Below are 72,089 nucleotides of genomic sequence, written 5' to 3' on the forward strand. Positions count from 1 at the left end.
TGTAAGGTGATCCTATTGATAGGGGATGACAAGCTCATATAGGAATATCCCTTTAAGGTAAACTGACAGTTCTTATGCCAGATAGAAAAAAAGGGGGTGGGGGTGGGGGTTGACTTGTTCTCTAGCCAAATGCCTTATAGGAAAAGAGATTTGTGAGAAAGAGCGGGGACTGTGGTTGGTTTCCTGAAATACATGGACAAACATAATCTACTATACTACTTACTAAGCTCCGAGCTGCTGCTGCTGCCCGAAGCTGCAGCACTGTGGACATACAGTAGTAGAATTAGTGGTGTTTAGAAATACCTTGATTTACCTTTAGAAAAGCCTTGATTTACCTTTAAGGAACAATGTGGATGATCTGGAGCAAGTAGCTTGCAGATACTCAGTCCTCACTTTCTCAGATTCTCTCCCTCTCCTGCACATAACACATGCTAAGCTCTGTCCCCACTTTCCTTGTTCTGTCCTAATCTGCCTTCATCTAGCTCAGACAGATTTCCCCTAACAACAGACAGTTGGCACCAGATTGCAGAAAAATGAAACACTTAGTGAGCAGATTCCTAGATCAGGGGGTGAGATGTAATTTCTAGGTAAATACAATGATTTATAAATAAAAATCCTTATGCCCAGTGATTTTTTTTTTATGTTCTGTCTTGTTGACTGGAATAATTTCCCAAACAGCACACCATGAGGCCAGGCCCGGTATTGCAGGTAAAAAATAAATTAAATTAAAGCATATGACTGCACTGGACTCATAACTGTGAGACTGATATATTCATTCAGCACTCAATAGATTACCATTTGGGTAACTAGGGGTATGGACCTGTAGTATATAGTATATTCACTTACAAGGGCAGCTGCCCTTAATATATCAGTCTTGCATATATGAGTCCAGTGTATTCCTACTGCTACATACTCCCACCACCCTACTTCTTATCAAGCTGAATGACAGGTTGCTGTGTTTGCACATATACACAATAGTGTGACAGCAGTTGCTCGGGAATAGCATGTTTTTTCAAATAACTAACATGGACTTAAAAAAAAAAAAAAAAACTAAAATATCCTCAATTTCTGTATTGGACATTATCACACGGGTTAGCTATAAGGTAATCTTACATAGTAACATATGCACACAGCCATATTCACTGCAAGACATTGTGTTTCCATCTGGTAAATGAGAACAGTTCAGTGGCGAATACAATTAATCAATGTTCCTTTAATTCTTGGTGGTATAATTACTCTGGATACACAGTCACAGAACATTCCCTGTGTCAGTCTGTGGCGAAATAAGCGGGACAAGAGCTACAGAGACTGACACTAATGAGCAAAACCCATAAGTTTAATATAAATAATAGACCGATCCAGCATTGTATCATCCTATAGGTGAGCGGAGGACTTCCAGGAGCGCACGTAATGAGACCACTGGGGAGGATGCTGCCTTATACATGAAGTCTCATCCCGACTGTAATAACTTAATATAGAGTTTCTGATCTTAAATTCAGAATTATTCATTTTGATCTGAAATATTACATCCAAGATCTATTAATATAGGCATTTGGTAAATTAAAAAAAATGAGATAGATAGATAGATAGATAGGAGATAGATAGATAGATAGATAGATAGATAGATAGATAGATAGATAGATAGATAGATAGATAGGAGATAGATAGATAGATAGATAGATAGATAGGAGATAGATAGATAGATATATAGATAGGAGATAGATAGATAGATAGATAGATAGATAGATAGATAGATAGATAGAGATAAATAGATAGATAGATAGGAGACAGACAGATAGATAGATAGATAGATAGATAGATAGATAGATAGATAGATAGATAGATAGATAGATGCAGTCCTAGGGAGTCGGGGAAAACATGGATACGGATTATGGCCTATGGCTGTATGCATGTTTTTCCGGACTCCATAGGGCTGCATTCAACTTCTTCAGCCACCGGTATTAAAATGCTAAATGATCGGACTCGAGAATGCTCCAGTTGTGCTCACCTCAATACATAGATCAATAGATAGATAGATAGATAGATATCACAGTATATAGGTAGCACTATACCAGTAGTGGATTCCTAGATAGATAGATAGATAGATAGATAGATAGATAGATAGATAGGAGATAGATAGATAGATAGATAGATAGGAGATAGATAGATAGGAGATAGACAGATAGATAGGAGATAGATAGATAGATAGATAGATAGATAGATAGATAGATAGATAGATAGATAGATAGGAGATAGATAGATAGATAGATAGATAGATAGATAGATAGGAGATAGGAGATAGATAGGAGATAGATAGATAGATAGATAGATAGATAGATAGATAGATAGATAGATAGATAGATAACCTGTAACCAGGTACCACCATAAAATGTGGCCAATGGAGCTAGACATCATGATTTCAAACATACCTTTCTTTTGTTTCCATAGTCCTCTCCCTTAGTGAGAAATACAGTAAGTCTTTTTGTTAAAGTGCAAATGAGGCTTAAGCCCCCAGGGCCGTGCCTCAGCATGGCAGGAACCCATGCAAATCTAGCTGATTTTCTAAATCTCACTGCCTCATGTCCAACCTGCATCAACCTAACTCCTGGATGCCAGCTACTGGATAAAAGACATGGACTGGACTTTACCCAAGTTCTAACAGTCGTGGCAAACTTTGTGAAAGAAGCTCTTGTCCTCCATTGGTCAAATTAGTCTGATTCCCAGCGTGCCTCATCTCATTACTTGAGGTGCATGTAGGCTTGGGAGCAAAGTCATCCAAGCCCTATTGGTTTAGGTTGGATCAAACGATTATGAGATCATGAGGTTTTTGGGACTCTACTCTGATTGGTGAATGTTCAACCCTCCATTAGTCAAATCAGTCCAACTCCTAATGTGTCTTGCCTCATTTTTAAAGGTGTCTATACACTTGAGAAGCTAAACCTAATCAAATAAGGTGGAAACACGAGTGTAGAGTTTTTCCGACTCTTGATGGCAGACCTTAGGAGAAGAAAAACCAGTCCTCAATTGGTAACTCCAGTGTATCCCCAAATGTGTCTCATCTCACCCTTGAGTTTTACCATGCACAATTCTTTATTCCCCCTGGAGAAAACAAAAATGTACTCGATATTAAACATGCTATACTCACCTCTTCTGGTTTCTCACAGCTACCACTCTAATTCTTCTGGCCCTCCACTGATCTCCACTTTTTCCAGGCTCCTGTAATGTCGTGACCCCACAAGTACTGGCATATAAGCAAATCACTGGCTTAGACGTCCACCGATTGGCTAAGTGGACCAGTTAATCTAAGGGTTAGGATGTCACAGGAACCAGGTCTGGAGTTGGTGAATATATCATTTTTTTTTCCCCACATATAGCCATGGTGCAGGGTATGATATGGTATGTTTGCCACTGGCCTATTCTCCACTCTATATAAAAGAGACGTGCACACACATGGCCAAGCCGTGTCATGTGGTGAATGAAGAAGCAGCTATTTACCACCAGTTATTGAAGGTGCATGGGCACCTTTACGTCAAGATCATTGATCAATCTTCAAGAAATGACTTTTAAAGGAATCCCTATTTTTTTTATTTTTTCAAAGTCCTGCGGCTCTTGCCGTTAATAGACTGCAGATTACGGTAATGAACGCGGCTGATAAAGAAAGTCAGTAAGAGTGCGGCACAATGCGAGTCAACAGGATCTCCTGACAGAGGTGAACGATGCGCATTGATTATGCAAATATGTTTGTTCCAACTCCTTTTAATTATAGGACTATAAAAGCCCAGGAGGGGAGGCGTAAGGTGAAGCGCAAAACGCTCTCATTATACGGAAAAGGAAACCTTTACGGGGAGTCATTCCATAGGCCAAGATGTCAGCAATATATTTATGTTCAACAGACAATTGGACACTTCACCTTTCTATCAGGTCACCGTAATGGTTTAGTGGTGGTAATAGAGTAACAAATCTGTCATTCTAATTACATTGACCTCCAACCTTTCTTCTTCCGAACTTCAAAGTCAAAACACCAACCAACAAACCAAATGCATTAAACTACAAGGTATAACAACTCAGGGGGAAAAAAGAGCAAAAAAATACAGTCTTTTATTTAAAATGTGACCTCTGCAAGAGAACTGGAAAATTGTGCAATGCAGATAGTGATTTCCCATAATGCTCAGCAGATACATTACTGCAACTTAGATGGGTTTTCAATAAAGATGAGCGAAGCAAGTAAAAATTTGTTTCGCGAGATTCGCAAAGCCGCCTCCACTACCAAGGAGGGTGAGGGGGAGGTGCTGACATTGCAGAGGGGCCTGCAGCTGATTTGGTGGGCGCTAGGCCGTGCGGCCGCCATTTAGTTTTCTTTTTCCAACTTCCTAATGAATCGTTAGGAATTCACTTAGCAGAACAACACAAATTGACAGAGCGATTCGCAGCAAATCTTGATTCACCAGATTCACTTTGCTCATCTCTATTTTTCAGAATGAGAAAAACATGGCTACTCCCATACACAGCACCATACTTTTTCTTTGTTGTCTTTCCCATCATATCTTAGAATAGAGCACAAATGTATTGTTATCTTTAATCGGCCCATCCTTAAACAGGATAAGGGACATAGAGAATGAATGGAGCCGTCGGAGAGAGTCGAGTACATCACTCAGCTCTTTTTCTTGGCTCCATAGGAATGAATGGAGCCACCGGTTACGTGCTGTACCAACGGCTGTATTCAAAACAAAGAAGCACCGGAAGGAACCACAACAATGTAAACATAAGAAATTACCCAGACCAGGGATGTTTTTGGCACAGTCCTACAGTACATAAACTTCATTATCCATTTGGCCCAGTCCTCCAGTTCATTACCCATAGCTATTCCGGTCCAATCCCATGTATGCACTTCCTTTATTTTTAAATGAGGGGACCATCAAAGAAGCTCCTACACGCCTTACCCTGGTGGTCATGTTGGCTTCCTACAAAACTGAACACATATCACACAGGAAAACTAGATTCAATGTCTCAAGGGAAATTAACACTGACCCCTTAAAAACTTGCCAATTTTTTTTTCTGTGGAGCCAACAATTTTTGTTTGTTTTTTAGCATTTCGTTCTGAAAACTTTTAGTTTTATTTTTTTTGTTTTTTTTCCCCAGGAATAAGGGTATATGAGGGCTTGTTTTCTGACAAGTTGAGAATGCATCATTTTGGGGGTACATATATTTATTCCGAGCTTTCAATAATCTATTTTTTTAAAAAGGAATACAGACAAAAAAGGCAATTATTATTTATTTTTTTATTTTTATTTTTATTTTTTTTCTCCACTCATTACCATTATTCTTTAGCACAGGTGTCACACTTGTGTCCCTCCAGCTGTTGAAAAGCTACAACTCCCATCATGCCTAGACAAGGCTGTCCAGGTGTGATGGAAATTATAATTTTGCAACAGCTGGAGGGCCGTGAGTGTGACGTCCCCTCTTCTATAGATTGTTATGAAAGCAGCGATATCTGAAGTATACTTTCCAGTTTTTTTTTTTTACCTTATAGTATTTTTGTACATTTTGAGAGCATTTTTTTTTACGTTTCCCATCAATGTATACATGAGAGAGCTTGTTTTTTTTTTAGTAGGATGACGTTTTTATTGGTACTATTTTGGGCTATGTATATTTAATTGAATTGAATTGATTTTATTTTTGGGTGGAATAAAGAGCAAGGAGGTGGGGGGATATTCTTTATTTTTTTTTTTTTTTTTTTTTGGAGCATTTATGATTACAGGAATACCAGGAATACCATAGGTAATTTTTTTTATTTTCATATATTTTTTAGGAATCTTTATTTTTTTTATTTACCATTTTTATACCTTACATTATTGTTGCTGCTGTTTTGTTGCTATTATTATTATTATTATTATTATTATTATTATTATTATTATTATTATTATTATGAACATTCTTTGCAGTATACCACAGTATTATAAATGTCAGTGTCTTTTTCCCACCTGCCAACAAACGCATCAACACAGTAAAAGTAACCACATAGGGGGACATTTATCATGGAAAAAAGCGTATTTTTTGGCCAGATGTGAATAAATTTATTTGCAAATATCCATTTTGCAAATAAATATTCGCATCTGGCCATTTCCCGCCCGGTACGCCAATTTATCTTTTTGTTCGCTAAAAAATAGTCAGGAAACCTACTCCAGTTCTGAGCTGGCGTAGGTTGCCTGGCGCGCGCACAGGTGCGCACAGAATTTATGTAGAGGTAATGCGCCTCTACATAAATCGCCATACTTTCGGAGCTGTGGGGACATTTTTAAGTCTGGCGCAGAAAACGCCGGACTTAATAAATGTCTTCCATAGAGTAGAGGTGATCAATGGGTTAGAAAGAATTCAGAAACCATTGTGACCTTGCATTCCACAGACTGTGTCTGGCACTTGACATTTTGCCAACTGCAGCCTATAGACATAGGTGGCGCTATTTCCCATAAATACTAAATTAAAATGCTTAAAAAAAAACAGCATTGCAGAATTGGTTGTGTAGAGTAAACAAATCCTTGCTGGTGATCTTTGTGCCTGTCTTACCGGTCTCTCCTTCTATCTCCCCTCATCTCCAGCCGTATCACTTTCTATTCTTCTAGCTGACATTTCCCATGGGAGAATGCGCTAACACTTTCCCCTCCTCTTCTGATGAAATCTAAACCTTGGATTTCCTCTCACACTTGATCTTGTTGTCTAAGAACACTTTTCACCTAACACTTCTCCAGCTGCGTGATAGTCTACATACACCAATGTACATTATGCTCCAATGTTCTGCATTATGCCTACAGCACAGGGCCCAAAAATAGAAAAACCTTAAGGAAATCTGCAGAGTTATGATACACTACGCTTGATTGATTATACTGTATGTGTTTATTCAAATGGAGCGCATCCTGCTGGCATAGAATAGAAACCGGGATTTATGCATACAGAGATACGCAGCACTATTTACTGCTTTCCAGCTATTAAAAAAGTCACCAATAACTGTGCAGATCTGTCAGGAAATCTGCTGCCAGCCCCATATTTGTTTCTTTTGCATTAATAAAATATTTATTGTTTTGTATTTTAGCATATGTTTAGTATTTAGTATTCTATAAGCTGAGCAGAACACAAGGAAATACAATTTACATAAATTCTTCAAATACACAAGAAAACAACTGAGCTCCATGCAAGCTCATATTTATAATACTACCCCAATATACAGGACTATAACTACTATAATACTGCCTCCTATATACAAGAATATAACCTCTATAATACTGCTCCTATATACAAGAATATGACTACTATAATACTGCTCCTATATACAAGAATATGATTACTATAATACTGCTCCTATATACAGGAATATAACTGCTATAATACAGCTCCTATATACAGGAATATAACTACTATAATACTGCCCCAATATACAAGAATATAAATACTATAATACTGCTCCTATATACAAGAATATAACTACTATAATACTGCTCCTATATACAGGAATATAACTACTATAATACTGCCCCAATATACAAGAATATAATTACTATAATACTGCTCCTATATACAAGAATATAACTACTATAATACAGCTCCTATATACAAGAATATAACTACTATAATACTGCTCCTATATACAAGAATATAACTACTATAATACTGCTCCTATATACAAGAATATAACTACTATAATACTGCTCCTATATACAAGAATATAACTACTATAATACTGCTCCTATATACAAGAATATAACTACTATAATTGCAGGGCCGTTCCATGGCCTCCCTTCCCTGCATGTGCACGCTTTGCGGGGTTGGCGGTCGCTGACCGACACGGTGTGGAGTTAGCGTAGGGACCCGTGTGGACCAGAGGACCTGCGCGGTGGTACACGGGGCAATATGGCTTGATCAATTCATATACAGACACTCTGGTGTTGATTTTTAATATAGGCCTAGCGGCATTAGTATCAGCCATAGATGGGATGTGCAGCCGTTCCATTCTCTCCAGTTCGTGTTTCACAGTTCTCCCTCTCTGAACAGCTAGCACTCCTTTATAAGACCCACATGACCAAAATTAGCAGGATATGTCTGTGCTCACATGTCTGGACCCTATGTCTTCCCCATTCTGTGAGAGCAGCAATGGTAAGTGTAATACCATATCCATACTTGGAAGGCAGGAAGAAGCGCCGAGTGGGCGTGAAACGTCATTCTGGGGGAAAAGGCGCCCGCCATTCCATCTGACCTCCCTCCACCATGGATTTTGATCTATCGGATTAAAGACTTTTGCTTGGAATATCGGTGAGTGCCCTAGTCTCTCTCTTCTCCCGTTATCACATAACTACTATAATACTGCTCCTATATACAGGAATATAACTACTATAATACTGCTCCTATATACAGGAATATAACTACTATAATACTGCTCCTATATACAGGAATATAACTACTATAATACTGCCCCTATATACAAGAATATAACTACTATAATACTGCTCCTATATACAGGAATATAACTACTATAATACTGCTCCTATATACAGGAATATAACTACTATAATACTGCTCCTATATACAGGAATATAACTACTATAATACTGCCCCTATATACAAGAATATAACTACTATAATACTGCTCCTATATACAAGAATATAACCACTATAATACTGCCCCAATATACAAGAATATAACTACTATAATACTGCTCCCTATATACAAGAATATAACTACTATAATACTGCTCCTGTATACAAGAATATAACTACTATAATACTACCCCATATATACAAGAATATAACTACTACAATTCTGGCCCCCACATACAGGATGAATAGACCTTCCACTTATTTTCATGTCATATACATTCAGTATTGCTTCTATTGTATGAGCAGCTTTATGTACAGATAGATATCAGACATGCCTTTATATACTTTGTATTGTATGTGCTGACAGTTCATCATTGTTTTGATATGTTCTCTCTGTATTCACCCCGGCTGAATGTTTCATGGTGGAGGATATATGCAATAATACCTATGAAGGGTTTCCTGTCATTGTGCCTTTGTATTGCGGCGGCTCCTATCTGTAATATAAAGGGCGGGTGGCGGTGCGGAGTGCCTCTTCACGCTGTGATATTCTGCTTGGAATAATATACTTCTCTTGCAGTTTTTAATCCTTTCTGCTTTGTCTTGTAGTTTCTCAGATAACAAACACAATTAGATGTTTTTTGTTGTTTTTTTTCTATTCTTTTTTTTTACTTTTATGTCTATTAATCTCTGGGAAAATAATTGAATTCCTGCTTTGGGCAAACAGTCTCCTGTTTACGAAAATAGGAGTTTAGAGGAAATTCTTCATTTATCACGAAATGTAAAGGTGGAGGAAGAGGAACGTTATTTTATGTAGAAAAACGTTCGCCCGTTTCCTATAAACATGCAGAACCAGGAGACCATATGGATCTTATATACCATACACAGAGGTGTATACAGCAGTGGCGTCGCTAGGCATAATCATTCGGGGCCAAAGCCCCGAATGATTTTAGCCTAGCCCCGAAAGCTTTTTTGATTCTGCCAGCGCCAAAATAACAGCAGCCGGGGCCTCTGATAGATCATTATCAGAGGCCCCGGCTGCTGTTACTTCAGCCACAAGAGTTGGATCAGCCGGCACGACTTGCCCGAAGTATGTCCGTACGCCGCTAGTGACGTCACCCAGCTCTTCGTTGGACCGAGGGCCGCAGTGGACGCTACCACAGCACTCTCCGGCCCCGCCTCCTCTGCTGCGCTACAGGGACGTTACCCTGCGTCCTCTAGCGCAGCGTTTCTCAACCGAGGGGGATTAAACTTTTTCCTTTGGTGCCTGGACCAATCCCCGCGGCAGCTCTCTCCTTCCTTCTCCCAGCAGCTGCTCAAGAGCGTTCTGTGGGGGAACGGGCTGGGTGCGGCTGCTGGGGGAAGGAAGGAGTCACAGGACACAAAGCAGTAGCAACAGCCTTCCGTGCACGCTCTTCCCCCGCGTGAGCCACGCAGACAGAGGAGATGCGGCGGCCAGCTGATGTCACCTCAGGAGGCCGACAGTCAGCGTCGAGGGGTCGCCCGGGGCTCCAGAAGCAGTGGATTGTTGACCGGTAGATGGGCACCCCCCGTGTCCACCAGCTGCCGTCGCCGCTTCTCCTCTCTGACTGCGCGGGTCACGCTGGGGAAGAGCGTGCACCGGAGGCTGCTGCTGCTGTGTGCCACGCCTCCCTGCATCCAACAGAAGAGGTGGCGGTAGCTGGTGGACGTGGGGGCCCAATCTCCCGGTCCACAGTACACTGCTGCAGGAGGCGGGTTAGCGCCGCGCACCACAACCCCCTCGCTGATGTGGTTCCCTGACCGGGAGCTGGCCAGACCCCTGACACACTCCCCTCCCCAAATAGCACACTTCTCCCCAACACCAAATCCACCCCCATCGCCTGCTCTCTCCCAACTCCACTCCCTCTCTGCCCCCTCCACCTCCTCTCTCCTATCAGCTCCTCTCTGCCCCCTCCACCTCCTCTCTGCCATCACCTCCTCTCTGCCCCCTCCACCTCCTCTCTGCCATCACCTCCTCTCTGCCCCCTCCACCTCCTCTCTCCTATCACCTCCTCTCTCCTATCAGCTCCTCTCTGCCCCCTCCGCCTACTCTCCGCCATCACCTCCTCTCTGCCCCCTCCACCTCCTCTCTCCTATCAGCTCCTCTCTGCCCCCTCCACCTCCTCTCTGCCATCACCTACTCTCTGCCCCCTCCACCTCCTCTCTGCCATCACCTCCTCTCTGCCCCCTCCACCTCCTCTCTCCTATCACCTCCTCTCTCCTATCAGCTCCTCTCTGCCCCCTCCGCCTACTCTCCGCCATCACCTCCTCTCTGCCCCCTCCACCTCCTCTCTCCTATCAGCTCCTCTCTGCCCCCTCCACCTCCTCTCTGCCATCACCTACTCTCTGCCCCCTCCACCTCCTCTCTGCCATCACCTCCTCTCTGCCCCCTCCACCTCCTCTCTCCTATCAGCTCCTCTCTCCTATCAGCTCCTCTCTGCCCCCTCCACCTACTCTCTGACCCCTCCACCTCCTCTCTGCCATCACCTCCTCTCTGCCCCCTCCACCTCCTCTCTGCCATCACCTCCTCTCTGCCCCCTCCACCTCCTCTCTCCTATCACCTCCTCTCTGCCCCCTCCACCTCCTCTCTCCTATCAGCTCCTTTCTGCCATCACCTCCTCTCTGCCCCCTCCACCTCCTCTCTCCTATCAGCTCCTCTCTGCCCCCTCCACCTCCTCTCTCCTATCAGCTCCTCTCTGCCATCACCTCCTCTCTGCCCCCTCCACCTCCTCTCTCCTATCAGCTCCTCTCTGCCCCCTCCACCTCCTCTCTCCTATCAGCTCCTCTCTGCCATCACCTCCTCTCTGCCCTCTCTGCCCCCTCCACCTCCTCTCTGCCATCACCTTCTCTCTGCCCCCATCACCTCCTCTCTCCTATCACCTCCTCTCTGCCATCACCTCCTCTCTGCCATCACCCCCCTTTACCACCTCTTTTCCCCCTCACCCTCTCTCTTGTCCTCTCCCCATCACTTCCTCTTTCCCTGCTCTCCCCCCTCCTCCCCTTTACCTTCTCTCTCTTCCTCTCCCCCCTTACCCCCTCTCCCCCTTACCCCCTCTCCTCCTTACCCCCTCTCCTCCTTACCCCCCATTACCTCCTCTTTCCTACTCCCTCTTCACCTCCTCTCTCCCCCTCTTTCCTTCTCTGCCCCCCTCTGACCTCAATCTGCAGCGCCGTGCTTGGACGTGATTTTTCCTGTGGCTCAGAGGCTAGAGAAGGGAGGAAGACCCGCTCCATGCACCGATTAGGTGAGTATGACTTTTTTTGTGTGTTTGAGTGGGGGAAGTGGAATGGTGGGCTTTGCTATGGGGCTTAGGGGGCAGTATTATGGGGGCACAGCAGGGCAGGGGGCATTTACTATGGGGACATAGCAGGTGAGGACATAGTAGGGGGCATTATTACTGTATGGAGGCAAAGTAGGGGGCATTATTACTGTATGGGGGCACAGCAGGGGACATTATTACTATATGGAGGCACAGCAGGAGACATTATTACTATATGGAGGGCACAGCAGGGGATATTACTATATGGGGCACAGCAGGAGACATTATTACTATATGGAGGGCACAGGGAGCATTATTACTATATGGGGACATTTAACAATGGGATAGCACAGCAGGGAGCATTATTACTATATGGGGGGATTTAACAATGTGGGATAGCACAGCAGGGAGCATTATTACTTTATGGGGGCATTTAACAATGTGGGATAGCACAGCAGGGAGCATTATTACTATATTTGCACAGCAAGGGATATTCTATACGGGAATAATGCACAGCAGAGGGTATTCTATATGGGGATGCTGCACAGCAGAGGGAAGCATATACTATGTGGAGGTTGATGCATGAGGGGGCATATACTTTATAGTGTGTGTTGCACACTACATGAGGACTGCTGCATGGGGACCTATACTATTTGGAGGCACAGTTGAGGCATATAATGCAGACAAAGAGGGAAGGGGGAGCTACAACTATGTGGGGGTAGAGAGAAGGCCTATACTATGTGAGCACAGGGCATATAGGAAAATTTCTGTGTGTGCTGGAGCAAGGAGCCTAAAATGTTTTTCCTGGCAGATTCTGAAGAGAAGAGTTATGGCTGGGGCCGAATGGAAAAGAAAGAGAAAAGTGGGTGACTCTGATCAGAGAAGACGTCAACTGTGAGTCACAAGTCACTATATCAAATACTAGCCTATATGACCATCTGTTTAAAAAAAAAAGTGTGTGTGTGTGTAACGTCACTGCAGAAGTCAACTCAGGGGGCCCGTGCCCCGGATGTTTTGGGACCCTAGCAACGCCCCTGGTATACAGCACTACATGACATATACAATGGTGGCTCAGTGGTTAGCACTGGGGCTAGTGATGGGGTCCTGGGTTCTATCAAGAATAAAGGAATTACTATCATGGTGTAGGACTCTGGGATATATACAGTAACTGGTGGTGTACTCTATATAGCACTTAGCAATATATATGGCATGAATGGTTTAAGTACCTATGGTGTATACAGGACTCAGTAACCAATCATCCAGTGGTGTATATAGGAAGCAGTGACATATATAATACCAAGTGGTGTATATAGGAAGAGGTGACATATATAATACCCTGTGGTGTATATAGGAAGCGGTGACATATATAATAACCAGTGGTGTATATAGGAAGCGGTGACATTTATAATACCCAGTGGTGTATATAGGAAGCGGTGACATATATAATACCCTGTGGTGTATATAGGAAGCGGTGACATATATAATACCCTGTGGTGTATATAGGAAGAGGTGACATATATAATACCCTGTGGTGTATATAGGAAGCGGTGACATATATAATAACCAGTGGTGTATATAGGAAGCAGTGACATATATAATACCCAGTGGTGTATATAGGAAGCGGTGACATATAATACCCTGTGGTGTATATAGGAAGCATTGACATATATAATACCCTGTGGTGTATATAGGAAGCAGTGACATATATAATACCTAGTGGTGTATATAGGAAGCAGTGACATGTATAATACCCAGTGGTGTATATAGGAAGCGGTGACATATATAATACCCAGTGGTGTATATAGGAAGCGGTGACATATATAATACCCAGTGGTGTATATAGGAAGCGGTGACATATATAATACCCAGTGGTGTATATGGGAAGCGGTGACATATATAATACCCAGTGGTGTATATGGGAAGCGGTGACATATATAATACCCAGTGGTGTATATAGGAAGCGGTGACATATATAATACCCAGTGGTGTATATAGGAAGCGGTGACATATATAATACCCTGTGGTGTATATAGGAAGCGGTGACATATATAATACCCAGTGGTGTATATAGGAAGCGGTGACATATATAATACCCTGTGGTGTATATAGGAAGCATCGACATATATAATACCCTGTGGTGTATATAGGAAGCAGTGACATATATAATACCCAGTGGTGTATATAGGAAGCGGTGACATATATAATACACAGTGGTGTATATAGGAAGCGGTGACATATATAATACCCAGTGGTGTATATAGGAAGCAGTGACATATATAATAACCAGTGGTGTATATAGGAAGCGGTGACATATATAATACCCTGTGGTGTATATAGGAAGCATTGACATATATAATACCCAGTGGTGTATATAGGAAGCGGTGACATATATAATACCCAGTGGTGTATATAGGACTTAGTGAGGTATATAATACCCTGTGGTGTATATAGGAAGCGGTGACATATATAATACCCAGTGGTGTATATAGGAAGCGGTGACATATTTAATACCTAGTGGTGTTTATAGGAAAGGGTGACATATATAACACCCACTGGTGTATATAGGACTCAGTGTGGTATATAATACCCAGTAGTGTATGTAGGACTTTGCATAGACCACTGGTGTATTTATAGCTTAGTGACATATTTAGTACCAAGATGTGTATATAGGACTCTGGGACATATAGAGTACCTATGGTGTATACAGGACATGGTGACATATAGAGTACCTATGGTGTATACAGGACATGGTGACATATAGAGTACCTATGGTGTATACAGGACATGGTGACATATAGCGTACCTATGGTGTATACAGGACATGGTGACATATAGAGTACCTATGGTGTATACAGGACATGGTGACATATAGAGTACCTATGGTGTATACAGGACATGGTGACATATAGAGTACATATAGTATGTATTGGATTTGTTGACTGTAAACAGAGTACCTATGGTGTATATAGGACTCATATACTGTATATATATACTGTATAGAGCACCCATGCTGTATGAAGGACTTAGAGAAATCTAGAGTACCTATGGTGTATATAGGTCCTGGTGCCACATACTGTACAGTATACGTAGTGTATATAGGACTTGATCACCAGTTGTGGATTGTAATAGGCATACCTCCCAAGTGTCCCTCCTTTTGACCCATGTCCTTATGTCCCTCTTTGCCCCTTACATTCAGATCACACGGCCCCATATACACATCTGTAGGTGTTTCTGATCCATTTGGGGACATGATCCATGCTGCAACAAAACGATGAAGCCATTGTGCGTCTGTGTCACCTATCTGACAGGTGTCCCTGCAAATGCGGACAGGAACTGAGACACATCTGTAATCCTGTCCGCAGTTTTGGGTCCGCAATTACAGACAGGGCTACTGATGTGTGAATGCGACCTAAGGATGCCGTCACACATACAAGATCTGCTGCAGATTTGCAGATATCGATGTAACTAAATGCTTCAATCTGCAGCAGATCCTGGATGTGTAAATGCAGCCTTAAATTAAAAAGAAATGTCTGTAAAATTTTCCTAGCATGAACCACAACTGTCCCTCTTTGGCCGTCCAAAATGTTGAGAGGTATGAATAGGTTCTTTTAGGGCGGCAGCCCAGGGCCCTGAGCTCCTGGGGGCCCATGGCCACCCAAAAAGACTTATACTTTTACTGGTGTATTGTCTATGAACGCCATGCTAGTGCTGCCATAGTTACAGTGGGGTGGGGGGGGTGAACAGCCGGGGGCCTATGGTGAAGTTAATCCGCCCCTGTTGATCACTACATATGGTGTAAATAGGATTCATTGACCTACAGTATTTAGTATCCGTGGTGAATATAGGACTTGGTGACATATATAGTACCTCTGGAATATATAGGATATTGTGCTATACAGAGTATATAGAGAACCTATGGTGTATATAGGAGTTGGTAATTGTGATGCCTGGAGTCGTGGATCCACTAAACCGCCACTAGCGATGGCACTAACCGCACCAGGGAGCGGAGTCTAAGGGGCCGCTGGTTTTCACCAGAGCCCGCCGCAAAGCGGGATGGGCTTGCTGCGGCAGGCGACCCCCAGGTCGCTACCCCTGGCTTGGTTGCTAGTGACGGCAGGCGAGGCGTGGCAGGAGCAGTTGGCAGATGATAGTGCAGGCAGAGGTCTGTAGGTGTAATCGCAGGTGGCAGGCAGTGCTCAGGAACAATGGGAAGGCAGCGGACAGGAACAAGGAACAAGGACTGAGGTCAGAAACAAGAGGGAGCTGGGTCAACCACTATGGGAAGCATGTAGAGTCTCCAACACCTGTGGTGGGGCAGGGCTGGAATTTATAGGAGAGTGTGATGTGCAAGAACCAATTAGGGGCGGACTGCCCCTTTAACTCTGAGACAGCCGGCGCGCGCGCGCGCCCTAGGAGGCGGGGATGCGCGTGCCGGCACAGCAACAGACAGGAGCGGGGCGAGGTGAGGCGCCCCCAAGGGCCGAAGTGGCAGCAGCGCCGGGTCCCTGCATGTGGACACCGGCGGCTGCAGGACAGGGCGAGGGGGTGCGGCGACAGTCCGGCGCTTGGGACGCCGCCGCAGCCCTGACAGTAATATAGAGTACCTATACTGTATATAGGTTATATATAGAGTACCAAATGGTTTTCGGCTCTGTTTTAATTAATGTTGAGACTTCACATACACATATACAGTACCAAAATGTGTATATTGGACTCACATATAGAGTACCTATGGTGTATATAGAACTTATGTTGCGTTTACACAGAGAGATTTATCTGACAGATCTTTGAAGCCAAAGCCAGGAACAGACTATAAACAGTTGTCAGGTCATAAGGTCATAAGGAAAGTGTGAGATCTATCATCTTTTCAGATCCATTCCAGGCTTTGGCTTCCAAAATCTGTCAGATAAATCTCTCTGTGTAAACGCACCCGTAGTGACATACAGAGTACCTATGGTGTATATAGGACTTAGTGACATACAGAGTACCTATGGTGTATATAGGACTTAGTGACATACAGAGTACCTATGGTGTATATAGGACTTAGTGACATACAGAGTACCTATGGTGTATATAGGACTTAGTGACATACAGAGTACCTATGGTGTATATAGGATTTAGTGACATACAGAGTACCTATGGTGTATATAGGACTTTTACTACATGTTGGCCGATGGTAACAACAAGAAACCCAATTTACCCGCACATAATGTGCACCTGGGTGCTCTCTGCTGCCACCTCTGGTGGACAGTATTCCCACAGTTTACCAGCCTAGAATAGCCTAGAACTTTCTGCTAAAGGGGAGGAGTTAATCTAGGTCAGCTTTCCCTGATCTGATTGTCTCACATCTAGAGTCGGGTTCAGCTGTCCAGCATGACACGGTCGGCTCTTCTCATCGACTCTTTGCTCTGTTTCCTAGAAGCCTATTCACAAAACAGCAAAAAAAAAAAAAAAAAAAATCTGATATAAGAAATGTTTTACCTTTACAATATACATTTCCTGCCGAGATCACATACTAAACCCAGGAAAAGGTTAACCAGTATGTTACTAGAATTCTAAGCTAAAAAAAAAATATAAAAAGTCCCCTAAAAGTATTATGCATAGGGAGAAATAGCAAACAATCAATCTTGCACGCATGCAGAATCTCAATATAATATAAATTATACCAGCGGACCCGCTGGGATTAGCAAAGGGGATTTATGTGGGAAAACACATTGTGTGTGGGTGACAATGCCTCCCCCACTTCAGCTCCCGTTATACTTACTGCACTGACATGTGAAAAATGGCTCCAACCCACCAATAATGACACTTTACCTCCACAATAGCCGCATTTAAATGCTCGGTATGAAAGGAATTACATATTTACAAGGGGAAAAATACAAGCCAGCAATGCAATAAAGCCGAGCGTGTTCTCATTCTGCTGTAACAATCTGTAATCAGCATCGTAGCTGCCCTTCAGATATTGGGGGATATTGGTGATGCCTGCAGATTATTATAATCAGGTGACTAATGGAGGAGGCTCTCACCGCCGCCACCGCGATAACAACTCATTTCTGGAGGGGACGCGGGTGACAGAGGTGTAAAGGAGTTTATTAGTGGAGTTCCATGGTAACCTGGTTTATTTTCTGCACATTTTATTATCACACACATATAGGAATGTGTGGGGGCTGACCGCTATAATATTAACCCTTAGAAGACCGGGCCAATTTTGATTTTTGCTCTTTCGTTTTTTTTTCCTCCCCGTGCTTAAAAGGCCATAGCGCTCGCTTGCATTTTTTCACCTAGAGCCCTTATTTTTTGCGCCACTAATTGTACTTTGCAATGAAAGGCTTAATTTTTGCATAAAGTATACTGTGGAATTAGAAAAAAAAATTATAAAATTTACATAAAATTTAAAATATATATTTTTTTTTTACGTTTTACGGCATTTGCCTTATGTTATACGTGTTCCTTACGAGTCATTACGATTACAATGATACTTGGTAACTTGCATGACTTTTATTTTATTTAACAGCTTTTAAAAAATTAAAACCTTTAAAAAAAAAAAGTTACTTAAAATTGCTCTATGACCATGCTTAGAGCACTTTTATTCTTTGGTCTATGGGGCTGTGTGAGGTGTCATTTATTGTGCCATGATGTGTTCTTTCTATCGCTACCTCACTTGTGTATATGCAACGTTTTGGAAAACAGCTTTTTGAATACAGAAAAAGACTCTTTTTTTTTGCCTAATAAATCCTATTACAGAGTTTCTTGCCTGCCTAAAATCACCTAAATCCTTACTGTCCCTACTCCAAGATCTCTCCCTCACTAGGTTCAAGAGGGAGCTGACTTGTTATAGTTCGAGGTCACATGAGTAAGCCAGCCAATGAATATAGACACTGTCACACCCCTGCATAGTTTTGGCTAGAAAAAAGCACCAACCATGGTGGGAGGAGAATCAAATTTTTACTGTGTTTTTGCTCGGATAATCAATTGAAAACAAATCTATTGAATAGTGTAATATTCGATCGAGTATCTACTCATTCAAGTAATAATAGTGATAATATTAGTAGCAGTTGTGGTAGTAATAGTCATATTAGTGGAAATAGTAGGAGTAAGAATAGAAGTAGTAGTAGGACTATTAGTATAAGTAGTTGTAGTTGTGGTTGTAGTAGTTGAAGTAATAGTGTTAGTAGTATCACATGTGACTGTAACAAGCAGTATTGCAGCAGATTTTGCAGCAGAACTCGCAGCGTAAAATCTTCTGCGAAACTGTATGTGTGAAGGATACCGAAGAGCAAAAAAAAAGAAAAATGCTCCTAAACTTAGCTGGTCATACTCACCAAGTCCCCCTGACTTTTTTGAGCAATCTCCCATCTTTCGAGCTGCCATCATTCCTGATTTACAAGTTTTTCTAAAAGCCGGTCTATATCCAACAAATGGCGCCAACCAGGAAACTACATTTCCCATCATGCAGTGGTTAATGTATAATAACTCTACTCTTTTCCCTGATTAATCAATTTGTGGTGACCCCCTGTGGTTTTATGGCGGAGGTACAGCCGGTCACTTGCCAGATGGTAAAGTGTGACGCCAGTTCTATGGTGGTTGGCCGAGATATAGCCGTGCCCAGTGATGTTATGTTTTGACGCCAGTGCCGATTGGGCACACAGGTATGGTGGCACACCTGTTTTTATTTTAAAGGGCCAGCTATACCTTGTTCCCCAGTGATCAGTGACCTGCCAGGCTGTTGCGGGATGCCTTGGGTTGCAATCACGGTGGTCCGGAGTGGAGTAGTGACCCACCCGGACTTTTGGCACTGCCACCCACAGGAAGTGGAGATGTCCCAAGGAGTGTTCATGTGCTGTGTTTGTGCTGGTTGAGAAATCACAGAGTCTCTATCACAAATAAGCTCTACTTTACTTGGAGAATACTGGTGTACAGCAAATTAAACAGCTTTGCCTTGAAATGATACATCACACTTAATAAGACACTTGATAAGTTAGAATCCAGATCTGTAGTGAGCAGAGTAGTACAGTCGTGTGGACTGAGTTGCGTGCTGAGAGTATAGAGTCAGAAGAGTAGAGAGGAGGATGTTGTGAGAGTCCCAACCCAATTAGTACTGTGCTCTGCCAGGATGTTTGAGGATGAGGTAAAAGAATACTTGAGAAGAGTGAATACTTGTGCCTGTGTTTTAACCTTAGGTCTTTGCACCACCTAATGACTTACCAGTGTCGGGGGGACACGTCCTAGTGGGTGACACTAGCCCCAGACCTTGTTACCTGGGATGAGCGGAATGATGAGGGTTCCCTGCTGACACCCGTGCTGTAAGATTGGTTTCTTTCCTTGGGGAGGGGGGAGTGAAAGAAGGGGCGGCTTGCTGGAGTGGGTCAAATGTCCTCTGTCTCTTCAGTGTGCACGGTTATAATCGCTAACCCAGCCCACTGTAGAGACAGTGAACATATTATTCACGTCTCGGAAGGTGGGGGCCAGGCGGAAGGAGTGAGACGGAAAGGACTCAGTTTAGCTTATTTTTTTCATCCAGAGGGGGTAGGTCAGGAGGAATAGCCTCAAAATTGCTCAGAACAAGTAATTACTTGTTTTGAGCAATATGTGGAGCTATGATTGGGTTTTTTAACATTGCAAAAAAGATTTAGGGTGGAACATCCCTTTAGGCCAACCTCACAGATTCAGGGCAGTAACTGGTGAGCAGGAAGAGAGTCAGTAAAGTATCTCAGGGGCCGAACCATTATCCAAAAAACAGGCATGGGTCAGGATAGGCAGGACTGTACACCTTCATAGCAAGGAGCCAACAAATTACAGTACATATGCAGATGAGCTGTTAAGATTAGAGGAAAATTAAGTGTGTGCTCATTGTCCCTTTAAATTCACAAGAATTGGCAAGGTGTGCCCTAGAGGCCAATGCCAGAACTACAGCAGAGGAAGTAGCATGGAGGTGGCCAGGAGGGAAGAGATGGGCATGGACCTGGATGCTAATGTGACCATTACAATCATGTTATGCTCAAATATATTCCCTTGAGTATTCCGGAATATTCTAAAGAACATCTACAAAGGAATTAATAACCATAATGATATTTTACAGGGCGCTGGTCACATGACCCCCATCTCTGGCCCCCCACAACATCTGACATTCACAGCTTTCCCAGGGCCGGCACCCCTGACGTCTCACACTCCTGCCTCCTTATGTGTTCTTATTTGCTCTGATGCTGCTGTTGGCTGATCTTGGGAAACGTTAATTAGCATAATACATGAATATTCAGGAGCCATTGTGTTATTAGATGTTATACAATGTATCATCATATCACAAGTTCTCCTGTTTGGCTTTACATGCAAGCAACAGCTTCTGTATATTAGTGAGACATGTCAATGTAATTATGATACAACGCACCTTATTTATCAGATGTGCTAATTGCATTAATGTCACCGCGGCAGATCTCCTGGTAACCGTGCGGACTTAGACTATGGGCTCTGTGCCATGTACACAGCGCCTCCCCTGTGACGGACTACCCCCACACTGCAGAGTCACGTACATCTGTCATCTTATCTTCATATTGTGTTAATATAATTGGGCATTCAGAATAGCTATATTGAGAAGTAATTTAATGATTCATTGCAGGAATGAGAGATGGGGAATGTGATAGATGGAGAGGCACAAATGGGAACAACAGGTACATTATAATTGAGGCTGAGCTTTGTAGTTTACACCCTGCAAGAATAGAATTCACAGATCACACAAATGCTGCGGGTATTTTCGTGAGTGCGTGTTAGAACCTTTCATCACTAAGGTAGCAACCAAATCTTTCTTCTAAGTGAAGCTTGTATGAAAGAGTTATTCTATGTATTGCCGATACAGTAAGCATCTTTGTATCAATGTATTTGGATGCAACATAACGTATATTATGCTTATATAAATCCCGACGAGGATGAAGTGGCACCATGATGATTGACTGCTACTTTACTTCTTTAATTTTCAGGCTCAGCTTAAATTAACATATTTGTTTGTCATTCTAAAAATGAACTGCTTGTGGCATTCCAGGTTCCGAGCTAAGTGTGTTTCCCTGCTTGTGGTGGTGCAAGTTCAAAGCTACGTGGGTTTCCCTGCTTGTGGTGCTGCAGGTTTATAGCAGAGTGTGTTTCCCTGCTTGTGGTGCTTCAGGTTCAGAGCTCAGCGGATGTTCTTTGCTTGTGGTGCTGCTGGTTCAGAGCAAAATGTGTTTCCTTGCTTGTTGTGCTGCAAGTTCAGAGCTCAGTGGATGTTTTCTACTTGTGATGCTGCAGGTTCAGAGCTCAGTAAATTGTTTTTGCTTGTAATGCTGCAGGTCCAGAGCTAAGTGGTAAACTCAGTTCTGAACCTGCAGCACCACAACTTCTACAGGAAATCAGTAGAAGCTGTGGTGCTGCAGGTTCCGAACTGAGTTTCCCTGCTTGTGGTACGGCAAGTTCAGAGCTTGGTGGATGTTTTCTGCTTGTGGTGCTGTAGGGTCAGAGCTCAGTGGATGTTCCTTGCTTATGGTGCGGCAGGCTCAGAGCTCAGTGGGTTTTTCCTGCTTGTGGTACTGCATGGTAGCAGTTTAGTGGGTGTTTTCTCCATGAGGTGCTGCAGGGTAACAGTATAGTGGGTGTATCATTATAGTGATGCTGCAGGGTTAGAGTTCAGGGGTTTTCTCTGCTTGAGATTCTGTAGATTAAAAGCTCGTTGGGTTTGTGATACGGCATTGTGTGTTTTTGTCTTTTCTCCCTTCCTTCCTTCCTTCCTTTAGTCCTTCCTTTAATCCTACTGACATATAGGGAAAAGCAGGATTTTGGGGAATAAACATATGCTTAGAGGGTAAGAAGACAGGGCAACACTTCATACAACAAAGCACATGTTTCAAACCTAGTGCAAATACAAAAAATGAAAATTTGTCATACTATCAGTTTTATTGTTTAAATAATTTCTGCAAAGTAAGAGCTGGAACCTAGCAGCTATGGAAGTCATCATCAATTTTATCTTGCACTAGTGCTAGAAGCTGGCCATCACGCTTGGCTCCCGCCACTAGCATAGTCTGTGGCCCGGCCTCCCCCAGGCGCCTACAGAGTCCCTGGCAACCGGGGTGCACCAGCTAAGGCGTCCTTTGTTCTTGCCGTGGCCGGGGCTTCACTGCCCTGGCTGATTAGCACAGGTGCCCGGCATAATGTTATGCTGAATGGCGACTGGCACCGCCAGTCAGCTCCATGTATTGTTGGGGGCTGAAGTTTCTGACCTAATAACGCCCTTGGACTCCAGCCTCCATAAAACCACTAACCTTATCATGTCTTATTGCCTGCCGATCACTCCAAAAGAAAGAGACAGCTGTGCGGGAGGCATTAGGGCTTCACTTGTCCTGTGTCCCAGCCTGACAATCAGCTTTGGTTATGCTCTTAAAATATATACACTTTAGCATGAAATTGGGGAAAAATAGAATAGAAATGGTTAAAACAAAATAAAATAGGGTTTGTCCTTTTTTTTCCTACATAGAGGCATACAGGACTTCCTAGGAGCAAAAACAGTAGGAGTCTTATGAAGACTATTAACAAAGTTATTTTAAACACATGTTTTCCCCCCTCAAACAGCAGCACTCCTGTTCATGGGTTGTTACTGGTACTCCATCAATGTGTCACAAGCAAGACCCACCAGAGCATCCACTATTGAGCTAGTGTGACCTTCTACAGTCCTTGGGATGCCAGCCTGAGAAACATGCACCAAGGTTGTCAATGCAAGGTAATAGCTCTATTGTGAGCTGCTGGCTAATGTTGTTGTGCATTGCAGCTGTGACTCTGTATTTCTAGTATAGCATTTTTTTATTACACCCTTATTGACATTTTTCTTAGTATGCATAAATTAACCATTTCTATCATACTAGGGACTGTGTTAGGACTTTAGTTTTGGGTACATTAGGAAAAAGATGAAAATGACACATTTATATAGCATTGCTTACCGTCTTTGCCCCCAGTTTCGAAATCACCATAATCCATTTTGTTTTGTGGGTGTGTAATCTTCTCCCCTACCACGTTCTCTCACTACTTTCTGGTTAAGCAGCTGCTCGGTACTACAATTCCCAGACAGAATTGCCCTCCCACAGCACTTCTCCCAGTTCCCAGCAGACTACTTCTCTTTAGTCATTAAATCTTCAGCACCTGCTGCATTCATTTTCTGTCTGCACTTCTGCCTGTGGCATTGTTCAGCAATGCAACATACTTACTTAATTATCCTCACCTTTGCTAAATAAAGATATATATATGTGTATAACAGAGATATCACATGCCAGTATTAAACAAAATTCCACCTGAGCCCTAATAAATCTTACTTTTAAGCCGTACTGCACTTTTATATCAATGCCAGCCACAAGCTGGCATACATTTCAGCTACACCTTACATCAGCTATATGGCATAAATTGTATTTAATCTGGCTGTTGCTTAAGCCATGCCCCTTTGGCACTAACCAATGACCACTTTTTTAACTGCCATGGCATTGATAAAAAGGCAAAAAAAAAAATAAATAAAAAAACCCTTAAACTTTCTTTAAACCAATACACTGGAGTAGGGGATTGATAAATTTGCCCTGTTTTCTATTATGCCTTGGGATGTGGTTATTTTGGAGCCACTTGTAGATCTGAAACTTGAATGCACATCAGACCAGTTAAGATTATTTTCTGAAGTATTGATTGTTACATGAAAATCAAGTTTGTGTCTTAGTGATACATTTTAGGTTCACACAGTAAAATAATACCATAATAGGGCTGTAAAATTGAATGAAAAATATGTAAATTCTTCCAACATAATCATGTGCTCCATTGAAGTCTATGGAGAATTAGCCATCAGTGCACACACAGTAGAGAAAAAAACCAAAACAACACAACTGTGTACAGGGATAAAAAATAATGAACAAGCGCAATATATACTATATATATATTGTTCACATGGTTTTATTTTAACACTGTAAAATGTAAAAAAAAAATGGACATATTTCTAGCAGATCAATTTAAAAAAAATTATAAGTTACTGGATGAAGAATAAATCATTGAGCGACAAGAAAATTCTCAAAAATTCTGTAATTTAGAACTGACTGTAAGGCTATGGTCACACTACGTAAAAACAATTGCTGCATTTCTTAACAATGGCTGTTGTGCAAACAGCCATTGTTATGAAGTATGGCCGTTGTTTTTACATAGTGTGAATATAGCCTATGAGTACTTTACAAAAAAAAAAATGCTGTTTTTTATTTGTGTGTGTGTGTTTTTAGCTATTTAATGCCAACCAAACAGACACAACCTTTAATAATTATGCATCCCTTAACACCGCCTATGTAATTCAGTTAGTACGACTGGTGTTTTTGTTTCTGATCCCTGGTTATAGGTGAACCTGACCTAAGTGATATAACTTTTACAGTCCTCACCCTTGTGCCAGTAGACTTCACAAAGAGAGACTCCATCCTTTACATAATTTTACAACACTTTACAACACTTTCGCTAAGAGGGTTTAGGATGTTCCTGGCATAAAAAACAGCCGCCTCCCCATCCACACGTCTATACATATTAGTTATCCCTTCATTTATCTAGCATTACTCTGGAAAGATATTATGTAAATGTCAATTTTGCCCTTCACCCATTTGCCAGTTTATTCACTTATTTATCTGAATGTGTAAATAAATCAGAATAACTGTAGATGGCATAATTGTGCTGTCGGCAGGGATATCAATTGTGCTGCTCATATTTCAGATAGCACAGAAGCCAATCGAATTGTAAGTTATTTGCTTTGCATATTTTTATTGTTTATTTACGAGCATGAAAAGAATTAAATATTTATGATAATGCATCTGTGTTATAGCAACAGCCGGGACTGCTTCACTGTATCCAAGGCAGAAGGTATTGTCTTAAAGGGGCAGCTACATGGTTTAACTATGTGTTTCATAGATCTGGCTATTTCCTGAAGATGAAAAGAAAAAATCTGACACTTAGGAAAAAAAAATTATATATATATATATATATATATATATATATATATATATATATATATATATAATTTATTTTTATTTATTTTAAAAAAAAATCCTATTTTTTTTTTAACTGTCTCCAATGTTTTCTTGTATATATCTAATTATATCTTTTGACATGGATACTTCCCATGGATAAAATCAGCAGTTTCAATTATACAAGGTGTTCCATTATGCCTTTCAAGACTTCCATTATGTTCTAAAAGCCCTTCAGTTCATGACGATTGGGGTCAGCGCAGCTCGCGCTTCGGTCCCTACACTCCATTACAGCTTCCTATAAATGTCACTTGGATGTCAGATCGGAAAATTATGATATCTTTCTTTTTTTTTTTCATGCTACATTTTCAAGAGAAATAAGAAACATTCCATTTCATTAGTGATTAAAATCATGAACACATAAATATTAGCACATACTGACATGACTTTATAATGGATTCAAGGCTTTAGCCACATATGCCAAGTTGTCATCTAGTAGACAATTGTGTATGTACCTGAAAGGCAGATCGTGCTACTGCAATGCAGCACATTGAGGTTGAATGTGCAGCTGTGCGCTATCGTACCAGTTACCTTCCACCACCACTAGGGGGCACACTGCATATGGATTATAGCTCATAATGGGTGAGGGATTTATTAAGACAAACATCTCTTAATGAACCCCTTACCAGCACAGGGGCTTCGCTGTATTCATTTAGAGGTTTTCACTTTTACATAAATCTGTGTGCCTCTGAGCTGCTTGTGTGTCCTTAAAGGAGTACTCTGGGTAAGAACCTGTTTGATGCTCAGTGATGAGGTTTTAAAGATAATAAAGTGCACTTAAATGTTTTTGTTAAAGTGGTACTCCAGACAAGGGCCTTTTTTCCCATATATCCCATATATGCCAATATATGTCGCCGCTGCGCCACAAAGGTAAGTGTGCCCATCCCTGGGCATATATTAAAAAAAAGGTCCTTGCCCAGAGTACCCCTTTAAAAAAACATTGGCAGTTCTTAGCTGGAACAGATTTCAGATGCAAGTTTTGCCTGCACTACAAATTCTGCACAGGGGACAGCATATTCCCCTTGCATTATACCTTTCTATCCTTTCTCCAGGATTATCGGAACATTTGGGTGAATACTCAAAACAGGCGGATTACAAAAAAAAAGTTCCATCTTAAAAATATTCGCCTGTCGAATACTGGTTCAGAAATAGGACTTAGACCAAAAATGGGTAAAAAATCCAACTATTCACCGAAAAATAGGCGCAAAGTCCTTAATAAATTTCCCCCTATGTCGACTGGCCACCATGTCCTATGGGAACGGGGCGGCAGCTGATGTTATGAGAGCTCTTACACCAGTGCGGGCGGCCAAGGAAGCAGCAGCCGCATGGGAGGGGACAGGTAAATATACATCTTTGTCATGTTTGGCGCAGCTCTGCCAGGGTGGCTAAGTATGAATTTTTCCCACACAACCCCTTTAGTATACGGTGTGCGAACAAGGACTAAGGGCTCTATTACACGCTTCGGCAGATTATCGCTCCATGTAATAAAGACAACGATAATCCAATAAAAAGATCATCGCCTGATCGTGTCTTTTGGTCCTGCCTAAAAATCATCGGCCGCTGGGCACACATCGCTACGTGTAATAGCAATGCGCAACCAACAACTGATAACTGTGTAAAATAATAAGCTCTGTACATACCTGTCCACGATCCCCCATGTTCTTCTCACTTATGCCCACTCCCCGCAGCCGCCAATGGAACTTCTACCCCAGTCTTTGTGACAGGCCACTCAGCCAATCACTGGCCACAGCACTGTCCCATCTAGCCGTCTAGGCCAGTGAGCAGCCTGTCACTTCAGAAAGTGGCTCCAAAGTTCCAGCTGCAGATACAGGAAGCGGGCAAAAGTAAGAAGAACATCGGGAGCGTGGACAGGTATGTATAACATGTATTCTTTTACACTTAAGGCAAGGGCTTCACGGACATCTCTAATGATGTATATACAACCCTTGCTGCACGATTATCGAGCCTTGTAATAGGCTCAGAAAGCGAGCATTAATCTAGCCGATCGGCGCTCGCTTATCCGGGTCGCATGATATGGCCCTTAGACGGGTGAAGTGGAGCTGAGGCCCTGAAAAATGTTCTTTCTAGCATAAACAGCACTACCCCTGTCCATAGATTATCTGTCGTATTACAGTTCAAAGGTGATGCTATTTCTGGGGGGGGGGGTCTATGTTTTTAACGGCTGGCATAGCCCTTTTATAGCATTACTCATTCCCGTGCTGTTGCCAGGGTAATTGTGCCCGATCCTGCTGGTAATCCTTTTCCTGGTCTCTGTCTCAACTCACAGGAAATGCCTGATCAACCAATCACTGGCTACAGCAGTGACCCGCCTCCACCAGTGATTGGCAGAGCAGCCATTTCCCATGTGCTCAGATGGGACTGGGTAGATGTGATTGGCGGGGACCATTGGAGTGGCATCAGTGAGAAATTGGTCAGAAACAAATGATTCTTTTGAAATAACATATCATTATTTTTAATTAATTTTATTCGAGCTTGATCTGTCTATATGAAACAAACACCCCCCCCCCACACACACACACACACACACACCGCCCCAATGTCTAATCATTCAGCACCGTGCTTCAATTACACATCGTGGTTACACGTCCATTTACCAGTTTTTCTTTGTTTGTTGTCAATAAAAAAATAAAAAAAACATTTTACACAGGTTCCATGAACATGCTATTCCTCAGCCCACCGTCATTAGCCGGTAATACACTGGTAACCGGTGTCTTTTCCATCCACTTTTGCAGGTAATAAGTGACCTTTCACACAATGACCACTTGGTCTGAATTTCCAGTGTAAACATCCAGCTGCTCGGCACATTGATTTTACTCCTTCATGTATCTCTGCTTTACAAAGTTCACAGAAATCCATTTCCAAACCCTTACAAATAAATTGGGGAACCAAGCGACATTGTCTGAAATGTATTAGGCTCCATTCTGCATGTTTATTGAACTGTTTCTCTGCCATTTTGCTGAGGTTGGACACGAGGCCCAAGTATTAAGTGGCTGAAATATCGATTCACATTTTCTCCTAAGGACAGTAGGGAATTTGTAGAGATATTTTTTTTTTACTAGTGTTTGGTTGTTGTAAATATAGCATAGCGGTAAGTGGCTACCCTGTGTATGTATTTTCATTTGGTCCTTTCTTTCATTTAAAGGAAAATATATAAGCCATTTGTCATTGACATAATTTATTGTTTATTGCTTTAATACTGTCACCCTATGTACAATAATAAAACTACTATAATACTGCTCCTATATACAAGAATATAACTACTATAATACTGCTCCTATATACAAGAATATAACTACTATAATACTGCTCCTATATACAAGAATATAACTACTATAATACTGCTCCTATATACAGGAATATAACTACTATAATACTGCTCCTATATACAAGAATATTACTACTATAACACTGCTCCTATATACAAGTATATAACTACTATAATGCTGCTCTTATATACAAGAATATAACTACTATAATACTGCTCCTATATACAGGAATATAACTACTATAATACTGCTCCTATATACAAGAATATAACTACTATAATACTGCCCCTATATACAAGAATATAACTACTATAATACTGCTCCTATATACAAGAATATAACTACTATAATACTGACTCATATGTACAATAATATAACTCAATAATATAACTACTATAACACAAGGCAAAAAAAGAGAGCAATAGATTGCATTAACCATCCAAAAATGTACACTTTATTGTGGGGCCTTCAGTACATTAGTTAGGTATTACATCGGGGAAGGAAGAAAAAAGGAAAGTAGCCTCAGGAACTCTGGCGACAGCCTTTTTATTGGCATTTCTCGCTTCAGCTCTCCATCTGAGTGTCAGCACCCCAGCGGATCAGTCACTGATGAGTTACCCCGTGGATAGCTTATCTGTATCTTTTGCTTGGAAAACCCCTATAATAAATAATTATTACTTAATTTATAATTATTATTCACAATCTAATTTCCTTTCCAAGAGAAAAGAAATAAAATCAACCTAACCAATAGTGAAAATACTATGTCAGGAATGTGCGATAGCCTGGTGTGAACTGGGCCTGGTTTTTTGTGACACACCCGATTGCTTTTCCATCCAGCAATGCAGGAGTTAATCAGAGCTCTGCAGGATTTGAATACATCAGGGCTGGGATCAGGGCTTGTCCGATTAGCTGCTGGACCTAGCCTCTGATCCCAGTTAAATAACATCTAGCTGCTCCCTTCTCTGCTGGCTATTTCGGTTCATACCTTGATCCCAGCTCTCCCGTGTCTATTCCTGCTATTCCCGTCCTAATTCCCTCTACTGCTTGACTTGTTATCTGACCTCCTGCCTAACCTTAGACTATCCGATTGGTTTGCTCATTTTTTACTGTGTTGCCCGTTTGGTTCTGACTTGGCTTGTTTACCACTCTATATTGTGTTGGCCTGTCTGTCTTGTTTTGTGTTCCACATATACAGCATAGGGAACGCCTTCGTGGTTGTCCGCGGCCGCCTAGGGCCGACTAAGGGAAGTAGGTAGGGACAGTGGGTGGGTTGGGCTGTCTTGTCCTGTCTGTACCTCCTTGTCCTAACATACTATTTAGCTCTTTATGCATCTGTTCAGGTGAGACAGTGTTTTATACCCCGGTTTAGCAGCTAGTTCTGTTGGTTTGTAAGGCGACTGAGTTGACTGCTGCTCAACCAATCAGCACTCACTTTTGCAATTCTGGTAATGGCCAAACCTTTCTTCTGTTCACCAGTCAGGAAATCAGGAACTCTATTTGCAGGTACACAAGGGTTAGGGTTAGAGATGAGGAAACCGAATCTTATGAACAGAGATTCATTACGAACTGTAACAAAAATTTGGTTCAAACCAAACTTTTGTAAAGTTTGCAATGAGATTGCCAAGATGGGGGCCACACAAAAAAAGGTATGTCCACCTGTTCACGCTTCTCCGGTGTCCTACTATAGGTTTCAGGTGTCTCCAACACTCTCACCCAATCATTGACTGAGAAGAGGCAACACCGCAACCAGTGATTGGCTGAGCGGGCGGTCAATCTCATGTTGTTGGGAGTCGCAGCTTGCTCGGCCAATCACTGACTGACTGAGACAGGACAACGCCCCAGACAGTGAATAACTAAGCAGGCTGTCACTCCTGAGATGAGGGTGACAGTCTGCTCTGCCAATCACTGGCTGCAGTGCTGTCCCATTGGGCTGGAAACGACACTGGAGGAATGCAGACAGGTAAGTATTGGTGAGCAAACTTACTGAACCGCGCTAAGACAGCTAAACGCCTGCAATATATATATATATATATATATATATATATATATATATATTGGTGCCACCACACCACAAAGTACAATCTTAGGCACTCTACCACCAGTACCCAGAGGTCAATACTACCCTGAATTCTTTAGCCTGTTAACAAAACACACAACACAGTAAAACATGTCAAGGATCTATTAGACTTTCTCAAATTCCATCTTCTGCCTTCTCCCCGACTCCTTACCCATCTCATTAGATCAATCCCAAATTGTGTTAAAATATAAAATCTTTTTGTTTTAAGCTGCTTCGAGCGATATGATGGCGCCCGGCTGAATCTTCTCCTTCTGCAATGATCTATTGATTGAAAGAACAATATGCTTCAAAACAAGAGATTCTTTCAAGTCGTACACCTGTTTATTGCAAAGAATCCCTGGGACCCATCTGGACGCAAAACAAAAGTATTCAGAGCGTTTGATACATTTTCTTTGAATTGTTATAATTTTTTTTTTTTTTTTTGCATTTTCTTAAGCTTTTTTTTTTTTTGTCTTTTTTGTACCAGACGCCTGTGTAGGGAATACTTGGCAGTTTTTAAATAACATATGGCCTCAGACAAGAAAAATATTGGTAGAAGGTGCATTATAAGAATGGCTTTTTGGCTTTAGCTCATGTCTTTGTAGGTTTTTTTAATGTTAAATCAATATTTTTATTAAATCAAATATATAGATTTTCTTTTTTGCCAATTTTCATTTCAAAGAACAAAAGTCTCAATTTCACAGCATATAAGAAAAAGACAACTATTAAGCAAAATACATATGTTTCAGACAGTTAGGGTCCTATTCCACGGGCCAAGCAGGGCCCGATCAACGATGTAAATGAGCGCCGATCTGCTAGATCGCCGCTCGTTTACTGGGCCTATTCCACGGCCCGATGATCGTTGAACGAGGGCTGCAGGGACATCGTCACCGATATCCTTGCAGCCCTTGCAGAATACATTACCTGTTAGTTCTTCTCCTCCGCTCTGTCTTCCTCTCCGGGTCCCGCGCGCTCTAGCTTCAGAATGGCCTGTCAGCTGACAGGCCACTCAGCCAATCACAGGCCACAGCTGTCCAGGCCTTTGATTGGCTGACCGCTCCGTCAGCTGACAGGCCACTCTGCAGCTAGAGCAGCTAGAAGCCCTGCAGGTAATGTATTGTGCTTCTCAAATCGTCGGTCGGTCGCCCGCTGCGAACCGCTATTCCCCCATAGCGATGCGCGGTGGGGTAATGATGATTTTAGGTCTGGCCCTAAATGAACGATCAGCCGATGACACAATCATCGGCTGATCGTTCTCTCTATTCCACCGAGCGATAATAGGCCACATCGGGCCGGTTATTGTTCCTGTGGAATAGGGCCCTTATAAGTGGTTCTTTTCTTTTTTTTCTTTTTAAAGGAAAAGTCCGGGTTTTTTTTAACAAGTGGCGGGGAAGAGGAGGATAAAAGAAATAATGTGCCCTTACCTTTCCTGCTTCAGTGCTAGTGGTCACTTCTCGCCACTCAGGTCCCCGTCAGCTTCCTGACCTGGATGGGCACTCGGATTGTGGCATGCGAGGTCCACTTAGCCAGTTAGCGGCCATAGCAGGGTCCCATCTGAGCGGCATACTGGCTGAGCGGACTGCACACATCACAACCCAGGTCTGGCTTAGACCAGGAAGCTGCCAGGGGACCAGAGCGGTGTTATGCGGCCACCAGCACTGGAGCGGGAAAGGTAAGAGCAACAGTTATTTCTTTACTCCTCCCCAGCACTCTAAAAATGTATTTGCCTGGACTTCTCCTTTAAAGGGAGACTAGATGGACCAAGTGGTCTTTTTCTGCCAACAATCTTCTATGGGTATTCCATTCCTTCTTAAAAAGAAGAATGCTGTAGGGGTTGTGTTGGTGATAATGTTATGCTGGTCTCTTCCTGTCTTCTTTCTGCTTCCGAAATGAGTGCTTGGAACTAGAACCTTCCGCCATAAAGAGAAAAGAGCCGCAAACCAGAAGCTTACATAATGTACATATGCAAGGTCACAACAGGTTCTCTTTAAAGGGGTTATCCAGCGGTACAAAAACATTGCCACTTTTCCACCTCTCTTTTTTTCCAGATTGGGTGTGGTTTCAAATTCAGTTCCATCGAAGTAATTGAATCTTAACTGCAAACCACACCTGACCTGGAGACAAGAGAGGGGGAAAAGTGGCCATGTTTTTGTACCGCTGGACAACCCCATTTAAAGCAAATGTACCATTAGGTACATAATTTTTTTTTTTTACATTACCCGCTCAGCATCGGATGGCTCGGCACCTTTATTTTCCTGTGCACCCCACCAGCTCTATGCACTGATATCCCTTCTGCTCTGTGGAGGTGCATCACAGAGGAGGCATTGTCACAATGGGGAATGCCAGACATGGATACAGCTCTATGTTCCCTTGGGCTGCATCCAACTGCTTCACCAACTGGTAATAAAATGCTGAACGCTCGGACTCGAGCATGCGCTCATCTGTAATGGGGATGTATATATGTACTTGGTATGCCAGAGCCAGAACTAGACTTTTTGTTACAGTTTCTCCATACTCACTCATAAAGGGGGTATTGGATGTATGAATTTCATCTATATAGTATATTTGTTGAAAAAAGAAATGCCATCAAGCCATATCGTGTGACATTGTTGCAGAAGAAGCAAAAAGGAATGTACGACAAAACCCCGAGGAAAAAAAAAAAACTCCATAATCTCTGTGTAAAATGGGAGTCGAGCTGATAAGAAGGATGAGTCGCCCAGTCATTGACTCACGTCTCTCTCCCGTCCTATGTAAATCACTCAAATGACTCCGGAACCCCTTCCACTGCCGAGGACGCCGCCGCGGCGCACATCACATGGGAATCAGTGATAAACGACTCTTTGACAAATCTCATATTCGGTTAATCATTCAAAGATCTTGCAACGTTCAGAATATAGCGAAGGACGATAAAAAAAATCTCCGACAGCGAAATCAATCACAAGGCAAAATATAGAGAAAATCCTGAGTATTGGATATATAAACCTATAAGCAGCAAAGTAAAATCCATATGTATAAAAGCTAAATATTCATCATCAGAGTGAGAAGTGTCTCAGCAGTAATCTACGGGGGCATCATGGGCATCATCTCACCGTGTAGGTACCTTTCAGTCTTTATTGACTGTAAGCTCTTTGGGGCAGAATATGCTCCTATTGTACCAAAATACTCTGCAGCTTGTGCAAAAAGTCTAGAATATACCCCAACAAACAACCCCCATATATAAGAAACATCTGAAGAGTTGTCCCGGCACTACTGCTGAGAGATATCACAGGTAGTATGAACTGGTACTAGATGGACCCACATCTGTGGTGCTCAATCTTCCAAAACTAGTCCAATATAAACATCCACCATGAAGAGGTTAAAGGATGAGGCACTTACCGCACATTCTTCAACAGAGCCATTTAACCGGTAAATGGTAAACCGCTGTATTGAAGAATGTTCAGTGAGTGCCTGATCCTTTAACCTCTTTGTGGTGGATGCAACCCCCAGACCATTCCCCGATATTCATCCCCCAGAGCATAGCCCATTCCTCAGACCCAAAACCATACCTTAACATTCATCCCCAGACCAAAGTCCATTCCTCAGACTCGAGACCATACCCCAATATTTATCCCCCAGACCATAGTCCATTCCTCAGACCCAAGACAATAACTCAATATTCTGCCTTAACACCATACCCCAGTCTTAAGGCACCATAACATACCCCAACGTTTAGCTCCTAGATTGTAATCCAGTCCTCAGACCTGACAACTTACCCCAATATTTAACCCTCGGGCCATACTCTAGTCTTCAGATATCTGACAATATACCTAAATATTCAGTCCCCAGACCATACTTCAATATTTAGCCCTCAGATCTTATTCCACTCTCCAAACAACAGATCATATCCCAATATTCAGCCTTCAGACCAAACACAGGATTCAACTTCTGACCCTAATCGTCAAACTCCAATTCAAATCCCAGTTGTCACACCCCAAACCATGCCTCAGTATTCAGTGCTTAGACCATACCCTGATATACCCCAAACCAGATGTCATCAGCCAGACTGAAATCCATGCCCCGATATTCAGACACCAGACCATATACAAATAGTCATACCACAGATCATACTCCAATAGTCAGACCAAAGACCACTCTGACTATACCTCAATAACGAGAACATAGACCATGCCTAAAATCCCATTCACAGACCATACCCCAATAGTCATATCCTAGACTATAACTCAATATTCAGACCCCAGACCACATCTCTGTATTAAAACCTTAGACCACATCTTAATAGTCAGACCGCAGATCATACCCCAATACTCACCCTTCAGACCACTCACAAAAAAATAAAAAAGATGGGCTTGGGCTATACTTAAAGAGTCAATCTCCAGTAAATACACCGGTAGTCATACTCCATACCTTACCCCAGTATTCAGACATCAGAACATACACCAATAGTCAGACCCCAGACCATACTCCTATAGTCGTACCACAGTCTATACTCTGATCCTTAGACTCCAGACTATACCCCAATATTTATACCCCTGAATATACCCCAATTATTGGCCCTAAGACCATACATCAATACTCAGACCCCAGACCATGCCCCAATAGTCAGATTCCAACTATATAATAGACCCCAGCTCAATCCCCCCGGACTGTGCGGCAACCACAGTAGTAACCCTGAGAACACTGTGCGGGTTAGATGGTAAATGTCACACTCGGGATATGTATAAATAGCACATTACCTCACCAGCCACACAACATATGCTGAATCAATGTCACATGTATAGCGGATACAATCACCTCATGCCCCTGTCATACAATGACCATTCTGCCTATGGCGCACATCTGCCACCACTGAGCCCTATTCCATGATGCACAACATTAAGGAGATCAGTATGCAGTGAGACATAATGAAGTGCTTAGACAGCACATATGGAGATCATGCCTGTCATCCGGCCGGGTGTATGTTATGACATTTGTGTGTCGCCTCCTGACAGCTCCATTATGGTATCACCACGCAGGGACATGAGGGTGGCTACATCTGGCCTGACAGAGAGCAAGCGAGCAGAAACACAACGCGACAAGTAAACCTTCCTAATAATGTGCAAAGGGTCAAAGCCGAGACACTGAAGAGCAAGAGTGGGTCGTACACGGCTACAGTGCTATCATCTGCTGTATGGTATCACCACTGGAACGTATACCTTCTAACACTACGCAATTTAGAGAGGTGGTGGCAGGATTTGTACTAAGCATGGGCACCGCCATTTATTACCGGAACAACCCTAAGGGTCCTATTCCACAGGGCGATTATCGTTCACATAATCGTTAACGATAAACAATCTCAAACGACCGCTATTGTGTATTGATACGTCATGGTGCCGCTCGGGGTGTTTAGAGCGGGGTCCCACCGGGACCGCGCTCTGAACGGCGCTGATCCCGGCTGACACGTGCAGCCGGCCAGCTAATTAAGCCTCTAAGTGCAGCTGTCAAACCTGACAGCTGCACTTAGAGGCTTCAGACCTCACGTCCCTGGTGTCTAGTGGGACGGATCTCCCCCCCGCGATGCGATCGCGGGGGGGAGATCCGTTCTTCTGCCCGTGCCGGGCCTCAGCGTCGGAACGACGCTGATCCCGGCTCGGCAATAGATTGCTATGGCCTGCAGCAGGCCATAGTAATCTATGACCGATCTAATCGATCTTTGCTGTGTATATACACAGCATTGATCTCTATGAGAGATCAGTGCTATGTATATACAAGTCCCCCAGGGGGGCTTCTAGTTACAGTAAAAAAAAAAAGTAAAAAAGTGTTTTTATTAATAAAAAATCCCCTCCCCTAATAAAAGTCCAAATCACCCCCCTTTTCCCATTTTATAAATATAAATTAATAAATAAATAAATAAACATATTTAGTATCGCCGCGCGCGTAATCGCCCGAACTATTAATTAATCACATTCCTGATCTCGCACGGTAAACGGTGTCAGCGCAAAAAAATTCCAAAGTGCAAAATTGCGCATTTTTGGTCGCATCAAATCCAGAAAAAGTGTAATAAAAAACGATCAAAAAGTCGTATATGCACAATCAAGGTACCGATAGAAAGAACACATCATGGCACAAAAACTGACACCTCACACAGCCCCATAGACCAAAGGATAAAAGCGCTATAAGCCTGGGAATGGAGCGATTTTAAGGAACGTATATTTGTTAACAATGGTTTGAATTTTTTACAGGCCATCCGATACAATATAAGTTATACATGTTATATATCATAGTAATCATAACGACTTGAGGAACATGCATAACAAGTCAGTTTTACCATAGGACGGACGGCGTAAATGCAAAACTCCCCGAAATCAAAACAAATTCGTTTTTTTTTTCAATTTGACAGCGCAAATGATTTTTTTCCGGTTTCGCAGCATATGTTATGGAAAAATAATGCCTGTCATTGCAAAGTACAAATGGTTTCGCAAAACATAAGCGCTCATATACGTCTCTAGGTGAAAAAATGCAAGCGCTATGGACTTTTAAACTTAAAATGGAATAAGCAAAAGCGCAAAAACGAAAATAGGCTTTGACCTTAAGGGGTTAATCGTTAACTGCTATTCAACCCAACGATTATTGCTTCGTTCCGAACGATTTAACGACTATCCGAACGATAATCGTCCAGTGGAATAGGGCCCTAAAGGTTGCCAGTGTTACCTGCAAAATCCTTTTCTGTTACCTGTAAATTTCACTTGTTATTTGGGATCACTGGAATCGGGAGGGGCCACTAAATCATTTGGAGTAGAGATAAGCGAATCGACACTATGAACAAAGCGAGTCGCTTCATTCCTATCTGCATTTTGCTCATCGGGCTGTGGGCTCTGAAGTCTGCTCTGCTCGGGTGCTAGCAAAAGATGGATCCAGTCCTGGGAAATTGGAAGAAGTTTCCCAGGACTGGATCCATCTTTTCCCCACACCAGTCAATTTATTTTGTTTGTTTCGCTGTTGTGTCTAATTTTGAGCACTAGACACCTTTTTACTTGTTTTATCAACTTAAATGGAAACTGGTAAGACAAATCTCAACAGCTCATATGTCCCTTTTGTGTACCAGGCGATGATGATGGAGGTAGTTTTCTCAACTTCATCCTTGGCGCTGTTTCCATGCAGTTAGTAGTTATAGCCACAGACTAATAAGGCCGTTCGGAGCACCTACCGCCCCCCAGAGCACCAATCTGCCCCCAGCCGGCCTGCTCCTCCTAATGAATATCAACACAGTGGACCATCCGGATTGGTGCACTAGGGACTGTCATACCGTCCCCAGTGTGCCAAACTGCCTTATTAGCCTGTAGCTATAACTACTAACTGCAGGGAAGTACCTCCATCCTCAGTGCGCCATGCATAAAAGGCACATACTAGATTGGTCTAACCTCCTGATTGGTTTCCAGTGGGACGGCAGTTTTAAAAAAATCTTCAATCATCGATCCCGGTATCCAGGTTGTGAGGCGAAGCCATTACTGTGGTGCCTTGGATTACGAACATAATTCGTTCCGGGACCGTGCTTGTAATCCAAATCCACTCTTAAACCAAAGCAAATTTTCCCATAAGAAATCATTGATATTCAAACATTTGGTTGCACACCCCAAAAATAATGATTTATTATTCTGAATAACATGTAAAATAGATGAAACAAACATTCAGAAACATCAGAATATGTGATATTATAAGTTACTGTACAGTAATGGAGAGGATGGGAAACACAAGGGCTGACAGAGACTGCAGGGAGCAGGAAGGAATGAGCAGGATAGATGTGGGCACAGTATAGCAGCACTCTCTGTCCGGGGAGCGAGGGGTTACAGCTATGGAGATTACCTCCACAGTCCTGTCCCCTGATGTAAGCCCCAGCCTGAAGTGGATCTGCTATGATTTGGAAGGTGAGGGAGTCTTTCTGGGTCAGAGTACAGGGCTGTAGACCCCGCTATGCAGGCCGTGTCCCTCCTCCACTCGCACTCCCACCGAGTACAGGGAGCTCTTACACCAAAGCAATGCTCTTAAACCAAGTCATAATTTTGAAAAACTGTGAGCTCTTAAACCAAAACGCTCTTAAACCAAGTTAGGTACCACTGTATTATTATTACGTTCAGTAGATGCTTCCCTCCAGAGAGGACCCTGTGGCAGCACCAACGGCTTTAGGTGAGATGTCGGGGAAGAATGTGTGTGTGTGTGTGTGTGTGGGGGGGGGGGGGTAGGTTTAGGGTTAATAGTAGATGTGGGGAGAGTATAGTAGTTAATAGTAGACTTTTATATTGTCTCCAAACTGCTCTAAACAAAATAGAAAGATATCACCAATGACACCATTACATATTACCACCACACCATAACCACTTTCACTACCACTACAGACCTTATAACAGACTGCACATCATTTACAGCAGTTATAATTAGTAAGGTCCCTATATAATATAGGCCCCTTTGTGCAGTTCCCACATAGTATAGGAGCCTCTGTGCAGACCCCATATAGTATCAGGCCCCATGTATGCAACCCCATTGTAGTATAGACCCCATGTGTGCCTCCTCAGTAGTATAGACCTCTTGTGTGCTGCCGCCAGTAGTATATACCTCATGTGCTGCCCCCAGTAGTATATACCCCTTCTTTGCTGACCCTTGTGTCGTGGGGGACACGACCACACCAAGACCTGCCGCCCATCATCTTCAGACTCCATTGATTTCAGGCTAACCCCAGACACTGGGATCACCCGCTAACAATATATCCTTCCCATCACGTTATAACAGTTCATGGTCTGTGTCCACGATAGATTCAGCATTTGCTCTTTATAAACAGATCTTCCCATAGTGCTTCATACTATAAGGTTTTTCTCATTTTTGTGACACTGAGAATTTTTCACTATTAAATTCTATAAAAAAAACAATAAAATAATACAGGAGCCCATATAAAGCAGGAGCGAGTTGTTTACCTTGGTATATATCTCCCGTCTGCAGCAGAACAGCTCCGGGCACACACACATGTTATAGGTGAGTCTCCAGGGACACATTAACCGAACGCTATCATCCTGCTGCTATACAACCCGCATGACAGGTGATCCATTCGTCGCCTCTAGTCGCACGTAATGTTCATTTAATGAACTTCTACCTTTATAGACCGCGACATTAAGTTCTATAAAGATGTCACGGGTAATATCAAGCATTAATGGGCTAGGGGTCATTTCAGCAGGGACTGATCTGTCTGATAAATTCGGTATTTAGGTTCAGGTTTAATTACGTAGAATGTGATGGCTAATCTTTACGATATCAAAAATTGCAGCTTCCATTTCCCAACGAGTTGTAATTCGCCTTCATCAGGGATTAATGGAGTTCCAATCCACAGTCTTTTATACCCGCCCCACTAGATCCCAAAAAGATACATATAAATAACATAAAACCATGCAAAATAAAGGCGCAATATTATCAGGTCTCTTTGCTGTTTCACATAGAGCCGTACTTCTTAAAGCAGTGTCGATTAAAATTCTAAATTTAAACCTTTTGGGCTCAGAGATTCAAGCCTATAAATATTTTTGGTTTCCTTTTAATATATCACTATCATGTATCTAGTTTTCCATTTACTACTTTACAAATCTGACAGTAAGTGTTCAATTTCCCTGCAGCGCCACCAGCAAGACTTACACAGCAAGACTTTTGAGCTCAACTCGAGTAACAAACCCCATTAAAATCTATGGGAGTGTCCCTGCTCGGAGGAGAAGAGAGTGCCTGGTTCACCTTGATGGCATACTGGCAGAGTTGTAATGTGTTTTGCAGTAACATATTGCAATTTTACATTCAAATTTTTGGTTTATCTTCTTTACATATACCTCCAAGGGACAAAATCTACAAAAATTACAACAAAAAATGCAATATGTTACTTTGGGGGGCGGGAAATATAACTGACGGCTGTTAGGTATTTAAGGTGTATGACCACCTTAACCCAAGCACCACGAGGTGGTCGATCGAGCCTTGAGCTTGATCGAGCACTATGCTTGACCGAACATGCTCACTTCACATTACACAGTACCCATTCAAATCAATGAACTCTCTGTGTAATACAGGACAGGTTCTCCAGTGAGATACTCTTTGTAGCCGCTCTCTTTTTTGGTGGAGATCCTGAACAAGGGGCAAATGAGCTTTATAAATTAGACAATTGGAAAAAAAAAATCTGATGATCTCCAGGGGCTTCATTTTATTGGTCCTGAAAAGCAGTTACACCCGAAGCCTGGTGTCTGCAGGGACCTACGTCACACTGCCTGCGCCGGGAAAGGTACGGGAGACGGAGATCCGCGAACCTTTCCCAGGAAGCCAAGCGTATCATCTGAGAGGCTTGGAGATGCTCGGCTGCCCGGAAAGCTTTGGGAGAATAAGAGAGGCTTCAGGAACTTCCGTTGCCTCTCTCATTCTCCTGGCAGCCAAGTGTCTCTGAGCCTCTCCGATGAGACGCTTGGCTGCCTGGGAAAGGTTCGGAGATCTCCGATCTGCCTGTGCTGGGAACGGCACGGGGGGGCATGCCGATGCTGGGATGGGCCCCAGGTGAGTTAACGGTGGTGATGCGGCCATTTTTGAGCCTCACCACCACCGTATGGGGTGACCATGCCTAGCGTATAAGATAACCCCCGACTTCTAAGAAGAATTTTCGGGGTTAAAAAGTCGTCTTATACGCCGGAAAATACGGTACTATAAGTAGGGACAATCCGTGTTAAATTTGTGTTTTTTTTGTGTGTGTATCTATCTTAATGTCCAGGGGCCCTAATACCAGCTAAAATATTCCTAATAGTAATAGTAATGGGACCTGCAATAAATCCTTAAAGTGACTCTGTACCCACAAACTGCCCCCCCCCCCCCCCTCCAAACTGCTTGTACCTTCGGATAGCTGCTTTTAATCTGTATCCGAAGGTACAAGCGGTTTGAGGGGGACAGATTGTGGGTACAGAGTCGCTTTAAATAGAGATAAATTATGACAGATTTTTTTATTAAGGAGTCTGGATGAAGAATAATCCCTTTATAAGGGACACAATTTCGATATTACTTGTCACCCAGCTTTTCCTGATTTAGCTGTATGTGGCTATTGTTTATTACAAGTACTGATTTATGTTAAAGCGACTCTGTACCCACAATCTGACCCCCCCAAACCACTTGTACCTTCGGATTGCTGCTTTTAATCCAAGATTTGTCCTGAGGTCCGTTCAGCAGGTGATGCAGTTATTGTCTTAAAAAACTACTTTTAAACTTGAAGCCCCATGCCAAACGGAGTATCTGTGCCCTAACTTTGCACCACCCCTCCGTCCCTCCTCCTCGCCCTCTTCATCATCAGAATGCTCCAGGCAGATTCCCTACTATTCCCCACCTGTGTCAGCACGGCACATGGGCTGGATCGTTAATCACCTGTGTAGTGTTCAGCATGAAGAAAATGTTCCAGTGGCATTCCTAATGATTAAAAGGTTGGGGACGAGGGACGGAGAGGTGGTGCAAAGTTAGGGCACAGATACTCCCGTTTGGCACGTGCTGCAAGTTTAAAAGTTGTTTTTTAGGACAATAACTGCATCCCCTGCCGAACGGACCCCAGGACAGATCTTGGATTAAAAGCAGCTATCTAAAGGTACAGTACAAGTGGTTTTGGGGGGGGGGGGGTCAGATTGTGGGTACAGAGTCGCTTTAATGTTACATGCACATTGTTCATATTGCTTTTCTGAATTCTAAAGGAGAAACTTTTTTTATGATTTTATGTGCAGGCTATTTTTTTTTTTAGCTCTCGGTATTTCTTCCCTTATAAACTCCCCTCCGTCTGTTACTCTGTTGTGCTTTCGCTCTTCCACTTTTGCTGTTGCTTTTTATTGGCATTTCCTGATCTTTTTAAGATGTTTCCAATCTGTGATTACAGTTCTGTAATGGCTCTCGAGGCAACGCATCTGGCCCTGCTCTTACTTAGCTTCAACCACTTCCCTTGTAAACCTCGAGCGTTGAAGAAGCATTTTATAACTATTCAGCGCGAGCCCCGCAGGGAAATAGATGTTATTTGTAATACTTGACCACCTCTGTTTTTTAGACTGCTTATTGAAGGGTTTTCTGGAGGAGCCGTGTAAAGTCATTTTCCTTTGTAGAACCTTCTTGTCAGCTTGTGGCTTTTTAGTTGTTCTAGTCGTCTATGTCGGTAGTAGATGCCGGAAAATAATTTGACAACGGACGATGAAATAATACCGTTATATTGCACACTGCCACTCTGTACTGTATCCTGCAACCACTTATAAAACTGAGCTGTTCCCTGCTCCCTATTCACTTTCATTGGCCTGTGAGCTGCCAGGACTCTGTGTCCACTTTAGCCAGCACAATGACATCATATCCTTACACCAGCTAGAGCGAGGATCCCGTACCTGCTCTTCACAGGGTTGTCACCCCTGGTCGTGGCCACGGTCTCTTCCCCGGTCACGTGAGTTCTGCCGCTGCTGCCCCATCTGCTGCTCTGTGCCAGGGCTTCTTCTCCTCCGGCTCCCTGTCAGCTCGATGGACGCGTCCCTGTCTCCTAGGGAGCGCGCAAGCCGACTGCTTAAATTTAAAGGGCCAATGTGCCCTTAATTGGCTGATGCTCTGCAGCTCTCCTATAAATTGCAGCCCTGTCCTACCACGTGTTGGAGCCTCTACATGCTTTCCATTAGTGTGTGGCACAGCTCTCGTGTAAACTGCCTGTGTATCCTGCCCAGTGGTTCCAGCCATCTGACTGCTGTCTTTGCTCCAGCCGAGACTTCTGCTGAGTTCTAGCCTATCTGCCTACTTGTCTCCAGCTGCAACTCACCACTGCCACTAGCAAACCAAGCTTGGGGTAGCGACCTGGGGATTGCCTGCCACAGCAAGCCGTTCCCGCCTTGCAGCGGGCACTGGTGAAGACCAGCGGAACCTTAGACTCTGCTCCCTGGTGCGGCTTACGCCATCACTAGTGGTGGCACAGCAGATCCACAACACCCATTGTTACAATATGTGGGGGCACAGGAGGGCATTATTACTATACAGGAGCACAGGAGGGCATTATTACTATATGGAAGCACAAGAGGGCATTATTACTATATGGGGCACAGGAGGGCATTGTTACTGTATAGAAGTACAGGAGTACTTTAACACTGCCTTAGGCACAGGGGACGATGATACTTTATGGGGTCACAGAAGACATTATTACTATATGGAAGCACAGGAGTGATTTAATATTGCACAAGAGCACAGGGGGCAGTAATACAATATGGGGACACAGGATGATATTATTACTATATGGGGGCACAAGAGGGCATTAGCACTGTCTTTGGCACCATGGACAATATGACTTTTTGGGACACAGAGCACATTATTACTATTTGGGAGCACAGGAGAGCAATATTACTGCATGAAAGCACACAGGGCAGTAATAACATATTGCTCATAAGAGCACATGATTACTATATGGGGACAGAGGATGGCTTTTTTTTACTGTCTGGGGCACAGGGGACAATAATACTTTATGGGGATACAGAAGCACATTATTAATAACTAAGGAGAGCAGGGGAAGCATTATTACTATATGAGGGCACAGAAGGGCAAGGGAAAGTTATGATGGTCTGAGACAGATGGAAACAAAATGAGAAAGTGAGCAAATCACAGAAGACATCCCCTGTAATCACTGGATGTAACTGCACTGTAATCACGTATACAGACTACAGAGACTTTAAGATTACATTTTGTACTGAAATTCAAGTTTACAATATTTCCATAATTTTAATTCATGTCCTTTTTGTGTCAACCTACACCTGATTCCTTACAAAGCCACACCCACCTGTTGTTTAAGCTCTAAAACTCAAAGTTTGCCAAACTGTGCCAAAATTTTCTAAATATAGGGGGAAAAAAATTAGTAGTAGTCAAAAATAGTAAAAAAATAGTAAATCCATGTACTAATCTGCTGCCTGTGGCTGTTTTGAGACTTCAACTCCCAGAATGCAACTGTCAGGGAATGCTGTTGGTCAAGAAATGGGGAAACTTATTTCCTCCTTCTGACGCAAAACTATAATTCCCATCATATCTGCGTAGCCTTTGGCTGGCCAGGCATAATGGAAATTGTGGTTTTACAACAGCCGGAGGGCTGAAGGTTCCCCATCCCTGCTCTAGGTTGTAGTTAAACACTAAGTTGGGAACCATTATAATATAGTATAGCACATTTGGGCTACAAGTAGACCCTATTTAAGGCTTTTGCAACTTATAATTCTTCCACCGTTCTTCACTTTGAAATTTACAAAGTGTTAAGTTCTAAAACACAGAATAAATAACATGATTTTTTTTCATACAACAAAAGGAAATCACGGGAAGTAGACGTGAGAAATATGACCTTTACAATGAATATCATTACTGAATAGAAGACTATGTAATGCCTGTGGCTCTGTACGGAACATATCAGCGGAATGTCACGGCTCACTAATGTTATATTATACATGTTATAGTTGCACCGGTACAAGGGCAAATCAAGAATCCTGATGTAGGAAAACAATATCCCCAGGTACAATGAAGGGGAATGGATCAAAGCATTTTAGCCAAACTGATACTGATACAAATATCTAGTTGCAGCCTCCTGACTTTCCCCCAATATCAGGAATTATAAGGATCAGGCAGTTGGATTTCCTTTTGTTTTTTGTGATATAAGCTGCCAACAGAAGAGCCTGTCATTGTTTTCCGCCCTTTCACTATTAAGAACACATGCACACTTAGATGAGCTGAGTATGCTTGTTATGGGGGGGGGGGGGGGGGTTCGGAGGAGGTAGCTGTTGGCCATACAACCATTTGGCCAGTAGATCTCTTCCAAATCAACTGGTGTTATACAGATTTGTAATTTATTTCTATTTAACAACCTCCAGCTTTCCAGTACTTATCAGCTGCTGTATGGCCTGCAGGAAGTGGTGTATTCTTTCCAGTCTCACACAGTGCTCTCTGCTGCCACCTCTGTCCATGTCAGGAACTGTCCAGAGCAGCAGCAAATCCCCATAGAAAGCCTCTCCTGCATCTCCGGAATGATCTGTGATGACTTAGTCACTAAATCTTACTTATAGCTATGAAGAAGCAATAGCATATGGTAATACTAGTATTATATCTTTCAATAAAATATGGTCCCCCTGGAGACATGGCCAATATTTCTACGTTTAAATGTATTTACCTCTCACAAAATATATATCGCTATTGGTACCAACCGTTTTGTTCTGGTTTTGTTTCCCGTTTGACATCTTTTTGTACTATCTAGATCAGCTTTTATACAGTTTATATTATATACAATGCAATCTTCTATATGTATATAGATTATACCGAAACACGTTGTACCTGTTTTTACACTACAAATTTTATCGTTTTTTGGCTTCTAAAATCACTGTGGAGCCTTCATCAGGTTTAACCTGATGAAGGCTCCACGGTAATTTTAAAAGTCGAAACACATTGTACCTGTTTTTAAAATATTTTTTTCTATAGTTTTTATACCCTGTTTGAGTACCATTAGCTCATTCACATGGAGCAGTTTTAGTGGAAGTTTTTCACTGAACATAATCAATCGCACCACCATCTGGAGGGACCCCTTCTGCAGGCCTGCTCCAGGTTAGTGACATCTTTCTCTTAGCGATGGTCCGAACCCTCCGAGGTTCGGGTTCGTATGAACCCGAACGCTCGGCATCAGAGTCCCGCTGTCTGCCCGCTCCGTGGAGCGGGTGGATACAGCGGGAGGACCGCCTGGAAAACTGGGATACAGCCTATGGCTATGGCTGTATCCCAGTTTTCCAGGCGGTCCTCCCTCTGGATCCGCCCGCTGCACGGAGCGGGCAGACAGCGGGAATCATTACCAAGAGTTCGGGTTCGTATGAACACGAACCGAACTCTGTTCGGACCATCCCTACTTTCTCTGCATTTTGTACACTTTGGCTTTCAGCCAAGAGTAACCCTCGCTGAGCTGCATCAATTCCTGAAAGTGCTATATACATATAGTACTTACATATATATTGGTGTAACAGAAAAAAATTTGATAGCTTTTTACTAATTTATTTCTTAGCGGTTACGCCGCTCACCGTGCAGGAACAATAATGTTATATTTTAAAAGATCGGACAATTCCGCATGCTACGATATATAGTATGTTTATTTATTTTACATATTTTTATTTAAATAATGGACAAGGCGGTATTTTAAACTTTTATGGGGAGGGGAGTTTATAAGGGATTTTTTAATTCTTTAAAAAAATATATATTTTTTTACTTTTTTTTTTACACTTTTTTCATTGTAACACATGCAATCAATACATTGCATATACTGATCTATGCTATGCCAGAGCCTGCCTCATAGATCGCCGATCGACAGGACGGAGGTAAGTGACTTACCCCCACCCGTCGGCAAAAGCGATCAGGAACCCCGCAGCACGGCTGTGGGGGTCCTGATCACTCAGTGACAGAAGCTAGTTTTGTCACTGAATACCTTAAATGGGATCGCAGCTGCCTCTCATTACCTCCGGCCCCGGACCCACTGATGTGTGCGGGACCGCTCTCACTGCAGCGGTCCCGCACACATCAGTAAGCCCCTCAGTCAGGAACGTATATATACATTCTTACTGCACTAGGTATGTGCAGTAGGGATGTATATATACAGATTACTGACGGGAAGGGGTTAAGTTGCTTTTGGTACATGCCGCCAGCATTGTGTGAATCACCACTGCAATCCCAATGTTTCACAAAACATGATACAGTGAAATGAACAAGCTCTTGAACAGTAGAAAAGAAGACCGAAACTACTGTCATCCAAAAGGGGTTAATATCCACCTAAAAGACGAGATGACATTAACGTTTATACTGGGCAATGATCACGAATGAGACTTCATCCATCTTAAAGTCTTCACTTAGCAGAGGCTTTTATTCCATTTCCTTTTAGCTACAAATAGATCAGAATTACAAAAATGTAAATTGGATTCTTCCATCGTAAAGGACAGAAGTTTGTAAGCATACTTGAGATTGCAATTCCAGCCATTCCGTTCCGTAGAAGCACTCGCTTTAATGCAAGTTCTTTAGTCATCAACACAATCTTGGACATTGCAGCGGAAGGTTTTTTTTTCTTCTGGAATTCCTTATTTTTCTAGACATCAAATGTATAAGAAAATACTTCAGCAAACAAGTGGAGCTCTTACCCTTGCCGGACTCGGAATGCAGATTCATATAAATGGTCGAAATGAGATGTTATGATTGCTTTTCGTCTCTTCGACTCTCAGGAATGTGCTTTGTAAGATGAACATGTACATTGTGTCCTCATGGCCATAAAGAACGGCCATTCCTTTGGTTTGAGAATGTCTTTATTGTCTTTTTTTTTTTTAATATCCTCTTTATTTAACATAATCTTTTATATATATATATATATATATATATATATATATATATATATATGTATATATATATACATATATATATATATATATATATATAACAAAGCTCACAATTCTTAAAATACAGAGATTAGAGTTTCCTATTATTTGTGAAAGAAAATGTCTTTGTTTCTCTTGCTTATCTATAGTTCCTGAGCAATACATTAATTCTTTACCATGGGATGCACCTTCTCGAGTTCCGACCCATATACCTCTAGATATTTCTTTTATGATTATATCTATGTTCTATTCTCATATCTCTCCTTACTAAGGAATGGTTTGGAGGGCTCTGGCTAAGAACCTGGTTAAGGCCCCCCCCCCATCCCTCTCCACATCCCCCTATGGGGCACCTCCAACAACCAGTAGCCCAATATCCACCCGGAGGGAAAACACCTATTTAATTTTAATAACCTTATTACATATACTTTGTTATATATTTGTACAAAAAAAAAATGAAATAAATTATTCAATCTTAATAGACTGCTCCATATATTACAACTTCCATGTATACAGGAGTTTTCGAACGATCCAGACCTTATAAAGGCCCCTCTCCCTATTCCCGACTCTTCTTCATTCACTCTGATACTCCAGACCACATTTATAATGTAGCCTAGGGGCATCTTCATGGGGTGGCTATGAGTCAACAGTATTTGTACACCATGTCTCCACCGCCTATCCCAGTAACCATCCATCCACCTCTCCCAAGGTACAGTAATGTGTTATATTCCATTTGTTATTGTTTTTACTCAATATTTAATTCCTTCCATCTCTAGTATTTACCCCTTCCAGATGAGATCAGTCCCCTTGGTTGGTAAGTGCCCCACAGTAGGAAGAATCGACACCGGGAGCCTGCCCCAGTTCCCAGAGTCACCCCTGCCCCCTCCATACTATCATCCCCTTTTCTTTGTTACTATGTAATATTCTCGGTTCTTGGGGAGTGCATCCCACGTTTACAATCCCATTGTCACGACTGGGGTAGTGGATCCTCTGTCCCGTCACCAGCGATGGCATAAACCGCACCAGGGAGCGGAGTCTAAGGGGCCGCTGGTTCTCACTGGGCCAAACTGCTATGGGAAGCATGTGAAGGCTCCAACACGAGGGACAGGGCATGCTGGGATTTATAGGGAGTGATTATGTGAACACACCTATTATGGGCAGACTGGCCCCTTAAATCTGAGACAGCCGGCGCGCGCGCCCTAGGAGGCGGGGATGCGCGCGCCGGCCAGCACAGCGAGTGACAGGAATGGGCCGAGATGAGGCGCCCCCAGGGGCCGAACTAGCAGCAGCGCCGGGTCCCTGCATGTGGACAAGTTTGTAGGTGACCGGGTTGATGCGTTTTAGCACTGAAAAAGGTTCGAGGAATCGAGGACCCAATTTGTAGCTGGGAATCTTGAGTCGGACATATTTGGCCGAAAGCCAAACTTTGTCACCAGGGAGAAAGTTTGTAGCAGGTCTTCTCCTCTTATCCGCCTGGACCTTCATGCAGTCGGATGCCTTGAGCAAAGACTGTCGAGTCTGTCCCCAGATGGACTGAAGGTCTGACACCAGTTCCTCGAAGGCTGGAACCTCGGAGGACGAAGAGAGAGGCAGAGGAGGACAAGGGTGAGGACCATAGACTATATAGAAGGGTGACTTGTCTGTGGAACTCGAATCCAGATGGTTGTATGAAAACTCCGCCCATGGAAGCAGATTGGACCAGTTGTCCTGGCGAGCAAAGAAGAAGTCTCGTAGATAATTGCCGAGGACCTGATTGACCCTCTCCACTTGCCCGTTGGTCTGGGGATGATAGACTGAGGAGAAGTCCAGCTTCACTTGAAGTTGTGAACAGAGAGCACGCCAGAATCTGGAGATGAATTGTGAGCCTCTGTCTGACACGATATGAAGAGGAAGACCATGTAAGCGAAAGATATGCTGAAAAAACAACTGGGCCAGACGAGGGGCGGATGGTAGTCCGGGAAGAGCCACAAAGTGAGACATTTTGGAGAAGAGGTCAGTAGCCACCCAAATGACTGTATTTCCCGCAGATGGGGCCAAGTCTGTGACAAAGTCCATGCCTATATGGCACCAGGGGCGGTCTGGAACTGGCAAGGGCTGTAGTAGGCCGGCAGGTCTTAGACGGGAGGATTTGTTCTTGGCACAGATGGTAAAGGAAGCCACAAAGTCCTTGACATCTTGGAGTAGGCTGGGCCACCAGTAGTGGGGGGAGATCAGTTGCCCGGTCTTTTGGGCTCCAGGATGCCCGGCCACCAAAGAGGAATGTCCCCACTTCAAAATCTCCGAAGTCCAGGGCGTACATAGGTCTTCCCGGGGGGTACTCTTTGAAGAGTCGAGGTGGCGACTGGCATAAGTCGATCGGGAGGTATGATGTGGTGAGGAGACTCCTCTTGCCCCATGACATCAGATGCTCGGGAGAGGGCATCTGTTTTCACGTTCTTTTCAGCCGGACGAAAATGGATGACGAAGTTGAAGCGTGAGAAGAAGAGCGACCACCTGGCCTGCCGAGGATTGAGGCGTTGGGCCGATTGGAGGTAAAGAAGGTTCTTGTGGTCCGTGAAGGTGTTAACCGGACGCCTAGCTCCCTCTAGGAGATGACGCCACTCCTCCAGGGCCAACTTAATCGCCAAAAGCTCTCTGTCACCAATAGTGTAGTTCCTCTCAGCAGGGGAGAAGGTCTTTGAAAAGAACCCACAGGTTCTGGTCTTGCCTGACGTGTTCTTTTGTGAAAGAACGGCTCCAGCACCCAACAAAGATGCGTCAACCTCTACAGAAAATGGCTTGGTGGCATCTGGGCGGACTAGAGCAGGAGCAGAAGCGAAGGCTGACTTTAAACTTATGAAGGCTTGCTCAGCCTCGGGCGACCAATGCCTAGGATCCGCCTTTTTCTTAGTGAGAGCCACGATGGGTGCCACCAGAGTAGAGAAATATGGGATGAACTGCCTATAGTAGTTGGCAAATCCTAGGAAGCGTTGGATTGCTCTGAGTCCCACAGGGCGTGGCCAATGAAGAACGTCTGAAAGCTTGGCTGGATCCATCTGTAGACCTCGGTCGGAGACAATGTACCCAAGGAAAGGAAGGCTGTGCTGATGAAAGATGCACTTCTTCAGCTTGGCATACAGACGGTTGGCCCGTAATCGTCGTAGAACCTGACATACTTGGGTCACGTGGGTCTGCTGATCAGGGGAGAAGACCAGAATGTCGTCAAGATAGATGATGACACAGACGTAGAGAAGGTCACAAAATATATCGTTGACGAATTCCTGGGAGAGCACTGGGGCATTGCAGAGGCCGAATGGCATGACCAGATATTCGTAGTGCCCATCTCTGGTGTTAAAGGCGGTCTTCCATTCGTCCCCCTCACAGATTCTGATGAGATTATATGCTCCCCTGAGATCCAGCTTGAAGATCCTGGCTCCGCGGAGACGATCGAACAATTCGGGGATGAGCGGAAGAGGATATCGGTTCTTGACAGTCACCTTATTAAGGCCCCGATAATCGATGCAAGGGCGGAGAGAACCGTCCTTCTTCTGCACGAAGAAGAATCCTACGCCGGCAGGTGACGTGGATTTACGAATGAAGCTCTTCAGCAAATTCTCCCGGATATAGGAGGACATCGGCTTAGTCTCAGGAACGGAGAGAGGGTACACACGACCACGAGGAAGAGAAGTCCCGGGAAGAAGGTCAATGGGACAATCATATGTTCTGTGAAGAGGTAGAGAGTCAGCCTCTTTGGCAGAAAAGACGTCAGCCAAGTCTTGGTATTCTGCCGGTAGGCCTGATAGAGGCTTGACGGGGTCAGGTGACGTCACAGAACACTTGGGGCGAGGGGACTTCAGACACCGGTTTGAACAGTCCGGACCCCAACTTAAAATCTCCCCGGTTTTCCAGTCTAGCTTAGGGGAATATAGTTGCAGCCAAGGTAGTCCCAACAGGATGGCAGAGGAAGAACGGGGCAGGACATAGAGGGAGATCTTCTCCTGATGCAAAGCGCCCACTCGGAGCGTTAGTGGTGCAGTCTGGTAGTGCACAACATCAGTCAGAGTCTCGCCAGTGACCGAGGAGATAGTCAGGGATCTCGCAAGCCGGGTCACTGGTAACTGCCATCTTTGGACCAGCGTAGCTGCAATAAAACTGCCTGCAGACCCAGAGTCGAGGAAAGCAGTGGACTGGTAACTGCCCAGAGATTGCCTGAATGGAGACTGGCATAGACAACGTTGGAGGTGTGGCATTCACACCTAGGGAGGCCTCTCCCACCGGACCTAGGTGCGGGCGTTTCCCGGACGCTGAGGACGTTGGGGACAGCTCAGCCGGAAGTGATCAGAGCCACCGCAGTAGAGGCAGAGATTCTGCTCCCGACAGAGAGTTCTCTCATCGGGAGTCAGACAAGCTCGTTCCACCTGCATGGGTTCCTCAGATGTTGGCTGGGATGCAGGGGTGACTGGATTCTGGAAGACTGGTGCCAGCCGGAGATAGCGACGAGGTAGGCTTAGTCTCCGTTTTTGCCGAACCTCCTCCGGATCCGGATATCGACCCTGGTAGCCAATAGGATGAGGTCGTTCAAGGAGGTCGGAAGATCTCGGGCGGAGAGCTCGTCTTTCACCCGACTGGACAGACCCTTTTTGAAGGTGGCTATCAGAGCGGCCTCATTCCAATTTAGTAGTGATGAGTGAATACTGTTCGATCAAATACATATTCGATCGAATAGTGAGATATTCGATATTTGTACGAATATCCCACGAATATTCAATAAATATTCGATAAGCGTTCAAATCCCCCAGCTTCCGGTTTTACCCTCCAATTTGTCAAATAGATGTTTTTTCACTAATCGAATACTTGTTCCCATAGACTTTAATGGGATCAAATATTCGATCGAATATTCGTGGGATATTCTAACGAATATAGAATATTCAAATATTTCACTATTCGCTCATCACTACAATTTAGTTCCGCTGCCAGCGGAACTCCCCTGTACGAGGTTGAGGAGAGCAGTCTCTGCCGATGAGGCACGGGCTGGCTCTTCAAAGACAGAGCAAAATTCGACCAGGAAGGTCTGGAGGTTGGCAACAACCGGATCGTCTCGATCCCACAGCGGTGTAGCCCAGACCAGGGCCCTACCCTCCAGGAGGCTGATGACAAATGCCATTTTAGAGCGCTCGGTGGAGAACTAGTTGCTTAGGAGTTCAATATGCATGGTGCACTGGGTCAGGAATCCTCTGCACATGTTGGGGTCCCCACCGTATTTACTTGGAAGCGCCAGTCGAAGGTTCGGGGAGGACGCAGAAGGCGAGCGTTGAACTGTAGCACGCTGCTGTAAGGTGGCAGTCAGTTGTTGGATCTGCTGCGACTGTTGGTGGATCTGCTGAGCTTGCTGGGCGACCACTCTGGTGATGTCACGGATATCTGGCACCTCGCCAGGATCCATGGTTGGAGCCTACTGTCAGGACTGGGGTAGTGGATCCTCTGTACTGTCACCAGCGATGGCATAAACCGCACCAGGGAGCGGAGTCTAAGGGGCCGATGGCTTTCACCAGAGCCTGCTGCGGCAGGCGACCCCCGGGTCGCTACCCCTGGTTTGGATTGCTAGTGACGGCGGGCAAGGTGTAGCAGGAGTAGTAGGCAGGTGACTGTGCGGACGGTGGTCTAGACGTAATCGCAGGTGGCAGAGACAATGGATAGGAATCACAGGCAAGGGTAACGGACAGGAACAAGGGTCAAAGGCAGCGGACAGGAACAACAGGGAGATGGGCCAAAACGCTATGGGAAGCATGTGAAGGCTCCAACAAGAGGGACAGGGCATGCTGGTATTTTTAGGGAGTGATTATGTGAACACACCAATTAGGGGCGGATTGGCCCTTTAAATCTGAGACAGCCGGTGCGCGTGCCCTAGGAGGCGCCGACACAGCGAGTGACAGGAGCGGGGTGAGGTGAGGCGCCCCCAGGGGCTGAACTAGCAGCAGCGCCGGGTCCCTGCACGTGGGCACCGGCGGCTGCAGGATACAGGGAGGGGGTGCGGCGGCAGCCCAGAGCACGGGATTCTTCCGCAGCCCTGACACACATACATTTTATTATTTATAGCAATATTCTATCTCCTTTTTGAGTGCTACATAGTATCTTTTGCACTAGCCTCAGGTAATCTCTACTCTATTACCTTTCTTCCTACCTCCTCTCCTCCCTGTCCAACCCTCACAAAAAAAAAAACACACAAAAAAAAACAAAAAACAAATACATAATAAATATAAAGATTCTCCCTCTCTACCTTCTCCCTCCCCCACTTCTCTATACTCAGTTCTTCTATGTCATCAGATCTTGGCTTTGCAGCTATTTTGCCCATGCCTTGCGGAACTTTTCGATCTTATCGTTTTTTTGTGCCCTAAAATACTCCATTATCATTATTCTCTTCAGTTCTCTCTGAAATTACTGAAATCCATTTCTTTAAGATACAATTCTTAGCCACTTAACATTCCTTTAAAAACAATCTTTTTTTTCCTCCCCTCTTATGTGTAAACTCTTTCCTTCTCCCAAGACACATACCTTTGGGTCTTTTTCTATCTTTATATCTAAACGATTTTCCAATCTCGATATCACCTCCCCCCCAATATCTATATAGCTTGGGGCATCTCCATAATAAGTGAATTAAGTCCCCCCCTTTGCGATTACACTTTACACATCTATCGGTTTCTCTTAGTTTCATTAAATACAACTTACGAGGGGTATAGTGAACCCTATATATAATGAAAATCTGTGTCACCTTGTCATTAAGCCTACTGCACCCTTTATCTATATCAGAAAATATTTTATCCCAATCTATATCTCCATCCTCTAAATCTCTCCTTCATTTTTCCCTAAAATTATTCTTCACCTCTTTCTGTGAGTGCCCTCTAATTATTTTGTATAATTTCCCTATCAACCCTCTTTTCATCCTTCTTACTTTGTCCAACATAACTTTATATTCCTGTGTTTTAAATAGCCTCTTATTTTGTGTCATCCCTATTGCGTGATTAATTTGTAGATATCTATAATAATCTGTCTCTCTAACCCCAGTGTCTCTAGTGATTTAATGTTACCTTGTACATTAAATAAATGTTCTACTTTAATAATCCCCTTTTGTAGCTAAAAATTAAACTCTTGAATTTTTTGAAACTGTGGGAGATGCATATTTTCCCAAAGGGGGGTATACTCGTTGCTAGTCGTGATTGCCATTTTGGCTTTAGTGGCTTTCCATGTTTTATGTGTCAAGAAATTCAAAGGATTTTTTTGTCTCTTAATAGTCCAGCCTCCAAGATGGTAGGAAGATCTTGAAGCCATTTAGTTTTTTTAGATTCCCAATATTCTGTAAAATCAAAACTATCCCCTTGGATTATATAAACCATCTGGGAGGCCAGAAAGTAGAGCTCAAAATCAGGTAGATTCATCCCCCCCTTATCACTAGGTAAGCACCATATATCATATGGGATTGTAGCGGAAGGTTTTTTTTTCTTCCGGAATTCCTTATTTTTCTAGACATCAAATGTATAAGAAAATACTTCAGCAAACAAGTGGAGCTCTTACCCTCGGAATGCAGATTCATATAAATGGTCGAAATGAGATGTTATGATTGCTTTTCGTCTCTTCGACTCTCAGGAATGTGCTTTGTAAGATGAACAGTACATTGTGTCCTCATGGGCATAAAGAACGGCCATTATTTGGTTTAAGAATGTCATTATTGTCAATTGATGTTATTAGTGCAGTCACTGGATTACAGAACTGTAATGAATGGACAAACTAAAAGAGTTTTGTGGCCAGATGACCCCTGTCCATGTGCTCTACTATATCACCCACTCATGGCTCCCCATTATAACCTACAGGGGAGAAGTTATTTTAACGACCCCTAAGGATATATGCACACAGAGTAATTCTGGCGGAATCCGTCGCTCGCTCCCCGCACTCCCATTTGAAATTCCGCCTGTCACATAGACTCCATTATACAGTATGCTCGGGTGGATTCCGTCCTCTGCCCAAAGAAATAATATGTCCACCCCACCATAGAATGGAGTCTTTGGAACCAACAGAGAGGAAAGCACGAGCCAGTGGGGACAATCGGTAGATTCAGCATGGTGTATTCCATGACAATTACTCTGTGTGCATATACCCTAAAGAACTTCACTCATCTAAGCATTGAACATATGTCTAATGTTAAGCAAACATGTCAAAATGTTGGGTTTGGCAACGTTATCCAAACTCAAACGCTTGCTACTTGATTCCATGCAGCTTTAGAAGTTTGATGCCACCATAGGACTGCCAGGAAAACATGGATACAGTCTGTGATAGATACATCCTGTGCTGCCATGTCTAGTACTTGTCATATTTTTGCTTGTTTTGGGACTCGGTAGTATATTTCTATATCATATTTTTCTTAAATTTTTCTCTACTAGTTCTTTCTAGAAATCAAATGTATGAGGTGCTACCCAAACTGTAATATGTATCACTCATTACCCCACCACCACAATATGAATGTAAAAAGATACTAAGAAACTATGAATTCATTCTCAATGCATTACTTTTTCAGCACATATAAATGTGACAGAAAAGGCGGGAAAGGCTGCAATATAGATCAGAGTGTCCTCCTTTATTTAAAAAAAAAATAATAATAATCTAAACTTTTTAAAGTTGAAAAGTAAAAAAAGTCCTACCAGGAAAATCCATACTGAATCTCTTATAAACTACTCGAGATGAGCACAACTGGTGCATGCTGTCTGAGTGTTCGGCATTTGATTACCAGTGTAAGGAGTTAAGTGATTATGCATAACATCTGTAGTGACAGAGCATGTGGCCCAAAAAATCTATTAACAGTTAGCCAGGGATGCATTAAGCCAGTTATTAACAGTAAGTCAGGAATGCAAAAAAACAGTTATTAACAGTAAGTCAGGAATGCATAAAGCCAGTTATTAACAGTAAGTCAGGAATGCATAAAGCCAGTTATTAACAGTAAGTCAGGGATGCCTACTTAGCATTGCTACTTAATGCTGTGGCCCTAAAAATGTGTTAACAGTAAGCTAGGGAAGTATAATATCTATAGTGTTAGAGTCTGTGGCCAACAAAATCTGTTAGCAATAAGCCAGGGATGCATTATTTTATTATTAAAGGGGTACTCCATCAGGGCATAAGTAAATAAAATAAAAATAAATTAAGGTACTCTAGGTCAGTGTTGTCCACACAGAAAAGTGGCTGAAAGCTTAAATAAATGAATTTAATATAGTAAAAAAAGACTTAGTATAGCACAAAAAGGTCGCGTTTTGAAGACATACGTCCTCTTCATCAGATAAAACAAAGTGTACAAAGGCGGGATCTGAGCGGACTTGAAACGGATCCCGCCTCGTTCACTGAGTGGCTGAGCGGACCTGAGATGTTACGTCTTGGGCCCGCGTCAGACACCCGGAAGCGGACGGGAATCGGGCACCAGAGCGCCGTGATGCAGGAGCCGCCGCTGAAACCGGGGAGGTAAGTAGACATCTTTTCCCTCGGCCACCTCCTCCCCGGTCCCAGAACAAAAGTGCCCCCCGCTGGAGTACCCCTTTAATAGTAAGCTAGTGATGCCTACTTAGCATTGCTACTTAATGCATTCTGGGAAAGATCAGTACATACAGCCTACGGCCTATGGGTACCATGGTTTCCAGGACTCAAGCATGCTCCAGTTGTGCTCATCTCTATCATCTACCTAAATCTCACCATTCTTATGGTGCCCCATTATCCTTCACACCGGTTTTACTGGTTCCTCTTGATCGATTGGTCTTTAGGTAACAGAGATGAGCGAACCGGGTTCGGGTTCGAGTCGATCCGAACCCGGACGATCGGCATTTGATTAGCAGGGGCTGCTGAACTTGGATAAAGCTCTAAGGTTGTCTGGAAAACATGGATACAGCCAATGACTATATCCATGTTTTCCACATAGCCTTAGGGCTTTATCCAAGGTCAGCAGCCACCGCTAATCAAATGCCGAAAGTTCGGGTTCGGATCGACTCGAGCATGCTCCAGGTTCGCTCATCTCTAGTAACAGTCCATAACGTTTATAGCATTTCGATAGCCTACCGCCCTCTAGGTTATGATTAATGTCATTAAATTCTATTAAATAATGAAGATATGTCATTCTGCTATAAACCTGTTCTTCTCGCGTAGACTTAAAGATCCATTTTGGCAGAGTTTACGAGTTGGCGCCGAATTATAATTGCTCTGATAAGTGTGAGTCCATCAATTCATGCTTCAAGAATTATCTATTTGAGAAATGGTCATATTGAGTTGGGAAACTAAATAATTACGCCCTTATAGGAGGATTTATGAACCTGGTTCAACTACTCTTTTGTAAAAGCATACAAGAATAATGAAGCACCCTATTCAGTTAATAGGAAGAAAATGAAATTCAGATTCCATTTTGGCTTAATTAAATGTTAATTTCATGGTTGGGTGAAAATAATGCTTCTCCCTTGCTTTTTATTTTTTTATTTTTTTTTATTTCCCTAGAATAGAAAATATATTCTGCTTAGAAATAATTTTGTCATGTTTGCTGCTTGCTTTACATTCACTCGGTGGACATATTGTTGTGAATCTAGGAGGCTAGTTCCGGGCTAGTTCTTTTCTATAGGAATGAGCAGAGCAACCTAAAGGGGTCTTTACCACCTATAGACCGAGCTCTGGAATATGTAAATGATCATTATATCTCTTAACCAGTAGGCTATGGGGAGCTCTTCAAGGAATTAGTCATAATTGTCATTATTGACCCATTGTTTCCGTCCCATTTTCAGGTTGGAAAAAAAAATAAAATAAATAACTTTATAGAGTTACAGCAAATGAAAATGAAAAAATAACTCTATAGAGTTACAGCAAATGTCGACATTAGAATATATATGACTGCATACGTTTTACCGTAGATTTGTTCATCCGCTTTTTTGCATAACAGATGTATTAAACTGCCGGAAAAAAATGCAGTGTGACCCTAGCCTTAGCTGTAGAGGTTACAATATCTTTCTTTAATCTAAATTAGGTGACACATTCACTTTAAGAAACTGAGCTCTAAAGTGTTTGGAAAAAGTTTGGGAAGGTGAAACAAGCCTATTTGATGCCCAATACATCCCTAGATGCATGGTTTGAGATGTGTCAATAGCAAGCAGATGAAAAGTTTTTCATTTCAAGGGGTTGTCCAAGGGGTAATTTTATTTTTAGAGTGAAAAAACAAAACAACTAAGCATTGCTCACTTTCCCAATTTCCCCGCACTACTGTTCCAGAACTCACCAGATCTCCACTTCCTGGTTAATTCTCAACAGCCAATCACTAGCTGAGAGATTTCTCCACTCCACTTTAAAGAATATTATAGGGATCCTTAGGAAGTCTACATAAATCGTCTGTCAAATGAGTTTCACTTACTAAGCCTTGTGAAAAGTCCAAGGAGTCTAAGGAGTTAAGTGATTATGCATAACATCTGTAGTGTTAGAGCATGTGGCCCACAACATCTATTAACAGTTAGCCAGGGATGCATAGAGCCAGTTATTAACAGTAAGTTAGGAATGCATAAATTTAATTATTAACAGTAAGCCAGGGATGCCTACTTAGCATTGCTACTCAATGCTGTGGCCCTGAAAATGTAATTGGTACGGTGATAGCTTTCATCCAGCACTCCAGACGTGTAGAAAGTATAATAGTTAAAACATAACTTTTAATAATTAATAAAACTTCATAAAACCGATGCGTGACCTTATGGTCACATAAGGTCACATTATTAAAAGTTATGTTTTAACTAATATACTTTCTACACGTCTGGAGTGCTGGAAGAAAGCTATCATCGTACCAATTTCCTTGTGAGAACCCACGTCCGGCTACCGCCGCGATCCGTGCACCCTCCCTCCCCTCAGCAATTACTAAGAACTTTCCCAGGAGCAAGGTGAGCTGATCCACCCTGTTTTCTTCTTGCCCTAAAAATGTATTAATAGTAAGCTAGGGATGTTTAACATCTGTAGTGTTAGAGCATGTGGCCAACAAAATCTGTAAGCAATAAGTCAGGGATGCATAAAGAAAGTTAGTAGCAGTAAGCTAGGGATGCCTACTTAGCATTGCTACTTAATGCATTCTGGGATAGATCAGTATATATTGTTACTTTTTGTCTCCAGGGTTTTCCAAATGTGAATTTATTGAAAGATTTCAAAGGAATCCAGCTTGTTCAAAATCACTTTCCACTTCACTAGCTGCAACCTAATATAAGAAGGTCCATGCTAATTATATATTAATTCTATAATTTAAGAGTAACTTATAAATACAGAACACAATTTAACAATTCTTAAAAAAAAAAAAAATGTTGCTGTGTTGAAGACGGGGCTGTATGATACATGGAGGTCAAGACCGGGCTGCGGTAATATCATGATTTTACTTACGCTCAACCAATTTTTGCCCTATAACCCCAGCCTTAATGGAGATGGATCATGAATTAGGATATGCAATGATAAGTCTCATAATATGAGTATTACTGGTTGGTATTTCACCCATGTTCAGTCTGCACTAAATGTCATATCTCTACGCCTTCTTCCACTATAATGTGCAAATGAGGCAGCCAATAACCAGAATATCATTCAACCAAGCAGACAATTACATGCCTTTGTTTTCTAGATTAAAGACATGTCTGATTCATGGCATTTGTATTCTTTTCACTGTGTTCCCATGAAAACAAACAAGGTAATTCACTGATTAGCTTATTGTCTGAAAAGGGAAACATGGAGGGGAATATAATTACGCAAGCTTTTATAGGGATTTATAGGACCTCATATATATATATATATATATATATATATATACACCCTGATTCCCTTCTGGATTTATCATTGTTGGATAGATGGCATGAATATAATAGAACATAATAAAAGTCAACAGTATATATAATAGGCAGAATGATAGGGGGTGACTGCGTGATTGTGAATAATGTACATACAAACATAAAAATAAAAAAAACATTGAGCTATCAATAGGTAAATAAATAATAAATTTAATCTTAAATAATAATATATATATACATATATATATTTTTTTAATTAACAGCAAATATGTTCTAGTGGCCGTACACTTGACATAAATGCATTTAAAGGGAAGCTTCATGCAAAACTGTTGATATCTCCCTGCAGCCGCTTACCTCATCTTTCCGAAACTTGTCTTGTTTCCTTTGACGGTCCAGGCTTCTTAAAGGTGAAGTCCGGAGAAATTTTTATTTTAAGTATGGTATTGTGCCCCAAAAGTTATACAAATCACCAAAATACACTTATTACTGGAAATGCTTGTAAAGTGCTTTTTTCCCTGCACTTACTACTACATCAAGGCTTCACTTCCTGGATAAAACGGTGATGTCACAACCCGATTCCAAGAGCTGTGCGGGCTGTGGCTGCTGGAGAGAATGATAGCAAAGGATGATGGCAGGGGGATGCTCAGTGCCCCTCCAGTGCCCTGTGTCCCCCTGCCATCATCCTCTCCAGCAGCCACAGCCCGCACAGCTCTGTGAGTCGGGTCGTGACATCACCATGCTATCCAGGAAGGGAAGCCATGATGCAGAAGTAAGTGCAGGGAAAAAAAGCCCTTTACAAGCATTTCCCATAATAAGTGTATATTGGGGATTTGTATAACTTTTGGGGGGCAATACAATACTTTAAAAAAAATGTTCGCCGGAATTCTCCTTTAATCAAAAATAAATATGTAAATGAGCCCTTTAAGAGCACTGGGGGAATTCCTCAGACCCCTTTGTGCACCGTTCATCTTGCCCACCACCTCCTTGGGTCAAGCCTCCCGAAAGACTGACCTGCTTATGCATAATTGAATATGCATAGGTAAGTGTGACTGAAAGAGGAGGTGGACAGGCTGAACGGTTTCTGGGGTTAAATAAACAGGAAGATCTGAACAGTGAAATCCACAAAAGATCTGGGGTTGGTTCTCCAAGGTGTACTGAACAACCTCCCTGATGAGTTCCTTTAAGAAGTTCCTTTAAAAACTCTATGAGCAGACAAACTCGTAGCAGGATGCACAGGATGCAGTTAAAGCCCATGCCGCCGAAGCCTATGGTGTCCTGCTCCGGATTTCTTCGGGTGTTCTCGGCACGTCTCGCCGCAGGGCAGTGATTGGCTTACCGGGACGTGAAAACACCGGGAGCCCCGAAGCAAGCCAGAGTGGGGAGCAGGTGAAGTATAGGCTCAGGCGGCAGGGGGGTTAACGGGGCGGGCTGTGGACAAACTCGCAGCAGGATGTGCATCCTGCTGCAAGTATGTCTGCTTATAGAGTTTACTGGGCAGGGATCCGCAGAGGATCTCGCTGCGAATCCGCTGCGGATCCTGTACGTGTGAACGTACTCTTAAAGTGATTGCTTGCATACAGTTCTTAAAGGAAGCAAGCCGGAGTGGTGACCAGGTGATAGGCTCCTGTACATGTGAACATACCTTTAAGGGGTTATCAAGCACTACAAAAACATGGCCACTTTCTTCCAGAGTCAGCACCACTCTTGTCTCCAGATTGGGCGGGGTTTGGCTGCTCAGTTCCATTGAAGTGAATGGAGCTTAATTGCAAACCGCACCTGAGCTGAAGACAAGAGTCGCGTCACTGAAAGAAAGTAGCCATGTAGCACTGGATAACCCCTTTAAGGTTTCCCATTGTTAGCCTACTTTTTGCAAACTAAAGAATTCCTGCTATTCCCCAATCTCTTTTTGAGAGTTTAAGGTACCAATCTACTAACCCTAACCCTAAAGTGCCCCTAACATAAACATTCTGCCATGCCAAATGTGTATGGAGAGGACATGGGAGATAACTGTTAGTCAAACAATTATTGAACAAATACCTATGGTGTATAGGCACCAAGTGGAGGTATTTCCCATCTTTATAATAGGATAGGAAATAAGCTGGCTTAGTCTACCTACCCATGAAACATTGGGAAGGGGATCTTCAACTTAACTTTTCTTTTCCAATAGGAATCAATAAATGACTTTCAGTCATCAGGAACATATATTCAAGCCACTTTTTAGACAGTACTCGGGAGGGGGGGTATCTCAAATTAGACCCGCCCCCTTTTCCCCGGTCAAATTCACTAAGAGGCGCACACCTCTTAGTAAATCCAGCCGTTAGGGTGCCCGAACCTGCGCCCGACGTGCCATAATCTACACCTGCTGGAAGGATCATGAATCATGCCTCCGATGAATGAGGCGCCAAGCCCCCTCTGCCAACCATCTGGCGAGCATGGGATACGGCAACTGTGTGCCAGGAAGAAGGGGCGAATTTCCTTGGCGTACACCTCTAATGCAAATTTCATAAATGTCCCCCTAGATCTCTTAATTAATACAGACTCAAGGTCTTGTCTCTAAATGAAAGTGGATTTCCAGGCAAAATTGATTGATATTCTATGTATACACCATCAATAGATGAACAGCTATTGATGAAATGGGAGCTGAGATGCAGAAGAAACAAGCACTGAAATTGGAGGCATACCAAGGTACACTAGGGTCATATTGTGTCCAATGTGTAAGGTATATGGATCTGTAGCACGGTCCTACTGTGTGCATGCCATAGGGGATGTGTGATATTATCAGCCAGTGCGAGAATGAACCTTGGACCTGGATGAAGACAACTTGTATGTTCTTTCTTTGTATCTGGAACCTTCTCGAGGAATACGTTCTACAGAGATTCCCCATGTAGCTTCCCTGAATATAATTGTGTTTCTTTTTGCATGTGTTGAAATATTCATCGTGAAGAGTTGAAGTCCTATTACAGTAATAAAAGGCCGCTGCTCATTCATATGGTGGTTTTCATTAGATGACTCTTGCTTGTACTCTCGGGTCATGTAGAGTCAAGTCAGGAATCTCGTTATTCTTAAGAGACAAATTTAGTAACTTTTCTTAGCAGCTTTATGGGAATTATTCAGGAGAATGCTCAAAAATGTTCAAATAATTGACTGAAAAACTTGATAATGTCTTCAAGGTGACAGGTAAGGTCAATATATTTTACTTCGAAGGTACATAGTACGGATTGACAAAATGTGCGTGTTTCCGCAGACGTCTCACGGTGAATCTTAATGCCGTTAAAAATAAACCTAAAATGACACTAAAAATTTTAAATCAGTTCAGTTCACGTTCACATCTCAACTTGGATTACAGAAGACTGGGATGGCCTATCTATCTATCTATCTATCTATCTATCTATCTTCGAGGTTGAAAGTATGTCCAAAGGCAAACATGGAACTAACGTAAAAAAGGCAAAAAAAAAAATAGCAAAAAACTTTTTCTTGGTATCATTTTCAGATGCCATCTCCACTTTTTGATTGTAGATAAACATTATGCAAATATATTTTTTCATGGGATAGAAGGGAAATATTTTATTCAACTTTTTTTTTAATCTTTCAAAATTTTTATTAAAATTTGCATGTACAGATAGGAAAGTAATTTAGAACAACATCTCCCAGGAACGTGGACAAGGGAAAATAGAGAAAAACATTGAGGCTATGTTCACATACCGTAACGTAAGGGGAACTGACTTCCCTTATTTTGAAATGATGGCTGTTATTCATATATTGGAATCAGAATAGCATACCTTAGCTAGAAGTTCTAAGAACTAACAACCACAGAATGTTGGGTTGCAAATAACTACTGATTAGTAAGAATAGGTGGAGGAAGAATTAGAATTTGCATGCTGGCCCTTTAAATAATTGAAACTGGCAATGCATAGCCCCTATAGATCTAAATAAGAAGATGCAGGTGAGGAAGCATGATGACAGCCAGAAGAGCAATAGTGAGAGAGCCGCTCACACAAAGCTTCTACTTCCGTAAGTATTATGGACCTATTGTATAGTATTTACTTCCCCAAGATCCAGTACCAGCTGTTCTTCCTCCATTGGAACAACTCAGGCATGACATTATTGCCATGGCTGTCCAGCTGTCTAATGTCAGAGACAGGCAACCAGTAACTCATAACAGAAGTGCAAAAAGAGTTTGTGGAGCCTCATTTAAGACGTGTCTTAAAACAGGACTACCCTCCAGGGAAGGACCTAGCTAAGGGGTGGGTCCTGGAAGACCACCAAAACCATATTAAGTGGTCCTTACAGTCATTATCCAGCTCAATTCATCTCAAGTACATGACAAGGGAAACCAAAGTCGGGTATCCATCCAAAGGCAGCTGTTTTGGGGTGTTGACCCTCATCAGCGTGGAACATGATTCTGGTTCGGCATTGTCTAGCCAATGAGCTGGATATTGACTGTGAGGGCTACTTAATATGGTGGTTTGGGTGGTCTTCCAGGAGCCACCCCTTGCTAGTCCTGTGTTGTGAGACTCTTACATGAGGCTCCACAGACTGTTTTTGCATATTGTATTTCCCAGGGGGCAATGGACCTAGGAATTCACTGTATTGAATGCTTTAACCAGCAGCTGAAAGTGTTATCTTTGGATGGTCTCCCTGAGATCAGTGATCTGCTTACCGTATGTCATTACAGAAATGAGTCCCTGGCTGCCCGCATTGACTCTGGTGCCGGTCAGCCATGGAGGTGCTGGAGTAATAGACATATCATTAAAGGAGGAAGATTTACACAGGGGACTTACTGCAGCAGGGGCCTGTGATCATTGTGCATCCCTTACATTACCAGCCTTACATTTTCTTGAGTTACTGGCCATGGCTTTTCCTGACTATGTCCTTGATCCTGATTTTGTACTGTGCTACCATCTAGGTTTTTACAATGACACAGTTGTGCCAGGGGTAGCGACCTGGGGGTCACCTGACACTTTAAGCCCATCCTGCCTTACGAAGGGCTCAGACAAAGACCAGAGGCCCCTTCGACTCTGCTCCCTGGTGCTGCTTCCCCCATCGATTGCGGCAGTCCTCTTACTGAATGCTATGACCCATGTGCCACTACACATAGTAGCCAACCTCTCCACCCTGAACACATCAACAGACATATAAATTAAAGGGATTGTATATTGTCTTTCTCTTAGACAACAACTAAAACTGAACTGCTGCACGCTGGGTGGAACAGTTACCAAGGCAACCATCCAACCACCGGCACGCACCTTGTATACTAATTACGATAGGGTGGGACGTTGCCTTGACAACTGTCCCACCCGAAGTGCACAAGCATCTCTCCGCATTCAGCATTGGGTCAGGCGGAAGCCAGAGGAGCGCCACAACCCCATTAAACTCTGAAAATAAAAATAAGAGATCAAAATGGAAATTGATTCTAAAAGACGGATTGGGAATTTTGCCGCGTTCTCATCGTCGCTCCTGAAGTCCTTATCATGACTCAATTATCTTTCGTTGTGTATGGCTGAGAGTAGGAATCACACAGGGTTCATGGATATTCAGTTAGTGGCTGTGTTCTCGGGTAAAGCCCTTTATAAATCACACGGACAGTGATAGAGCAGTACAATTTTCTGCCTCAGAGGGGGCATTCCACGTTAGAGACAAGAAACGCTTGAAACCAGAGCGAAATGGAGCGAGCTGGCAAAACATTTGCTTTCTCTCGCTAAAGAATCGCTGAGTCGTCTGTTTTTATGATTAGTAGCCGTCACTCTCTACAGAGAAACCAGATCATTTCCCGATACATTTACTGGCAAGATCCCATAGAAGCGGATTCCTGCTTAACATGACAGCGTAGGGAATGTGCAAATACTGTATGTATTCTAGGAAATCATTCTAGAGAAGTCAGTGTTATATTGTTGTTGGTTTTATTACATCTTTTTCAATAGAATTTATATTGTAATATTCATTACTGTTGTTTAGTTTTTACTATTTTTATGAAAAAAATAAATAAAAAATACATATAGCATGTATATATGTTTTTATTTTTTTATATATATTGCAGTTAATAACCGGCAGTAGAGATCTTGTTGCTGCTCGCCATTAACCTCTTAAGTTCAATTTAAAGGGGAACTCCGGGTAGAGGTAAAAAAAATAAATAAATGAAACTTCTGTAGAGGCATATAACAATACTTACCTTTCTATCCCAGTTTTGAAACTACCAAAAATCCATTTGTTTTTTTTTTTTTTGGGGGGGGAGGGTTTGTTCTGTTTTGTGTTTCTGCACTTCCTGGTTGAGCAGATGTACTCAGTACTACAGGTTCCAGAATGCAATGCTTTCCCTCAGCTGTTCCATCACAGTCCCCCACCCTGCACATTCCCCGCCCAAAGCTGTTGCAGAACATCTAGGCTGTGTTCACATATTGCAGTTTCATTGTGTTACTGAATTATTTGCAGTACTTTATCATTTCATTGTGGACCCACCCGCACAGCACGCTGTATTCTCTGCCTGTAACACCACACAGCACCATATTCTCTACCTGTAACACCACACAGCGCGCTGTATTCTCTACCTGTAACACCACACAGCACGCTGTATTCTCTACCTGTAACACCACACAGCACGCTGTATTCTCTACCTGTAACACCACACAGCACACTGTATTCTCTACCTGTAACACCACACAGCACACTGTATTCTCTACCTGTAACACCACACAGCACACTGTATTCTCTACCTGTAACACCACACAGCACGCTGTATTCTCTACCTGTAACACCACACTATATTCTCTACCTGTAACACCACACAGCACGCTGTATTCTCTACCTGTAACACCACACAGCACGCTGTATTCTCTACCTGTAACATCACACAGCACACTGTATTCTCTACCTGTAACACCACACAGCACACTGTATTCTCTACCTGTAACACCACACAGCACACTGTATTCTCTACCTGTAACACCACACAGCACGCTGTATTCTCTACCTGTAACACCACACTATATTCTCTACCTGTAACACCACACAGCACGCTGTATTCTCTACCTGTAACACCACACAGCACGCTGTATTCTCTACCTGTAACACCACACATTGCTGTATTCTCTACATGTAACACCACACATTGCTGTATTCTCTACCTGTAACACCACACATTGCTGTATTCTCTACCTGTAAAACCACACAGCACGCTGTATTCTCTACCTGTAACACCACAGAGCACTGTATTCTCTACCTGTAACACCACACAGCACGCTGTATTCTCTACCTGTAACACCACACATTGCTGTATTCTCTACCTGTAACACCACACAGCACGCTGTATTCTCTACCTGTAACACCACACAGCACGCTGTATTCTCTACCTGTAACACCACACAGCACTGTATTCTCTACCTGTAACACCACACAGCACGCTGTATTCTCTACCTGTAACACCACACAGCACGCTGTATTCTCTACCTGTAACACCACACAGCACGCTGTATTCTCTACCTGTAACACCACACAGCACGCTGTATTCTCTACCTGTAACACCACACAGCACGCTGTATTCTCTACCTGTAACACCACACAGCACGCTGTATTCTCTACCTGTAACACCACACAGCACACTGTATTCTCTACCTGTAACACCACACAGCACGCTGTATTCTCTACCTGTAACACCACACAGCACACTGTATTCTCTACCTGTAACACCAAACAGCACGCTGTATTCTCTATCTTTAACACCACACAGAACGCTGTATTCTCTACCTGTAACACCACACAGCACGCTGTATTCTCTACCTGTAACACCACACAGCACTGTATTCTCTACCTGTAACACCACACAGCATTCTGTATTCTCTACCTGTAACACCACACAGCACACTGTATTCTCTACCTGTAACACCACACAGCACGCTGTATTCTCTACCTGTAACACCACACAGCACGCTGTATTCTCTACCTGTAACACCACACAGCACACTGTATTCCCTGCCTGTAACACCACACAGCACAATGTATTCTCTACCTGTAACACCACACAGCACATTGTATTCTCTACCTGTAACACCACACTATATTCTCTACCTATAAAACCAACATCTTCTTCTATCTATCTATCTACTGTAGAAAAAGGATCTTATTGATGGATCTAAAATGTCACTGTTAAGTTTCCATGCTTCAATAAATCTTCACCTTCACAATTTTGAGTTCTGCAGTCGTTTTCTACAGTGGGCTATCAACATTCCATCAGTTGGACCCAGGTGGGACAGCTAACACCCATTTCAAGCTCAGAATTTGAGTGCTGCGAGATATATGTATTTTCATCTATAATATATCTATCTATCTATCTATCTATCTATCTCCTATCTATCTCCTATCTATCTATCTATCTATCATCTATCTATCAATCAGTCAATCGTCTATCAATTATCTATCTATCTATCCATCACCTTACTTTATCTTTTCATAGACTTTCTTTCATCGTTGTCTAATCCTCTGCTTTTTAATTGTACAAGTCTTTAGAATAAGTTCAGATATATCATAATTTCACTTTGGAGATAGCACAATTCGAGGAAATGATGGAGCTCACCATTATAGATATTACTTCCATTATGTTAAGCGACATAAAGTATGAGCAATTTCATTCGGCAGATCAAGCTGACACTTCTTGGAAATGAAAGACAATTTCCACAATTGGTTTGTATAATAGCCAGAATACAAAAATAAAAGGTTTGATATTTCAGAGATAATATATATTGTAATGGTACGCTAAAGCCTACACCTGTCTATCAGCAAGGCAAATGACATATGCTGGAACGCTTGTATTTATATACAACTTGGAAACTTGTACAGCGCTTTATGATCAAATGAATATATTTGTGATATCTGCAACTTTGTTTCCATGTCATTTGTAGCTTTTTTTTTTTTTTTACAGTAGGTGGAAAGAAGCTGAATTCCTATTGACAAAGGATCTTCTATATAATAATCCATATTAGCATTATTATAGACATTATAGTTAGGGAAGCTATCTGTGCCACTAGTGCTGCAGCCAGCAGCAGTATCAGAGAGTTTGATGATTGACTGTGATCCCTCCTTACTCTGCCACACTGAACTAAGCTTGTGTCACTAGTGACATGGTCAGCTCCCCCAAATATAATGTATATCCTAATGGTAACATGTAATATATAGTCCTAAGGGAAGGCTGCAGCATTAGTGACACGGACTGCTCCCCCCAGTGTAATGTCTAATCTAATCGTAATATATAGACCTCAGGGGAGACTGCAGCACTATTGACACAGACAGTTCCCCCCAGTGTAATGTCTAATCTAATGGTAACATATAATATGTAGACATCAGAGGAGGCTGCAGCACTAGTGACACGAACAGCTCCCCCCAGTGTAATGTCTAATCTAATGGTAACATGTAATATGTAGACATCAGAGGAGGCTGCAGCACTAGTGACACGGACAGCTCCCCCCAGTGTAATATGTAGACATCATAGGAAGCTGCAGCACTAGTCACACGGACAGCTCCCCCAGTGTAATGTTTATTCTAATGATAACATCAGAATGCACATCATGGTAGGTTCAGTATCACTAGTGCTCCATGTCGATACTTACCTGTTCACCAAACCCTGCAGTTTCTGACATAACCACTGGTGGCAGTAGAGCATATTATATACATATACACAGTTACGTGTTACGGTTTCATTCTTAAACAATACTTTCAAAGAAAGTTTGCTTAGGTTTTCAAGCTCCTGCACAGTTCTCAAACACCTAGTCTTGAAGTATCAAATTCCTATTTAAGAAGGATTTACAATAACTGTACCAATATAGATGCCAATCATCAGCAGGACATTGGTGAGCAAGAACATTTCTTCAAGGGGTTCTCCAGGTCCTTCTTCTTGTATTAATGGCCATTAACCCCTGGCATCCTCACTAATCAGTCACATGCCACAGCCACAGCTGCAATATATACAGGGAACTGAGCTGAAACCAGGTAGCTGTATACCCTGTTACCTTGTATAATGGCTATTTATGGCTATATAATACCCCAAATAGCAAACTGATGGAATAAACTGCACAGATTTGCCCATATATTACAGCTTAGTTCTTATTCCTCCTTTGGCATGGATACAAGAAGAGGCACAGACCCCATTGATTTTAATAGTCTGGGAGTGGATACATTGATATACTACTCTGCCGACATATCTTTGCCACGGTGGAAACAAACGTGATGTGAGCCCGACCTTACAATTTGTAAGATGAATCGGTGAAGAGAGTCTATGTTTTTATCCTTAGGGAGAATTTTTTCCTCCTTCTCCTGAACAGCCACATTTTGCTCACACTCATAGCCATCTGTGTGAACTCACAGAGCCTCTGAGATAACAATAAGCGCCTGATAATAAAAGTGATACATTAGCTATTGTTTGGCAGGCACTGTACAGTGGAGAGTTTAATATACAAAGAAAAACCATCTGTGTCTGTGCACACTGACAATTTGATTAAAAGTGGCTCCCTTGGTAATAATCATTCAACAACACAAAGACGGGTAAATATTTTGGTGACTCTTAACAAAGATAACAAAAAAAAAAAATTGGATTCTTTGAAATTTGTGGAGGCGTCAAATTTGCTAGGAAAATATTGTGTTTTCAAGGCCACAGAGAACACAGTCGTG

This window comes from Dendropsophus ebraccatus, chromosome 13 (genome assembly GCF_027789765.1).
Source record: "Dendropsophus ebraccatus isolate aDenEbr1 chromosome 13, aDenEbr1.pat, whole genome shotgun sequence".
Taxonomy (NCBI): Eukaryota; Metazoa; Chordata; class Amphibia; order Anura; family Hylidae; genus Dendropsophus; species Dendropsophus ebraccatus.